The sequence below is a fragment of the Diaphorina citri genome, unplaced genomic scaffold, assembly GCF_000475195.1.
Source record: "Diaphorina citri unplaced genomic scaffold, Diaci psyllid genome assembly version 1.1 scaffold216, whole genome shotgun sequence".
Lineage (NCBI taxonomy): Eukaryota > Metazoa > Arthropoda > Insecta > Hemiptera > Psyllidae > Diaphorina > Diaphorina citri.
The window spans coordinates 217,497-274,359 of NW_007377653.1; the positions used below are offsets into that span (position 1 = coordinate 217,497).

At 38.5% G+C, this 56,863-nt stretch overlaps 5 protein-coding genes across 11 annotated transcripts; 4 read left to right on the forward strand and 1 right to left on the reverse strand.

Annotated features, from left to right (window-relative positions):
- Window positions 1–17,442: 17,442 nt before the first annotated feature.
- On the forward strand, window positions 17,443–18,523 carry LOC113466126. The gene is made up of 2 exons (XM_026821257.1): window positions 17,443–17,894; window positions 18,272–18,523. The coding sequence occupies exons 1-2, from the start codon at window positions 17,685–17,687 to the stop codon at window positions 18,521–18,523; spliced, it is 462 nt and encodes a 153-aa protein (XP_026677058.1). The 5' UTR covers window positions 17,443–17,684.
- On the forward strand, window positions 18,442–27,552 carry LOC103506120 (C-terminal-binding protein). Of its 3 annotated transcripts, none has more exons than XM_008470503.3 (8): window positions 18,442–19,496; window positions 19,950–20,172; window positions 21,017–21,141; window positions 22,459–22,558; window positions 22,779–22,919; window positions 23,548–23,842; window positions 24,303–24,538; window positions 25,211–27,552. In XM_008470503.3, exons 1-8 carry the CDS (start codon window positions 19,170–19,172, stop codon window positions 25,249–25,251), a joined length of 1,488 nt encoding a protein of 495 aa, XP_008468725.1. In that variant the 5' UTR covers window positions 18,442–19,169; the 3' UTR covers window positions 25,252–27,552. The 3 variants fall into 3 exon arrangements, with proteins under 3 accessions (XP_008468725.1, XP_008468723.1, XP_008468724.1); XM_008470501.3 differs by having other exon boundaries at window positions 24,303–24,534; XM_008470502.3 differs by having other exon boundaries at window positions 22,779–22,910; window positions 24,303–24,534.
- A 2,490-nt stretch (window positions 27,553–30,042) lies between these two features.
- Window positions 30,043–33,864, forward strand: LOC103506127 (transport and Golgi organization protein 11). Of its 2 annotated transcripts, XM_017442717.2 has the most exons (5): window positions 30,043–30,197; window positions 30,702–30,882; window positions 31,448–31,549; window positions 32,865–33,007; window positions 33,676–33,864. In XM_017442717.2, exons 2-5 carry the CDS (start codon window positions 30,717–30,719, stop codon window positions 33,847–33,849), a joined length of 585 nt encoding a protein of 194 aa, XP_017298206.1. In that variant the 5' UTR covers window positions 30,043–30,197; window positions 30,702–30,716; the 3' UTR covers window positions 33,850–33,864. The 2 variants fall into 2 exon arrangements, with proteins under 2 accessions (XP_017298206.1, XP_026677060.1); XM_026821259.1 differs by lacking the exon at window positions 31,448–31,549.
- Window positions 33,865–35,073: 1,209 nt separating this feature from the next.
- On the forward strand, window positions 35,074–55,278 carry LOC103506122 (serine/threonine-protein kinase mig-15; the record flags this gene model as incomplete). Of its 3 annotated transcripts, none has more annotated exon segments than XM_017442720.2 (17): window positions 35,074–35,352; window positions 42,991–43,056; window positions 43,336–43,392; window positions 43,835–43,879; window positions 44,288–44,570; window positions 44,994–45,123; window positions 45,646–45,797; window positions 46,389–46,557; window positions 47,030–47,141; window positions 47,348–47,462; window positions 48,331–48,455; window positions 49,443–49,463; window positions 49,923–50,061; window positions 50,775–50,922; window positions 51,307–51,359; window positions 51,691–51,803; window positions 54,514–55,278. In XM_017442720.2, coding segments are annotated over 17 exon segments (2,565 nt in total), but the record flags the coding sequence as incomplete, so codon positions are not given.
- On the reverse strand, window positions 36,359–40,395 carry LOC103506121 (BAG family molecular chaperone regulator 2). Of its 2 annotated transcripts, none has more exons than XM_008470505.3 (4): window positions 40,216–40,395; window positions 39,622–39,865; window positions 39,181–39,324; window positions 36,359–38,444 (listed from the first exon to the last, which is right to left on the reverse strand). In XM_008470505.3, exons 2-4 carry the CDS (start codon window positions 39,848–39,850, stop codon window positions 38,227–38,229), a joined length of 591 nt encoding a protein of 196 aa, XP_008468727.1. In that variant the 5' UTR covers window positions 39,851–39,865; window positions 40,216–40,395; the 3' UTR covers window positions 36,359–38,226. The 2 variants fall into 2 exon arrangements, with proteins under 2 accessions (XP_008468727.1, XP_008468726.1); XM_008470504.3 differs by having other exon boundaries at window positions 40,059–40,395.
- Window positions 55,279–56,863: the final 1,585 nt, after the last annotated feature.

The following is a 56,863-nucleotide window of genomic DNA, read 5'->3' on the forward strand; positions in this document are numbered from 1 at the left end:
AGAGTGAGAGAGTATTACACAACAATACAAGAGTACAAACGACCTGAAATATCTATAGTCACAGATATAGGTAGAGCTCTCTCTCTGTCTCTCTTCCTCCTATACAAGCTGAGGTACCTATGTATTTTGTTACAACGGTGCTGAAATGATTTTTTTTTTTTTTTTTTTTTTTTTTTTTTTTTTTTCAACTCACAAGTTCTTGCTTACAAAGTCATCTATTACCAACGAGCACAAGTTCAACAGGGTTGTCAAGTAATCACCGTTTGTGAGTATACCCACGATATCTTGTTACCTGACGCCCTAGGAATCAAAACAAAGATTTATTCCATTCAACTCACTCTGTATAGTGTATACGGTATATCTATGTAACTATATTACTTACCTTCTGTGTATACTATCAGTATACCTATGGTCATTTTGTGTGCATTTCCTGTTGTTAACAGAGGATAAATAATAGTACCTACTATATATTCTGAGATGTCTTCGGCTACCTACTGATCTTGCCATAGCTATAGCTATTAGTATCATTGCTAGACGGTCAGTTTTTATCTTACCGTACCTATGTATGTGCTTGGTACGTATATACCTACTTGACGGAAGTTGAGTGATCTTTGAACTCTCAGACTTAATGGAGATGGAAACCTGCCACGGTGGTGTGGTGGTCAAGACGCTCACCTCGTAATCAGGAGGGCGTGGGTTCGATCCCATCCGAGACGAGAGAAGGAAGGGAGGATGAAAGGATAGGTAGGTACCTATTAGATAAAAGGCCGCGAGTTTGTGTGTCTACCCCACTTTACACTTTAATACAGCACAATCTACAGCTTTGTAGTTTTTATTTATTTTTTCAAAAAATAAGTATCTTTCTACAAAAAAAGAGAGGGGAAAAAACTTGGTAAACTTTAAACTTGAAGTTTTGCGAGAGAAAAAAATGGGGTAACTTTTTTTTTATAGAAAGTTTTTAGTTTTTCTCTCTCTTTCTACACCCTCCCCCCCTCTCTCTATCATAATAATTCTTAAGTTATTAGAACTTTTTTTACTTTCTTTCTTTCCCCTTAGTAGGGTGTTTCATGCTACTAAGCTACTCTCTCTTTCTTTCTCTTTCTCTCTCTCTCTCTCTCTCTCTCTCCCTCCCTCCCCCTCTCTCTCTCTCCCTCCCTCTACAATTCTCCAGAGACCGAAATCTGCATTCTATTATTTTTTATTTCTCTCTCTCCCTCCCTCCCTCCCTCCCCCAGTTTGAACCTTCTTAATTTGACGGAATTTACGCTCCGTTCCTCCCCCTCCCCCTCCGTCCCTCTCTCTTCTTCCTTTTTCTTCATTATCATGGTTGGTCATCTTTAGTGGCGTATCCTACATTTAGCTTTTTTTATATATAAAAAATAATAATAATGATGAGTGTTCCACCGGCGTTTTTATTTCGTAGCAATGAAACAACTGCTGCATTAGACGCATGTGGTCTGTGTCGTAGCGAAAGAGTGCACTGTAATAGTAGGTACACTGTCATCTGACTTGAGTTGGGAAGCTTTCGCCTTGTAAGTGAAAGGACGCAGGTTCGAATCCTGGCCAAGACGGACATTTTAGACTCGGCCTATCCTATAACAACGGAGGTCTATTGTTGGTGATTTTGCTAAAGAAATACAAAAATATTTTAGAAGAGAAAAGAGAGGCGTCAACACTTGGAAACAAATATTGGAAATTATTAGAAGAAAACGAAAGAGCAGAAAACAAGGAGAAAGGAATTAGAGAGAAGGAGAGAGAGAGAGAGAGAGCGGAAAGAAAGAGAGATATCAGAATTAAGAAGGAGGAGAGAGAGAAAGAGAGAAAAGTTTGTGGAAAATGTGAAAACTCAGTTCTATTTCCACCTGCCAGGGATTATGGCGGAAACTTTTCTCTCTCTCTCCCTCCCTCTCTCTCGCTCCCGCCCTCACCCTATCTCTGTCCTATTTCCTCTAGCTATCTCTCCCTTGTTTTCCATCCTCCCTCTTTCTTTCTCTCTCCCTTCTTCCTCTTAGACCTCTCCTCTATCCTTCCCACTTTTTTCTCTTCCCTCTCTCTTTCTCCCCCATATCTACTCTCTCTCTCTCTCTCTCCCTCCCCCTGTCTCTGTCCTATATCCTCTAGCTATCTCCCTCTTCTTTCTCTCTCCCTTCCTCTATTTCTCTCATGTTTTCTTCCTCCTCCTCCTCCTCCTCCTCCTCCTCCTCCTCTTTATCTACCTCTCATCCATCTTTCTCTCTTCTTTCTACTATCCTTCTCTCTCTCTCTCTCTCTCCCTCCCTCCCCTGTTACGCTCTATCCTCCCTCTCTCTCACTCTATGGTATAAGTTTGTCATGAAAGTTGTGTGAAAGTTTGATGATGAGGACTACGAGGTCATGTCAATGACCTTTATAGCTTTCATTGTCATGCCCACATAGATAATTTAGGTTAAGCTACGTCCAGCATGGTTGGTATCTGGATGGCCACCTTCGCATTTAGATACCAGAATTGTATTTCAATTTCAATCCATGCCTTTATTTGAAACGGATGAATAGTGCACCATCAATAAAAATCGCTCTCTGCCCTAGAATGAAGAAGATGAAGTAGAAGAATGAGAAGTATAAGAACGGTGAAGGAAGAAGAATGAGAAGTAGAATATGACCAAGAAAAAGAAGAATATCGTGAAGAAGATTAAGAATAAAAAGAAATTTTTTAGAAGAAGTTGAAGAAGACGGGAAAGACAAAAGAAGAAGTATGTCATGCAGCAGAAGAAAAAGAAAAAATGAGAGAAAAAAGAATAAGAAGTAAAAGAAGATTAGTGAAGAAAAAGAATTCTTTCGTGAAGAAAGAAGAAGAGGGCGAAGAAAACTCTTTAGAAGAAGAAAAAGGAAAAAAAGTAAAAAGATGGATGAAGAAAAAGAAATATGTCAACAAGAAGAAGAAGAAGGAAGATTTCAGTAAGAAAAAGAAAAGGAAAAAAAAGAGGAAAGAAAGAAAATGAGACCAACCCAAGAAAGGAGTACACAATACACCTAATAGCAAGAAGGAAAAATCCTTTCTCTCCCTTTTTTTTTTTTTTTTTTTTTAGTAAAAAAGACAAAAAAAAAGAAGGAAAAAAAAAGTCTGGACTATGACTGCTGCTTGGATGAAAGTGTACAGGGATAGCCAAGAATCCTGAAACTTGTATAAGTTAAATAATAATAAATGAATAACTCACCCCTAAACGGTGTTTAGTTAAAAATTAATGAGTATAGTTTGCCCACGTGTTTCTGGTTAGAGTGATGTGTTGCCCAATTTTGATAAATAATATTAGGCAAAGTTAATGCAGAAAAAAAAAAAAAAATCGCTTGGTTTTTCTTCCTGGAGTAATGGTATAATTTTCATCCGGTTGGGGCTCGAACCCACGACTCCTTGTCAGATCACGAGATTTTTACATCACCCTGTTTAATCATCAGGGCTTTCTCTCTCCCTTCTCGTGTTTCTGGTTAGAGTGATGTGTTGCCCAATTTTGATAAATAATATTAGGAAAGGTTAATGCAGAAAAAAAAAAAAATCGCTTGGTTTTTCTTCCTGGAGTAATGGTATAATTTTCATCCGGTTGGGGCTCGAACCCACGACTCCTTGATGTCAGATCACGAGATTTTTACATCACCCTGTTTAATCATCAGGGCTTTCTCTCTCCCTTCTCCCTCCTCTTCTGACTTATTTTTGCTCTATTCACCTCTTTTTCTTGTCTTGCTATTCATTTCGCTCTCTTCTTCTCCTCCCTCTCCTCCTCCTCCTCCTCCTCCTTCTCCTCCTCCTCCTCCTCCTCCTCTTTCTTCTACTTCACCCAAGTAAGCGCAACTGATCTATTCTGTTTTCAAGCTTGTGTTTTGGCCCGGAATATTTCAAGGAGGAGAAGGAGGGAGAAGACAAAATAGAGAGGGGAAACAAAAATAGCGATGTGGTGAACGCTAGGGAGAGAGGGAGGGAGGACTTTTTTCCCCATTCCTCTCTCTTCTTCCCCCTCCTCCTATTTCATACAATTTTCTCTCTCGCTTGCTCCAGCATATCTCTCTCTCACCACACTCCTGGGTTTGCTATGGTGAACAGCGGATGCAAAATATGGTTGACAGTTGAGTTTTGAAACAAACAAACAATGGGATTTAATTTATGTCCTGAATGTGAGTGCCAATTTTCATCCAAATCGATCAAGCGGAAACTGTTGTAAAGTTTAATCGCGAAATGTAAATGAAAAATGATATAGTTGAATCCGAATTTACTTAGCCTTTACCAATAGTGTACCAGTTTATTAAGGTTGCAAGTATAGTTAAAAAAAAAAAATAAATAAATAAAATAGCTTCGTATCTTTGTGTCAAACAATCAAGTCTTTCAACAGGATTAAAATTCTTTTCTTCCACAGAACTTTATTATGTACCATTAAATTGTGACTCGCTTCACACGACCAATGCGGTAGTCCCAAATGTCACGCGAGAGAGAGAGAGAGAGAGTTTTCCCTTGTTTTGCTGGTTGTAAGGTAGGGGAGGAGGTAAAGTTACGGGGGATATTTTCCTGTCTTCCTCCCTCCCTCCCAGTCATATCATGCGGCTTTTGTTATGTTGGGCTTTGTGACTTGAAATTGTATGCGGCTTGTGTCACTTTATGTACAAAGCTATGTCCACAGTTCTACACATAGTCGGTCGACTATGTAATAATGGTCTCACGGACACGAGTACACGACAAGTAAAACAATATTGAGTTTTTCATTATTGTCTTAATAAAGATAATTAGAGAACCTTTTTAATTTTCAATATAGAAACGTAAAAAAAGATATAACATTTTTTGAAAATAAGAAACAGCGAGAAGTTATACTATGAAAATAACGCAAAATTCGACTAAATTGTTGCATATTGCATACACAGAATCATGTACATGTATGTCTGTCTGTTACGGCGCTGTTACTCTGATGGAACTTTTGTTGTTCTCTTTTCACGAGAAAACGGCTTGACCGATTTTGATGAAATTTCTTGTGGTTGATGAGAAGAGTACTGAGGGTGACATAGGCTATTTAAATTTGTCATATTCCATCCCGATTCAAAATGGCAGCACCTCAAAATTATGACTCTTATGCCACGCTGATCCCGTACAAAGGACGGGTCAACCACTAGTTATTATTATTATTCACGTATGTTTTTCATTTGTCTATTTACAGGTAAGCTTAACCAGGTGACATCATGGTTACGTTACCTAATACCATTCTTAGAGGATTTCACATTCGTAAGTTGAATTAAATTACCTACAGTACCTACCTGGTCTATGTCTTTGTACGCCACGCCCACCCTAACCCTATTTAAGTAGGAAAAAGAAGAAGGAAGACCTTCCTATATAGATGTTTTTGTATTTTCATTAATCCCCCGGCTTTGCAATCTCATGGTTAAATATTTGTTTCCTCTGAACATTCTCGGAGCTATGCCCTAGGAGTCTGACACTCGTATTTATGAACAAGAATGATCGTTCTTAGATCAGTCTCAAGTCAAAATTGACCAATCAAATGCCTTGAGACTATTTTTTAATTTCGTATGCACGGGGTGAAGTGATGGTTTTTCTCGTTGGAATTGAAAACTTTTTTGATCACTCAAAAACGGATAGGTAGGTCCGTAGACTCGATTCAATTCAAATAGTAGACAATGTAGATTGTAGACATTTATTTTGCCATGTTTTCCAGCTAGTAGACAATGTAGATTGTAGACATCATTTATTTTGCCATGTTTTCCAGCTCGGATGTGTGGAGGGCACGAGGACAGAAATATACCACCACACGCACCTATACCTTTAGTGCCAACCTCTTTGGTGGCTATTTACCATTAATATCTTTTTTTATATTTACATATAATTTTCTCCATCCTTTTCGATGTTAAACCTATGTATGTAGTATGTAGTTATGTACTTACATATTTTTGATGTAAATATATAAGGCCTGTTGGCCTCCTCTCTTGTCGTGTGTACGAAACTGTTGGCACAATGGGACTGGTCTTAGCCGACATTTAAAAAAAAAAAATTAAAACGTATTTAAAAAAAAAAAATACCTTTCTTCTTCATATTCATACTTATACTCCAAAAATTCCTTCTTTTCTTCTCCTTCTCCCTTCTTTCCAAATATCGCCCTTCTCCTCTTCCTCTTCTCTCAAAAAACCTCCTTATTCTCTCCTCTCCTTGGTCTTTTTCTCCTCCTCCCCCGCTCCTCGTCTCCTTCTATACGTTTTTATTCTACCTGTGGTATTGTATTCCCCCCACCTTCAGCCCCCCCCCCTCTTTTGCCCTATTTTTCTGTGCTGTGAAAATCAAATAGTCGTGTGTACGAAACAAGAGAGAGAGGGGTATATGAAAAGAGAGAGGGGGGAGGTTATATGAAACAAGAGAGACAAACAGAGAGAGAGAGGGGGGTATGAAACGAGATAGAGAGAGAAGGGGGGCATATGAAACAAGGTAATGGGAGAGAGGGAGGGGGTATATGTTAAGGCAATGAGAGAGAGGGAGGTATATGAAAAGAGAGAGAGAGAGGGGTATTTTAATTAATAAATAACAAATAATTGAATTCATAGGGGTTGGGTTGCGGAGTAGCGGAAAGTCGCATGAAATGGGGACTTTTTTTTTACTTTCTATTAGGTTGTGTATGGGGAACACCTGAACAATTATAATGGGAAATCGAATGCGATATTTTTCACTTTTGCTGGCTTTTTTTTCCCCCCATTTTTCCATGTCCAAAAAAATTTTGATTGATTTTTTTGCACTTTCGAAATGTTTTAGAAAAGTCGTGTGATATTCACACCTGATTTTTTTTTTTTTTTTTTTTTTTTTTTTTTTTTTTTTTTTTTTTTTTTCTCTCTCCCGCTCTCTGTTATTCTCTCTCTCTCCCTCTCCCGCTCTCTGTTATTCTCTCTCCTGCTCCTCCTCTCCCTCCCCCCTCCCTCATTGTTTTTTCAAAGTCGTGTTCTGAACGATGACATTTTTCTGTCCGGCTACTTCTTTTTTCTCTCTCTCTCTCTATTTTTTTTCTCTTTTTCTTCCTTTTCTTCTTCTTATTTTTACCTTTTTCAGAAAAGAAAAAGAATAACTTCTTTTTTTTACTCTCTTCTTTTTCCTTTTCTTTCCCCCCTTCTTTTTATTTTTTCTCTCATTTTTGCTTTCTATTTTAATCCCCTTCTCCCTTATCTCTTGTTCCGTTTTGTCTCAGCCTTATGATTCTTCTTCATATCCCCCCCCCCCCCCCCCCCGTTTTCTTATTGCCTGTATCTCTCTTCTTCTTCTTCTTCTTTTTCTTCTTCCTTCCTTTTCTGTCTTGGGACTTTGTCCTCGGATTTTACTTTCTCCTCCTCCTCCTCCTCTTCCTCCTCCTCGTTCTTCTTCTTTTTCTTCCTCTTCTTCCACGTCTTATTCTCCCTCTTCTTGATACGTTGCACGTCATTTTTCATGTCTTTATCTTTCATTTTCACATGTTTGCTATTTCCCCGTCCTCTCTCTCCCCTCCTTCCACACACATGTCTGTTTTTTCAATCCCCTTCAATAACAATGACCCCTCCTTTTAATATTGTTGATATTTTCTTGTTATTTTTATTCTTCCCTGTCTTCTTTTCTCTCTCTCTCGATTTTATCCTCCTCCTTCTTCCTTCAATGTCTCCTTTTATTGTTGAATTGTTATTAGGGCACATCTGTCAGATTTAATTCCGGGTATACCAACCGCCCTGATATTTCGCAATCCCCACATTGAAAGGCAAAGCTTATACATAAATCTGAAAATAAAATTGATATGTACAAATTGACGTAAACTTGTTTACTTGAATTTTCTTTCAATGAATGTGACCCAGTCACTCCTTACAACTTGCAAAAGCTACGACTCGTTTTCTTCCCCTACCTTCTCTTTCTCATCCCCCCCCCCCCCCCCTTTTTTCCCAGTTGATGGAAATAAAATAATACCTTCTATCTAATACACTAAAATTTTGTTGAATATTTTGATCGTTGGGGCTTTTTTCCGTTCCATCTCTGAGCCAAATTAAATTTTATAAGACCTTTAGATTAGATTCAGAAAAAAACCTTTAGTGGATAGGTAGCCCGCCTAGTTAGCTTGTAAGGTAGTTCGTCTGCCTTGTAAGCGTTTGGTCGCACCCAGGGCGAACTTTGCCCTAAACGGATAATGTTCGTTCTCGGAACGACTGGCTTTCTTGTTCTTACACACTACTTCTTCTCTTGCCCCCTCTCTACTCTATTTCTTGAGGAAGAATAGTAGCTAACTATAGCTAACGTAGAACAAAGTCACCTTTAAGTTTATGTCTACCTTGTGTTGTGTGAAATAATACATAATACCAAACACACAAGGAAACTCCCAAGTCAAGAGTACTCGTACTAACCCTGAGGGAGAGAGAAAAGATAGGAAGGGGGAGAGAAGAGAGGGAGGTAGAAAAGGAAAAGATAGAAAGGAGAAGGAAAAAGAAGAAGGAGGAGGAGAAGACAAAGTAGTAGTAGTACATTGTAGAAGAAGGAGACGAAGAAGAAGATATTGGAGGAGGGGAAACAGAATGAGGGATGGAAAAAGAAGAAGTAGAAAAAGCAGTAGACAAAAGGGAGAGGAACAGTTGAAAGTGAGAATGAAAAAAGGGAATAAGGAGAAGAAGAAGAAGAAGAAGAACAAGGAGAGAGAGAGATAAAAGGAAGGAAGGAATGTGAGAGAAAGACTGGAGAAAGTATAAACGAGTTTTCTGTATATTTTTACTTTTTTGTATACAGAATGTACAATCCGACTCTTATCGAAAAGTGCTGATAACTTCTGACACAAACTTCTCTGATGTACCATTGTTCTAAGAACGGTCTTAGACAGTCCATTTAGCTTGGAGGGTTGTGCGTCTGCTTTGTAAGTGCTAGGTCGCGGATTCGACTCCCGCCCGGGGCGGATTTTATGCTGAACAGGTAGATAAGGTTCATTCTCGGAACGGCTGGCTTTCTCCTATCCTGTCTTCCTTCTTTGGAATTATGAAACCTTAGCAGTTAGAGTTCCCTCTCTGAAATCTCTTTGAAAAATATCTTTTCATTGACCCTGTAAAACCTGTGACTTTTTTTCCTTAGTTTTTTCCCTCTTTTTTTTCAATAGGAAAGTGCATATTCATTGGGGATATTTGTAGTCACTAAATTAATTTACTACATAATTTTAAAATACTTACGTAGCGTAGCGTATAGGTGCATCATTAAAATACTACGTTCAGGCTCTTATCTCTCCATTCATGAAAGAGTTTACTACATTATTCATTCTCCTCCATTCATAAAAGAAATGGTCACTACTTTGTATACGATAAAGGTCGTTTCTTTCTCTCCACTCATTCATAAAACCGGTAGTAAATTTCTAAAAGAGGAAAGAAGGGGTGTGTAGATGTTTCTGATGTTTTATAATACCTATATGTATTTATTTTAGTTAACAAATAATTACCGGTTCTATTTCACAAAATAAATTAATAGAATGAGTTGTGAGGGACTGAGGGAGTTTAAGAAAAAAAAATATTTCATTTTGTAATTCAGACTTCAGATGTTTGTTGAACGAGGAAGACTTGTGAGATATGGTATAGGGAAGGGAGGAGGGAGGAAACATTAGATAGGAGGGTATGCTTAACTCAAAAAGGCCCAATTTGGGGCTTATTTGTAGGGAAAACAGCCCTAAAAGATGATGGGTTAAAGCTTGGACCAATCTGGGGTAGAATAAAAGAGGGTAACTCCGCGCTGCTAATATTATCTCGATGATTTTGCATTGATTTTATTTGTTTATCTAGTGTTGTACTGAAGAGAATGGGACACCCGGTATATGTATACCCAGACACCAAACCTTCCTCCTCCCCTGCTCCCCCCTCCTTTGTTTATTTTCCCATATCTCCCATTTTGTTCCATCCATATCTATTTTTCCTATTTCCACTTCTGTCCTCCTCCTCCTCCTCCTCCTCCTCCTCCTCCTCCTCCACCAAAAGTTTTGTGTCGCATCCTTGTCACATTTGACAGCTACATTGCTACATACCAAATTTAAAGTCTCTATTAGCTCTTACCGTTCTCGAGATATTTTGTTTACAGACAGACACACACACGGACCAATAGCTGAAACTTTGGATTTAGGCTCTAGGGACGGTAAACAACACATTTATCATAGAGGAGAGAGAGAGGGAGAGGGAGAGGAAAAAAACGCTAGTGTGTCCCCCATTACTCCCCACTCCCATAACTAATATCTATGTCCCCATAATACCTACCCATAGTTATGGAATAATATGGGATATGGTGTATTACCTATGTACATAGGTACAGTATGGATATGGGTTATAGGTAGGTACGTTTATATTGGTGTATTTTATACCTATATAATAGGTAGGTACGTAACTTTGGTATGTATTTGGTTACATGTGTGTGTATGCTTTATGTACCTAGTTTTCATACTGGGTACCCTTAAAGTTAAATGTCGATGTCAGTTGTTAATGTTGTACAACAATTCCAACATAAGTGTGGATGGACCCTCTGCTTTAGCCCGGCCTCTCACTCTCAGACTCACTGGGTGAATCAAACCGTTAAAAGGGGGGCAGAAGGAGACGAGGAGGGGGAGGAGAAAAAGACCAAGGAGAGGGGAGAATAAGGAGGTTTTTTGAGAGAAGAGGAAGAGGAGAAGGGCGATATTTGGAATGAAGGGAGAAGGAGGAGGAGAAGAAAAGCTTCAAACCGGGGTCTGACAGACCTTGGTCTCAAGCTTTTTCCACAACACACTTTCTGACTGTCTGTGCTATGTGTCCTAGTTTTTTCAGACGGTCTGATAGTGAGCTGTGTGAGTGGCCGGCATTAGAGCTCTACCACTTAACCCGGTATATTATCTGAGTTCTGTGTAGAGTACCTACCTATGATGCTATTCGATAGTTTGGTTGCCCTTTCATATCTCTCTCTCCCTCTCCCTTCTCTCTCTCTCTCTCTTCCTCCCTCTCCCTCTCTTCCTCTCCCTCTCCCTCTCCCTCTCTCTCTCTCTCTCTTCCTCCCTCTCTCTCTCTCTCCCTTCTCTCTCTCTCTCTCCCTCTCCCTTCTCTCTCTCTCTCTTCCTCCCTCTCCCTCTCTTCCTCTCCCTCTTCCTCTCCCTCTCCCTCTCCCTCTCTCTCTCTCTTCCTCCCTCTCCCTCTCTCTCTCTCTCTTCCTCCCTCTCTCTCTCTCTCCCTTCTCTCTCTCTCTCCCTCTCCCTTCTCTCTCTCTCTCTTCCTCCCTCTCCCTCTCTTCCTCTCCCTCTTCCTCTCCCTCTCCCTCTCCCTCTCTCTCTCTCTTCCTCCCTCTCCCTCTCTCCCTCTCCCTCCTCTCTCTCTCTCTCTCTCTCTCTCTCTCTTCCTCCCTCTCTCTCTTCCTCTCCCTCTCCCTCCCTCCCTCCCTCCCTCTCTTTTTCTCTCTCCCTCTTCTCTCTTTCACCGTTACTTACTAAAAAATAACTTTGTTTTTATTTTTTTTTTTTTTTTTTTTGTACTCTATGAATTGTGCAGCAACTTTTTTTTTAATTCATTTAAAGTTAAATAAATGAAAAAAAAGTAAAAATAATGGAAGTTTTCTAAAAAAAATTAATACTGAACGAAAGTTATTTCTCCTGAATTCTCTCTCGCCTCGTCCCGCCTAGGGAAGTTATCCAAAGTTACTAAATAAAAAATGAAAATGACAATAAATTAGGGTGTGACACTGTGATCGAAATGTGTTTGGCTATAAACAGTGGAAACCATAAAGAGTCCGTTGTTTTAGAAGCAAATTGGTAACAATCTTCCAAAAATTTCCTGAGGTTACGCCCGCATTCAGAATTTGAATACGGCCCTGGTTACAGTTTAAATCGAAGATTAACAAAAAAAAAAATGTTGCTGGAATTTTTTTCTTGAAGCCGGCCCGGCCGCTTGAACACTCAGTCAGTATATGTCAAGTATGTGGTACCTGGTATAGGTACCTATTTTTTTTACTACCCTGTATACTGTTTCAGATTTTTATTTTTCCTTAATTTTTTGTTTTTCTACTTTTTGGGTTTTAAAGTAAGGACTTTTAAGTGAGGAAAAATGGAAAGTTTTTTTGTTCACTGTATTCTCTCTTTTTTTATTTAAGTCGAACATTATGCGCTTTTTTTTATCTCCCTCCCTCTCTCTCTTTCTCTCCCTGTCTCCCTCTCTCCCTCCTTCTTCTCTTTTCTTTTTTGTTACAATAGAAGCTGTATAGAAACCACAGTCGCATTGAAGGTAGACAACCTTATTCTCGTCCTATTGAGAGAAAAAAGGAAAGTCCTAGGTATTTAATTTTATAAATGAAAACTCTGTAAGGGGAGATGAAAATGTTGGAGGGGGGATTTTTTTTTTTTTTTTTTTTTCAAGATGAGATATTTTTTACCCCTCCTCCTCTTCCTCCTCTTCCTCCTCCTCTTCCTCTCCTCCTTCCTCCTCCCCTCCTCCTCTTCCTCTCCTCCTCCTCCTCCTCCTCCTCCTCCTCTCCCCTCTACTTTCCTTCTCCATCGATCTCTCTTCCTCTAACGTGGGATAGATTAAGGAAGACTAAAGAGCTGGTCTGTTAAAAAAAAAGGGGAGGGGGGACATTTTGCTTTCTTTTGCCCTTTTTTATGGTACTCGGTTTTTATTATTATTATTATTATTTTATTTTTTATGATTTTTTTTTACTTTACTTGCTTGTTTTAAAAAGTTGTTGGGGGAAAAAAGTCAAAGTTAACTACTGCAAGGTTGTGCAGTTTCTTATCTCTTAAATCTCTTCTTCTTTTTATACCACCTCGTCCTCATCCTCCTCCTTTTTCTCTCCCTCTTTCAAAAAAAATTCAAAACTTCCGAAAAGTGGCTAGATTTCAAAAATGAGTAAAATGACTGCATCAGTTTTTGTATCAGAGAGAGAGAGAGAGAGAGAGAGAGGAAGAGAATGTGAAAGATAAGAAGAGAGGGAGAGAGGTTCACTAGAAAAGCATTTTTTATTTTTACTGTCTATTATTAAAAAAAAAGAAATAAAAAAAAAAACAAACAAACCAAATCAAATTCTTCAGCCGATGACCAGTCTTGCGAAAACAAAATATTCGTAATAAAGAAATGGAATAATAATAACGAAAAAAAATCGCCTTCATTGATTTTTTTTTAGAGAGAGAGAGAGAGGAAGAGGATTTTTTATTATTATTATTATTTTATTCTTTTTTTACGAAAAAAATTTAGAGAGTAGAGATAGCAACCATGGTATATCAGTGGCAGTCAAGTGAGATAAGATATTTTGCTGACTGCTTGCTCTTATGCTGCCGGACCCACATTGCCATATCAGCAAGATTTACTTTCTCTCTCTCCCTTTCTTCTTCTCTTTCTCCCTCTCCCTTCTCGCTTCTCTTTTTCTCTCCCTCTCTCCATTTCGTCTTCTTTTTCTCCCTTCTCTTTCTTTCCCTCACTCTCTCTATCTCTCCTCTTTCACTTTTTTTTTGTTATGTGTCCACATCTTTTTTTTTTTTTTTTTTTTTTTTTTTTTTTTTTTTTCCCCCCCCTATAAAAAAACTGTCTGTCCATATCTCGTTCTGTTTAAAATGCGTCCGTTTTCATCTTCATTCTCGGGAACCTATGTAATGAACGAACGGGATTCTTATTGTACTAAAAAAATGCTAAAATACTGAATGCTTATTGTTACAAACATTGTTCCTAGATCTCAATACACATACTTCAATGTTTTTAATTTTTTTTTACTCAACTTGGATTGGACCCTCCAATCTCCAGTTCCGCAGTCCATCGCTCAAACCAGTATTCCTATAGGATAACATTTTTCTATTTTTGATGTACATACATAATCTGATGGTTTTATAAACATACCTACCCCTCTGTCACAAACCTGTTTGATAGTGTTTATTGATATCGGGATTTTCATTCATGTCCTACAACCACTATTCATGAATTAATGGGGGGAAATACGCACGTTTATTCTAAATGAAGGTGGGTAATTGGGTATTCTGTATTCAATTCTGTATTCTCTTTATCGATCGATTGTCAATTCCCCGATTATTGAGAATCGGCCTATATTTCCCCGTATGATTCAACAGATGGAAATTACTGATTCTCCAGTATTCTCCACAATAGTGAAGGTTAAACTTCACTCATAGGTATGTATACGTAGGTGATGTTTATAAATAAGACTAGGCTTGAAAAAATCTTGTGTGAACATCACACGACTTTCCTTATCCTATTGAATGATGCCTATTTGAGTGTTCTTTTACCCTAACTTTTACAATGTCTCTAACCGAACAAGGAGAGAGAGAGATAAAAGGAAGGAAGGAATGTGAGAGAAAGACTGGAGAAAGTATAAACGAGAAGGAGTGAGATGGGGAAAATAGAAGAAGAACTATAGTCAGAGAGAGATAGGTAGATAAAAGAGAGGAGAGGGAGAGAGAGAGAGGGAGAGAGAGAGAGAGGGAGAGAGAGAGAGAGAGGTGGGATACAATGATGCGTTTTCTTTCTAAACTATAAAAATCTATAGATATGTACTAGGAGGTACGTACTTTCTGACTTTCTCTTCTCTCCCTCCCTCCTTCCCTCTCCCTCTCTTTCCTCTATCTCAGTTTCTCTCTTGTGGGGCTTCTTCAATTCGTCTCGCAATAAAGAAGTGTGCGCTACGCTACGCTTGCCTTACCTTGTTGAAGGTTCCATTCAGCATTCACCAATGCCCACCATGGGCAAAAATTGCGATGATGTGTCAACAGGTTACTTTTCACCTTTGATGCCAGGGTATATGGGATGGGTAATTGGGTATGCTACGAAACAGACCCACAAAGTCCAAACTATACGAGTAGCATAGCCAGCAGATGTCTCCTCATACCTGCGAAATGAACTATGTATTTCAAGAAAAAAAAAAAATATGTTTTTATGTAGCTGGCCTCGAAAAATATTTAACGACACATTATAGGGTCTGAGAAGTGAAGAGGTTCAAAAGTAGATCTGCTGGTTAAGTCAAACAGTATGTTTTTCTTGCGGCAAGAGGAGTTCTCTGTTGACAATAGAAAGTGTTGGTGTTATTTTGTGAGACCACCCTGTAGGTATAAGGTTTTGTATGTGTGTAGTAAAAAAAAAAAATGCTGATTCCTATAATTTGATAGACTAGATTTTTTTCTCTCTCCCTCCCTTTATCTTCCACTCTCTCCCTCTCTCTTTCTCCCATAGTTATTGCCTCCGTCAGCGAATTACTTTTTGCTGAGAACGATGAAAGTTGTACTACTACATCTCTCTCTCTCTCCCTCCCTTCCCCCTCTCTATCTCTCCCTCCTCCCTCCCCCCTCTCTCTCTCTCTCTCTCTCTCTCTCTCTCTCTCTCTCTCTCTTTCTCCTTAACTTTCTCGCCCTCCCTCCCTCCATTATTTCCTTCATACTGAGGGGATTGGTAAGACAAAAAGGTCTGCAAAAAAAACTACATTTTTTGCTTTCTTTGACTTTTTTTCTAACTGCATGTTTTAAAAAAGTTGTGGGGGGGGAAAAAAGAGCAAGTCAAAGTTTTGGCTAACTGCAAGGTTTTGCAGTAGTTAACTATGTATGTATAGTGTATACCTAATATCTACCTAATACTTACCTATTTGTATATGTTGTCACTCTGGTTTTTTCTTTCCCCCTTTCTTTTTACTTTCCTTTAACCCCTCCTCCTCCTCCCCTTCCTCCTCCTCCTCCTCCTCCTCCTCTTCCTCCTCCTCCTCTTCCTCTCCAAACTTGGAACAAGAAAAGTTGTTAATTAGAAAGTCTTTATCCATCTGGGAGTTAAAGAGAGAGAGAGATATATGGAGGGATGGGGAGGGGGGGGAGGAATATGTAGGGTGAGAGAGAGAGAGAAATATATGTAGGATTAGGGGGAGAAATGAATTAGAAGAGGGAAAAATAAGTTAGAGAGAGAGAGAAAGAGGGGGGGAGGGGGTACAAAATACTGGCATATTAGGAACAGATCAAGGGGAAACTTCTGTTCAAGAGAGAGAGAGCTCAGAGCACAGAACAGGATAGAAATGAGAGAGAGAGAGAGAGAGAGAGAGAGAGAGAGAGAGAGAGAGAGCTCAGAGCACAGAACAGGATAGAAATGAGAGAGAGAGAGAGAGAGAGTATGAGGTAAAACAAAGATAAAAGAAGGGGAGGGAGCTTAAAGCAAAGAGTAGCACAAAACAAGGATAGAAAATATGAGAAAGAGAGAGAGAAAAGAGTTGAAACAGATAAAGAGAGAGAGAGGAAGAAAGATCTGGCAAAGTTTTGCCAAAAGAAAGAGAAAATGTAGAAGGGTAGGAGAAGGAGGGAGAGAAAAAGTGAAAAGAGAGGGGAGAAAGAGAAATACTGTCTCGAATTATAACTATGTACCTATACCGTATAGGTATTTACAGTGTTGCCACTTATAGGGAATAAAAATTATTTTTTTATTTTTTTTAGCCAACCTCGGTGGTGTAGTGGTTAGCGCAGTGGACTGTCGAGGTTGATGGTTCGAGTCCAAGTCAAGTCATGAAATATATCTAGGTGTAATAATTGAGGAACGATATTTGTGACAAGCATCGTGCTTAACACAATTACTTAAAAATTCCCTGCTTCATATATTATCGCTGCTAAGATTCGATAAAATCCTCGAGTTAAAACTTGAATTTCACTTCGGTCGATCAATAATGCCGGGTCAATATTTATTCATACCACATGGCGTAAAAATTAAATTTTATTGTAGGTTTTTTTAACTATTTTTCGTCATCCTAGTCTCTCTCTCCCTCCCTCCCTCGCCAATCTCCCTCTCCCTCTTCCTTATGTAAAACTTTAATGGATTAAAATTGGTTTTATTTTACCTAAAAAAAATCTTCCCTCTCCTCCTCACCCACTCTTTTCCCCACGTAAAAACTAAATGGTTGAAAGTTTATTTCTACCGAAGAATCTCTTTCTCCTTTCTCTCTCTCCCTCCCTCCCAGAGAGAGAGAGCAAAAATCGCAAAATTTGCAGGGAAGGGATGGAGTAAATATTGAACATTAGCAGGCATAGGTGGCGCCCATTCAATTATGCGCCCTGCTTGATGTAGCTTAACGCGTGTGTTAACGGAACACTTCATTTCACCAAAGTCGCACAAAATGTTCGAAAGTTTGAAACAATCTACAATTAATCTAACCAAGAAAAAGTCGTATATTGTGCTTGAACTCACTTTGTTCAGTAAAAAATGTTTTATTTCTCTGGACCCTCACATTAAGTCACAAAAGATCTAACCAGGTCGCAGTGACATAGGGCGTGCATTATAGCCGATGGCCCTACTTATACCAATACCTGGACCCTTACTAAGGCCCTATACAAATACCTGGACCCGGAGTTCGGTCAAAAACGTAAACAATAACAAATAGTGAATTTGCATTTCCAATATTAAAATTGAAAATTTTCATAGTTATAATTATTTTTTCGTGGAAACAACTATAGATAAGGATTCAACGGAACCCAGACTTGCAAGATATATACCATTTCAGCAAGACATTGTTACGGACCTCAACAACTATCCAAGTTTTTATATCTACTACCAATCAGTAATACCTATCTAATATCGAATATGAGGAACATCCACTATCTTTAGGAAACCACAGTATTACGGATGAGTCACTCAAGGTAAGAGGCAGATTTGATTTTGAATTTTTGTCGTGCATAGTATATTGATACTTGTTTGATCCTAGAATTGATCCCTGAAATAAAAGCATCACAATGTCAATGGAAGAAACTATGAAGAACTTCATGGCCCAAATCACCTCAAAATTGGATACAAACAACCAGCTTATAAAATCTGAAGCAGAAAAAATTAATACAAATATGAATAAAAAATTACAACCATTAGTGAAAGAGGTGACAGAAATGAAACAGAAGGTGCAGAATCTTGAGAAAAACATAGAAATTAATATGTCAAGAATTAATAAAATAAAAAAGAAAAGAAATCTTATAATTTTTGGACTAGAACAAGAAGAGGAGGAAGATCCCACCATGCTAGAAGAAAAACTTCTTCAATTATTCAAGGAGAAACTAAACATCAAAGTAGAAACATTTGAAATTGACTTTATAAAGAGATTTGGTAAAGCCAAAGATAAGAAACCCATAGTAGTCGGACTAACTACATGGAAAAGAAAAATAAGCATCTTAACTTACTCCATTGTAAAACTTTGTAATACAATTATAAATAAAATAAAATAAAATAAATACCTGGACCCTTACTAAGGCCCTATACAAATACCTGGACCCTTACTAAGGCCCTATACAAATACCTGGACCCTTACTAAGGCCCATCAAGAATTAATAAAATAGAAAAGAAAAGAAATCTTATAATTTTTGGACTAGAACAAAAAGAGGAGGAAGATCCCACCATGCTAGAAGAAAAACTTCTTCAATTATTCAAGGAGAAACTAAACATCAAAGTAGAAACATTTGAAATTGACTTTATAAAGAGATTTGGTAAAGCCAAATTCTCATTTCCTCCTCTCTATGTTCTCAGGTGTCTGCTGAATGCTAGGATAGAAAACGTTGCACTCCCCCCCCTGGTGTCTCCCCTGTAGAATCATGAAGAAAATTAAACAGCCCCACGCACGGCAAATTGCCCCACGATGCACGACCTAAGCCGTGACCCCAACCCACTGCCAACGTCACGGAACGGCCGCTAAAACCCGCCCAACGTCGTTTCTTCCTGGGGAATCTCGCTAAAACGCCCCCGTGATAACGCCCCCCCCTCGTGTAAAATTTCTTTACTGAATAATATTGTGATATTCCTTTTTATATATAAACCACCATCCCCCCCCACCACCACCACCACCACCACCCACCTCTTACCTTTCCTCTAAAAATATATAAATTTTTGTATAGATCCAAATTATTAAATCACCCTCACACACACACACACACACATCTTTTTTTCATAATCTTTTTTCCGATTCCTTTTCACAAGTCATATAATTACGGAGTTTTTTGCATTTAAAAATCTTGTCATTAGTCGTGTGTGTAAATTTTTTGAAAATAATTCGAGTTTAAATAAATTAATAAATAAAGAGTATAAATTAAAATCTAAATGTTACCCCGGGGCGGCTCGTGAGTTGTGTAAACACCGCGCGATAACTTCGGCCTCCGACCGGCACGTGGCGCTAGTGTTGTGTTTCATCTCCGCGTTCTAACCAAACCGGCCTTTATTTATGGTGGTGTAACCAAACGATGGACAAGAGGAAAATGATGGCCAAACGACCGAGAATGGACAGTATTCGCGGCCCGATTTCGAACGGCCCCATGCAGACCCGCCCCCTGGTGGCGCTCCTGGACGGGAGAGATTGCTCCATCGAGATGCCGATACTGAAGGACGTAGCGACCGTGGCGTTCTGTGATGCGCAGAGCACGTCGGAAATACATGAGAAAGTTCTGAACGAGGCGGTAGGAGCGCTGATGTGGCATACGATCATATTGACCAAGGAGGACTTGGAGAAGTTCAAAACGCTGCGGATCATCGTGCGGATCGGGAGCGGCGTGGACAATATTGATGTCAAGGTAAATATCACGTTATGTGGCATGGGTTTTAGGAATTTGAATATTTTCTTAGGAAATCACCGAAAAAAGATCCATAAGTAATTTTTCTCTGAAGGGGGGAGTCATGAAATCGTGGGTCCAATTCCCAATTAAGTCCCGGGGTTCGATGCTTACCTTAGACACTTACACAAAAGTTTATAGGTAGGTACTGTACTTTTTGTGCCATTGTACTCACCTACTAAATGGGAATGTCCCAAGTTAGGTCTCTTTTTTTTAGTATTTGTGGTTATGCACCGGGTTGGGCTTGCTAGGACTGTGAAGAGCGAGAGAGAAACGAGGGAAAAATCAATGCAAAATTAACCTAACATCGTACATAACCACAACCTTAAGTAAGTCTATTTAATGCGTGATTTTAACCAACCTCTTTTTGGACCGTGGTCCGAGACTCTTCACTTTCCTCTTGGTTTTTCGCAGGCGGCTGGTGAGCTTGGTATCGCGGTGTGCAATGTCCCCGGTTACGGTGTGGAGGAGGTGGCAGACACCACGCTCTGTCTCATACTCAACCTCTACCGACGGACCTACTGGCTGGCCAACATGGTGCGCGAAGGAAAGAAGTTCACCGGACCGGAACAGTTGCGCGAGGCTGCGTCTGGGTGCGCGCGCATACGCGGCGATACGCTCGGCATTGTCGGACTCGGTAAGTAACGCATGCGTTGAATGGAAATTTAAGAAGTTTCCATTTATTTCTTATTCGATGCAAATCTCTTAATATAAAAAATATTCAATAAATGTTATACCCATCTGTAAACTAAAAGTAGGTGCTTGTGCCACGGATGGGAATTATTGGGTTAAGGAGGATGCCTTCATTTAAACCGCAAAACGAAACGGTTTGAAGCTACCTAGCTTATGATTCGATACAGATTTGATTATTGTGAAAGACCAATAAAATAAAATGTAAATGTAATTTAACAAATGAAGATCTGATTATGTGGTACAAATGATGAGCCCTACAATCCGACTCTTATCGAAAAGTGCTGATAACTTCTGACACTAACTTCTCTGATGTACCAGACGAAACCAATTCAACCATTAACATCGTATGACATTTGACTTCCTTACCCAGCATAAATAGGGCCAGGAAAAGCCACCAGATTGCCATTGGCCAGATGGTCACCCATCTGAATACCAACCGCTCATAACGGTGCTTAACTTAACTGATTCATTGGAAACTGGTGCTTTCAAGGTGCTATCGTCGCTAGCTAGCTACATGCGACTCTAAGCTCTAAAGTAGGTAGTCTAAAGCTTAAACATATGATAACTTCTTTCTCATATGATAGTTTAGTGTCCCTTTTCTGTCATATTATGATAGTTTAAATAGTTTTTTGTCTTCCAATTCTCATCCTCTGTTTTGTGTTTATGGTGTTTACAGGCAGGATAGTCAGTCTTGCATTTCTTATAATGTTTTGTGTTTATGGTATTTACAGGGAGGATAGTCAGTCTTGCATTTCTTATAATGTTTTGTGTTTGTATGGTGTTTACAGGCAGGATAGGCTCAGCAGTGGCGCTCAGGGCAAAAGCTTTCGGATTCAACGTTATATTCTACGATCCCTACCTGCCAGACGGTATTGAGAAGTCACTGGGTCTCACACGCGTCTACACGCTACAGGTAATCTATCATTCGGGAAATAGTTGTTAGCTACTGTCAAGGATTGACCATTAGGCCATTTTCCGAATAAAATTGTGAAATAATGCACCCCCCAAAAATATTGGGACAAGATAGGTACAGTAAAAGAAGAAGAAGAAGAAAAAAAAGACCTTAAAATGCGGGAAAATATTTACACTCGTATTTATGAACAAGAATGATCGTTCTTAGATCAGTCTCAAGTCAAAATTGACCAATCAAATTCTTTGAGACTATGCTTAGCACGAACTTAAGAGCCAGCATTTTGTTCATAAATATGGGTGTTAGTCTCTATCCCTCTTCTAGTAAGGTACAAATGATGAGCCCTACAATCCGACTCTTATCGAAAAGTGCTGATAACTTCTGACACTAAACTACTCTGATGTACCAGACGAAAAAAAAGGCAAAGATGTCCTTATCACGGCCCATTAATTTCTAACTTCATTTGTGCACCTTCCATGACCTTGGTCAATATGTTGATGCCAGAAACAACAGCAAATTAAATGCACCAGTACCCAGACAGATCACTGAATCTAAGCAATTGGTATCTGGACGGGTCTGTGGCAACACATATTGTTGACTATTTCAGGGTGAATTCAGGTTTTAAAAAAAATTGTACCAATTTTTTTTTTTAAGATGAGTGTTCCACCGCCGTTTTTATTTCGTAGCAATGGAACAACTGCTACATTAGACGCTTTTGGTCTGTGTCGTAGCATGCCCATCCCGTAGTATGCCTCTCATCAGATGGGCGAGAAGAGACACAATACTTCCCATTTAGGTGCTGGCTCAACACGAGAACACCAGAAAGTAACCCGTTGAAATATTTGCAATCGAAAAACGAGTACAAACTTTTGTCGATGGTGGGATTCGAACCCGGGACCTTCTGCATGGCAAGCAAGCGCGCTACCACTGGACCAACCGTGCCCCCTAGGCGAGAAGAGACACAATACTTCCCATTTAGGTACTGGGTCAACACGAGAACACCAGAAAGTAACCCGTTGAAATATTTGCAATCGAAAAACGAGTACAAATTTTTGTCGATGGTGGTATTCGAACCCGGGACCTTCTGCATGGCAAGCAAGCGCGTTACCACTGGACCAACCGTGCCCCCGATATCTTTACTCAAATTTTCTAGTAAACAAGTAGAATTCCTGGAATTACCAACTGCATTACAGGGATGATGTGAGGAAGGAGAAGAGACTACTACAACAACAACAACAACTAAACAAGTAACCTTAGTCAATATTCTCTTTATTTGATTGTCTTAACTGTGGTTAACGTCTGGTTTGTTTTATTTTGCAGGACTTATTGTTCCAATCGGATTGCGTGTCACTTCATTGCACTCTGAACGAGCACAACCATCATCTCATCAACGAGTTCACCATCAAACAGATGCGACCAGGTAACACAATCTGACCCATCCGACACACAGATGGGTTAATTTTAATTTGTTAATTTTTACCAGGTAACATAATCTGACCCATCCGACACACGATGGATTAATTTTAATCTGTCAATTGTTACCAGGTAACACAATCTGACCCATCCGACACACAGATGGGTTAATTTTAATATATGAGTATACTGACCCTGATTTTGTTTCCATTTCTTCTTGACTTCAGGTGCATTCCTAGTGAATACGGCTCGTGGCGGTCTGGTAGATGATGACTCGTTGGCCGCCGCTCTCAAGCAGGGCCGCATTCGGGCCGCCGCTCTGGATGTTCACGAGAGTGAACCGTACAACGTGTTTCAAGGTATAAAAAGTAATGCCCTTTCATTATTTGCCGCCCCATCTTCTTTCCTTTCTCTTCCTCTGTCAATTCTTTCTACTTTATTTTAGTGTGTACCTATGTTAGGATTTTAACGTCACTGTATAACCGACTGTTTTAGTGATGACACCGCTAGAAAAAGAGGACATCACCTATATTTCTCCTTTTTTTAGCGGTGTTGTCATTTGGCAAAGAGAAAAAATGAAAATGAAACCTTCGGTCTTCCTCTATCTCTTCTTCCCTCCCTTTTAGGTTTGATCTTTCTCTCTTTCTTTTCTCATCTCTCTTGCTCTCTATTCTCATTGCTTTATGTTTTTCTTTTTATTCCTGCTTGATTTGTTGATTCATGTACTCTTTGGTTTGACTTTTTTTTTACTGTGGTACTTTTTGGTAAACTTTGTCTGATTTTTTTTTTTTTTTTTTTTTTTTTTTTTTTTAAAAATTCTTTCAAATAAATGTTGGGAAATTACTGTCGGGTGGTGGATTGATTGACCTTTTTCTTACTTTTTAGCTAGACCTTTAGCTTACTTTTTAGTAAGCTACCTATTCATTTTAGAACTGTCCCCTAATAAGCTAAAACAAGAACCACACTTGATTAAATCTCTCACTTCTCCCTCTACAGGTAACCTGAAGGACGCCCCCAACATCCTGTGCACCCCACACGCTGCATTCTACTCCGAAGCCTCCTGCACAGAACTTCGCGAGATGGCCGCTAGTGAGATCCGGCGCGCCATTGTCGGCCGCATACCCGACTGTCTGCGCAACTGTGTGAACAAGGAGTACTTTCCGTCGGCCGGGGGAGGCGGTCTGCCCGCCGGTCTGAATTATCCGCATGCGCCGCCCGGGGGGCCGGTGAGCTCGGGGCCCCCCGGAGGACCCCCTGGCCCTGGGGTGGTGCCGGAAGGAATTAACGGCGGGTAAGTGATAACATGCTCTCTCCCGCTCTGTGAGATTTAAATGAAAATAATAGAAACCCATACGGGTCTCTTTGAGTATGTTGGGTCGATTTGACATTTGTCATGGTGCCATACTGTTTCAGCACATTTTACCATTTAAGGATGAGCTATTCATTTTATTTTTTATAGAGGTAACTTCAGTCATGGGGGTTTTATCCTCCACTCGGGGACAAGCTACCTTCCTCACCCTCCTTGATTGGGGCTGGGAAAACGCACTCACTACATTTGCTTGAAACTTCTCTTATACATACGTAGGGAACTGGTGTATTTAACTTGCTTATCGCACTCCGCTGGCTTTAAATTGAATACATACATAACCTAAGTTGTACCAGCCAATGGGACAGGTCGACTGAATGAAATTCGTAAAATATGTATAGTGAAAATCTGATCCTATATATCTAATCCCCTGTTTTTGCCGCAGGTCCTCGTCGCTGGTATCCAGATACTATGCGGCAGCGGCAGCCGCAGCTATCGGCACTCTACCGCCCGTACAGCAGGCGCATTCCACCACCCCCCATGATAGCGCCATAGCCCCGGCCCCCGGCAGCGAGAGGGGAGGGGGCGCGCCCCCCTCGGGCAGCGGGGGAGGAGGGGCCCCGCCCTCGGGTGGGGGGCCCCCGCCCAACACCCCTGCCGGTCTCCCGCATAACCTGGTGAGTAAGTAACTTTTTTATATTCTCTTATCTTTTTCTCTTTGCTTTCTCCTCTTTGTGGTGGTTCCCGTTTTTTTTTTTTTTTTTTTTTTTTTTTTTTTTTTTTTTTTTTTTGGTTTTTTTTTTCCTTTTTCTTTCCTTTCTTGGTGAAATTTGAAATTTACAACGACGTACCATTGGATCACAGTAGTGACCTACCACAATGCTAAATTAGATTTTTTTTTTTTTTTTTTGCTTTTTTTGTGGGCATCAAGTCTTTCATTGTCTTAATCATCTCTACTCTCTTAAAATCTTAAAAAGCCTCTATTTAACTGGGCTTTAAGTTGAGATTGTTAGGGTGTGAGTTAGAAAAAAAACTACTCTTTTAAGTGGTCCTCTGAAAAAAGTAGTTCGTTCTTTTTTTTTTTTTTTTTTTTTTTTTTTTTTGCCGATTGCACATTGGAAGGTCGCCGCGGACTTTTAGTAACGTTTATTAGTTACCTGATTTTTTTTTTTTTGTTTTTTTTTTTTTTTTTTAGGAAGATTGTACGTTAGAACCGCTTTAGCATTACTTCAAAAGCGGTTCCAAAAACTAAACCTAAGCGCTACTAACAGTCGCGCGAGTACGCTTCCAATGTCCGATGGGCCTTATAACTTAATATTTTCTAATCATGTTATGTGTTTGGTATGTTTGCAGCCCCTGAGCACGGCCGATCCATCCAATCACCACCCTCCTAAACCAGAGAGCTCGGAGCCAGGTGTCCATTAAACTAAACACACACTCGATGATAACAGAAAGAAATGAAACACGGGAGAAAACAGCTTTCACATTGAAAGAAACACCAGAACATTTTCCGAAATGCTTGATTTAAGACTCGGTAACTTTGTGAAGGTCCATTCTAACTATTTGAAATGCTTACCAGTTTCATAGGGTCACTGTCGAAAACGATTTCAAAGATTTAAAGGGCCATTTTCAGAAACGGGAGAAACATTTTCACATTTGAAGAAAAGCCCTTTGGAAGGATTCCTTACTCTTTCAAAGGGCTGTTTGGGGTGGAAAAATACTTTCTGAAATAAGATTGTTTATTTTGGAACAAACATTTCCTGAGATGTTTTCACTTTGAATCAATATGGTTTTGTTTTTGAATTAATTTTGGAAGAAAAACCACTTTCAAAATTAAAGAATTTTGGAAGAAACATTGTAAGAAATGTTCATTTCCCTTTAAATAGGATCATTTTGAGGAAATTCGCCAATACAGGCAATGGTCGCAATTCGTGTGCAATTTAATTTGAAAAATAAAATCTTGTCCGTTTTTCCTTTGGTCACATTTTACCCACTGAAATCGCCGTTCCATTTGTGAGCCCCTAAAAACCGACAGGGTTTTGTCAGCCATCTTTCAAAGCTGTAACAATATGTCTAGTTCTCTTTCCAAGTGGAGATGAAATTTCCACTAGGCTGAGCTAATGTCAGATCAGGATCAGGCTCTCAGCTCTCACACATCTCCCTTTTACAAAACTAAATGCTTAGGTGTTGATTTCTTTCTGTCTTTTATATAAATAATTTAGTATTGATGTTGTTTGTTTTTTTATGTATAAAAAAATTGATTTTCCAACATTTAATAAAATTAAGGTTTTTAAGTTCTTCATTTTTTCCCCTCCCCCTTGTATCTTATGAGGCAAAACTCCATATGGGTCTCTTAACCCTGGAGGTTTTTCAGTAAGATACATTCTCTCTATATTTTCACTTGAAGGTTATGGTCTGAGGACCAACAACAGACATTTTACGTACATAGACAGAAACGTGTTTCAAATTCACATCATTTTGTCAAAAGAGAAAACAATCCCTCTCTCTACACACGATTGTAAAGTATCTCTTTTTTACGTTTTTTGATTTCCTCAATATTTCTTATTTTTTCACTTTCTCTTGGATTTTTTGATTTTTCATTATTTTTTTTTTTTTCGTTGAAAAAAAAAAGGTAAGGAAATATAAACAAAAAAGATTGTAAATACCCCCTCTCCCCCCACTTTAATAAAATACAATATTAGTTTAGTATATTCTTTTTTAATTTAAGTTGATGGAAATTCTCTTTGAAGAATTGTATTGTTTGTGAATGTGATGGGTACGGAGGCTTTGTTTGAGTAAATGAGCGTATTTTGATTTTACCGTATTTTCTTGATATACAAAATGGCCGCCACACCAACACCTGATATCCAAAATGGCTGCCAGTAAAAATTCAAAATGGCGGATTTTACATTTTCTTCATCGCCTCCATAATGAGAATATAATATTATTCTACGTATTTTGCTGTAAAACTATATGAAAACGAAAATATTGCTGGGTTTATTCTGCTTTTGTACAACTTAAGCCTTGGATATTTCTCACAGATATAGCATTGTTCTCATACAGAGTAAAGCCTTGGTAAGCTGAAGTTTGGCACCACAGAATTTACTTTGAATATTGCTTATAGCTTTCCTTCCTATAGGATAAGGAAAGTAACAAGATATCACATTCTTATTCCAAGACAAACAAAACAAAAAACTCTACCATGTATTTTGTAAGATAAAAAAACATTCGATTTAAGAAAAAATGAGTAATTTTTTTTATACATAAAATACCTTCTTTAGAATATTTAAGATTTATACATATTAAATTATAATTATTAATAGATGTCTCTTTTTTTTCCTCCCCCTCTCTTTTTCTTTATAAATTAAAAAAAGAAAACTTAATTTTATTTTCAACGGCAAAAACAAAATGTACATATTTCCTCCTTCCTATGATTATGATACAAGCTATTTGATTGTAGTTTTGAGTCTCTTGAAGTTTCTGCTTTAAAGTGGAAAGAAAATCGGCCCTTTATATGAGAGTCTTTTATTTTCCTGAGGAAAAATTAAATTCTTTCCACCAGCCTGAGGTCGGTCCTATTTTATACCATCAAAAAAGGATCAAGCAAATTTTGATCATCCAACTTTTTCACAAAGCTGGCAAACCTCAAGGGTATTTGTACCCTTTTTGATTTGGTTCTTTTCAAGAGACAAAAATGATAATTGTGTATAATATTTCTCCTTTTTTTTCTAATTAAGAATTGTACTTTTTATTTTTGAATTAACTTTCTCTAGATGTTAAGTAAGATTTTAAATATAAAGATTTTTTTCTTTTACTTTAAGTAATGGAAGTGCGTTCTGTGTTGTTCTTTTCATCTTTGGTTAATTTCAGGTACCTATAGTTTGGTCGAAGTAATTTGTAAGAAAGCAGGTCTTATCGTCCCGAAATCGAAGAGAGGATTAAGGCGGGATAGGAGCAAGGCGTTCCGGGAATCGAACCCGCGATTTAGCGCTTACGAGGCAGACGCGCTAGCTCTAACTAACGCTAGAGGCTGAGAAGACTTTTTTTTAAAGGTTTGATAGAAGGAACTGCAACCGCTAAGGTCTTATCGTCCCGAAATCGAAGAGAGAAGGTAGACAGGATAGGAAAAAGCCAGCCTATCCGGGAATCGAATCCGCGATTTAGAGCTTACAAGGCAGACGCGCTAGCTCCAAGCTAACGCTAGGCTAGCAGGGTAGATATATGGATTTTTCAAAGAGGTTTGACAGAGGGAACTAACTAGGTATAACTGCTCAGGTCGACGGGAGAAGGAAGACAGGATAGTGAAAGCCAGCCGTTCCGAGGACGAACATTATCCCAGCAGGATAAAATCCGCCCCGGGTGGGAATCGAACCTACGGCCTAGCGCTTACAAGGCAGACGCGCTACCTCAAAGCTAACGCTAGGCTGGCCTGGGTAGATGGATTTAATAGAGATTTAATGTCACTGTATGGCAGTTGAAGTTTTTATAGTGACGGAGATTTTAATACACGGCCACGAAGGTTCACTCTATTTTTTTTTTTTTTTAGAGGTTTGACAGAGGGGAACTGTAACTGCTATGGTCTTATCGTCCCGAAATCGAAGAGAGAAGGAAGACAGGATAGGAGAAAGCCAGCCGTTTCGAGAACGAACATTATCCCATCAGGATAAAATCCGCCCCGGGCGGGAATCGAACCCGCGGCCTAGCGCTTACAAGGTAGAAGTCTTATCGTCCCGAAATCGAAGAGAGAAGGAAGACAGGATAGGAGGAAAGCCAGCCGTTCCGAGAACGAACATTATCCCCGCCCCGGGCGGGAATCGAACCCGCGGCCTAGCGCTTACAAGGCAGACGCACTACCAACTAAGCTAACTAGGCTGGCAAAGAGAGAAGGAAGACAGGATAGGAGAAAGCCAGCCGTTCCGAGAACAAACATTATCCCATCAGGATAAAATCCGCCCGGGCGGGAATCGAGGATAGGAGAAAGCCAGCCGTTCCGAGAACGAACATTATCCCATCAGGATAAAATCCGCCTCGGGCGGGAATCGAGCCCAGTGGCCTAGCGCTTACAAGGCAGACGCACTACCAACTAAGCTAGCTAGGCTGGCTGAACCTTAACTTAATTTATGCCGTAGGACGAAAGCCAGCCGTTCCGAGAACGAACATTATCCCATCAGGATAAAATCCGCCCCGGGCGGGAATCGAACCCGGGACGAAAGCCAGCCGTTCCGAGAACGAACATTATCCCATCAGGATAAAATCCGCCCCGGGCGGGAATCGAACCCGGGACGAAAGCCAGCCGTTCCGAGAACGAACATTATCCCATCAGGATAAAATCCGCCCCGGGCGGGAATCGAAGGATAGGAGAAAGCCAGCCGTTCCGAGAACGAACATTATCCCATCAGGATAAAATCCGCCTCGGGCGGGAATCGAGCCCAGTGGCCTAGCGCTTACAAGGCAGACGCACTACCAACTAAGCTAGCTAGGCTGGCTGAACCTTAACTTAATTTATGCCGACAACCTAGCGCTTACAAGGCAGACGCACTACCAACTAAGCTAACTAGGCTGGCCATTTCACTTCTTGGATTTGGCGTTAGTTGAAGTTTTTATAGTGACGGAGATTGTACTACTCGGCCACGAAGGTTCAGTAGGTTCACTCTAGGTTTGTATGCCGCGCCGAAGATCTCATATTGGATTCCCGGCAGCGTCGAAGTTTTTCGGGCTCTGTGTTTGGAGTTGGAGGTGCACTCAACCTCGTGAGAACAATTATTGAGTAGCGAACCTATTCCATTACCTACTACAAGTTTTCAGGAATAATGGTCAAAGATCACGGCACTTGGTTAGCTTTTAGTACCTACCTACATACCTATCTCGAGTTTTTACTTTTTTGAGTGTGAGTTTCCACGACATTCCGCATTAACGCCTCATCCAGCTTAAAATGGGACTGCTAAAGGCTGTCAGGACGCTATTGCCCATATCACCCAGCCGGATACCAACCACGCGCAGCGTTGCTTAACTCCAGTGATTCATCGGGAATAAAGGCCATTCAACGTGCTTTATTATCCACTGAGTCGACTCACCCGGGAGAAATTTAACAGGAAATATTTTAGCCGGACTTTTTTTTTTACTCTTGATACACTTGGCAACACTCTGAGAACAGCTGATTTGTGTGTTTTGTTTACCATTTGATTTCGTTAAAAAAGGAAAAAAAAAATCCGAAAAGTTCAGGAAGAGGCTCCATTCAAATCATCGAGAAAAGGGAGGAAATTAGGAAAACTTCTCATCACCTGAAAACTAGAGGAAAATTGGAATATCACGTCTGTAAAATAGAATTTAAGGATCTTAGGTAAGTTCTAACTTGTCCCCACCTTTTAGCTCCCTTGTGATATCTTGTGGCTGATAAAGTCATTTGTCGAGAGTTTTATCAATCAATACTATTATCAACTCATGTTGTGTAAGGACAAAGAACCAAGAGTGGTCAAAGTTCATGGTACAGAGAGGAATTTCCTGGTTATTCCAATCAGTAGAACTAGAATGCAAACATTTGTCTGGTCAAGGTTGTAATGAGAGGACAAAGACAACAAACGGTAAATTTTTGAGGAGTTTCCAACCATCCAAACTATGATCTAATATGAGGTGATGTTTAATTTTTAAGGTTCATAATGATTCATTTTGGTACTCATTACATTACCTACTTTCCGTGTCTGCTCAAATATGATTATTCCAATGGTTTGTAGCAGGGGATCATGCAAATCCTTTCTCTCTTTGGCAGTCTTCTTAAGAGCAGGAAGGATGGTTGTTCCATATTTCTTTTTACTGGTTCAATAATCTACTATAACTTGTTTTACAGAGTACTGGATTGAGAATGTCAAATGCATCCAGTCCCACAAGGTTTACTTCAGATAACATTTACGATCCCAACTTCACACAGGAAATAAATTCCAAAATGCGGGTACCAAAAAGGATCAAAGTTGACGGAAGCAATGAGGATGATATAGCAGCAGCGTATAATCAATGGAATGGAAACTCAGGTAAGAATTGAGGTTTTACCCTGTTTCATGTTCAATTAGTTTTCAATTTTGATTGATAAATTGAATTTACTGAGGCATAATAATTCTAAAACCTATATGCTGATACACTAATTGATTATTTCTTGTAAATGTAAACTCTAGTGGTTAGTGGTAGAATTATAAATTGAAAAATGAAGGGGAAACAAATAATGCAAATGAAGGGGAAAGTGTCTGGAAAAATCTTGAAAGATGTTTTGTTGTAATTTTAGAACTTACAACTTATTACAATGAGCACATGTTGTATTCTATATCAATCAACAAAAGAAAGAACAAAGAAGGAAAAAATGGTAAAGAAAGCAAAGGCTTCAGTATCAGTTTTCCAACTTTCAAACCCTAAACAATTTTGTCAGTTATCACATTCTCTTACTCCAGACACCTATTCCAATCAATAGGTATTCTTTCACATCACACACTTTTGCTTGAAAATTATTTGCACCACTTCTGCAAAATGCAAAAATCTTACTGCTTATTTTAATTCTATTTCTTCACCCAAATTAACACAATATTGCCCTCACCTCTTCACCAGAATTAGTGTCTAAGATGACAATGCCTAAGCGAATTGACATCGACGGAAATAGTGAAAGTGATTTACCGGTTGGGTTTGTGTCACAGTGGCCAGAAGGTGCAGGTAAAAATTAATTCTTGAATGCGGAGGTTTTGCCAGGTAACCAAGGGTATGGATGTGCCAGTTTATAACCCAGGGTAATGGAAGTGCCCATATTATGAATTACATGGGTGGGGTTTGTAATGATTTTGCTTAGTTTTTTTTTTTCTAATTAGTTGCACAGTTCATACTTACAAACATAAAATATAGCTACATTGTATTGTCTAACCTGGGTTGAATTGTTGATCTTCTCTGCTTTTGTACAGTGATACCTACATACAGACCTAGGTTGTAAGTACTTGCTTCTTTTCTGGTTGTTTTTATAGGTATAGAAAGTTGGTTGTTCCTAATCTGAAACTATAATTTATACTAATGTTCTGTTATCTGGAATCTTATTTTTAGCATGAAATTTCTTTGTGGGTTTTAATTCATTTTATCAAGGGAAATTTTTGAAGTATGTACATACCTAGGTCATGTTCTTACTTTAAAGATTATATCAATATCCTTTTTATGGTAACTAAGTATGTATGCAATCCCCCATTTGATACTGTGTTCAAATTCTCTTGAAATGAAGGAAACCAGTTTAATACACTTTTTTATTACTATTAATTTTCAAGTCTTGAATTTTGTTATTGGGACACTCTTGTATGTTTGGTAATTTGATTTGTCCTCCTTATCACAAATTTGTATCATGTTAGCAGAAATTTAATGGTTCTAGAAAACTGTTCACAACCCTTGTCTTGTTCAAAAAACCTAGATAGGCTATTTTTTACCTTAATGGATAGGTACTCTTTTTTTTCTAAAAAAAATGGTAGAGGGAACTGTAACAACGGAGGTCTTATCATCTCTAAATCAAAGAGAGAAGGAAGAGAGGGATAAAAGAAAGCTAGCAGTTTGAAGAATGAACCTAATCTGTTTGGGATAAAGTTCACTTCTCCAAGCTGGATTCAAAGCCTCAACCTGGCAATTGCAAGGTAGATGTGCTACCCGCTATACTATAAATAGGCTGGCTGAACAAGCCTGCCTCGGTGGTGTAGTGGTCAAGGCGCTCGACTGGTAAACAGGAGGGCGTGGGTTCAATCCCAGCCGAGATATGGAATTTTATCCCTTTCTGTTACTACAGTATAGCGGAGCTATACTAGTAATGAAAGTATTGCAATCGGTCCAAATTTTCAAAATATGGAATTTTATCCTCAATATAATTTGACCACAATAATAGTAGTAGCCTACTGCTGGAGTAAAGGGACTTTTCAGTCCTATGCGAGCAGTATAAATAAGCATTATTAGCACTATTATTATTATAAGCACTATTATTATTTATTTTGTTTCCGTTTCTCAGCTGGTCTGAATGAGAAGGTGGATATGCAGGTACCAGACAGGATTGTGTTGATTGGTCAGGAGCAGACCTATGGCACCACAGCACCACCTCGGGAGATACTCATTGAGAATCAAGTCCTGCCTCAGGATCCAGGATATATTCGGGTAATTGTAATTGCAATTTTGTAATTGTAATTTATTTATTTAAAGTGAATACAATACAGGCAATTGACAAAATATTACATAATGGCAACATAATGACAAAAGGGATGTTAGTAAACATAGAAAATAGAGAAGGTGGATATGCAGGTAATAACATACTTCCCAATCAACGTTTGAGTAATAAGCCAATCCTTCTTTAAAGGAGGATGAGATTAAAAATTAAATACTCTTTGAATTATTAATAAGTAGTAAGGAAAATTCACTTTTGAGTAGTCTTGAGTGGAAGGCAAACATAAGCCAATGTTGACTTCATACTCGTTCTATTTGCTTCACAATCACTTTTGTATTGTAAGAATGAATCAAATGCTTTATTAGACTTGTGTTGCCTGTGTAATAGATAGATACCCATCCTGTAGTACCTATGTCCCTCATCAGATGGGCAATAAGACTCACCATTATTCCTATTTAGGTGCTGGGTCAACAGAAGTACAGAAGAATAACAGAAAGTAAAAAAAAAAGGTCTGCTTCTTCCTAGACATAAAATAATAGAAAAAAGAGTACCCACATTTTTCGATACCTACTGGGAACTGAACCCAGGACCTTGAACTAACCGTGCTCCTTCTCCAACCGTGCTCCTTGTGATAGGTGTATATTTTCTTGTTCATCTCCAGGTACAAACACCACCCCGAGTAATCACTCTGGATCAGAATTATCGTGATGATTATGATAGGAGACAAGAAGAAGAGGCAGAGGAAGAATTCATGGCCGCTGCTAATCCAATCGTACGCAAATCCCAAGCACAACCCTCACGAGATATTGTACCCCTCAATAATAGCTTGCTGTGAGTAGAAAAAAAAATTGTTTCATCAGCGCGTCGTTTTCATTCCATTAGGTCTGTGTCGTAGTATGTCTCATCAGCTGGGCGATAAAGGTAGAAACAAACTACCATGACGTCACGTGAATACATGAGTCAGAAAGGGTAAGGGAACACTACCATCACGTGACGTCACATGAACTCATGGCGAATCAGAAATGAAAGTGAGGGATAGAGAAGGGCGAGGGAGACGGAAGAAAAGCTGGAAAGATTGTGTAAATCAAGACTTAGGTGAGAAAAATTTATCAGGACATAAGGTACACGTACACAATAGGGCTGTCTGGAAGAGACTGACAAGAAACTCCCTATTTAAAAAATCTGGTGTGAACATCACACGACTTTCCTTATTCTACTGAATGGTGTTTATTTGGATGTTCTGTTGTAACATTTACAATATCTCTAACCGTTTAGTCAGTATAGTTGAAAACCGCCAAAAAGCGGTAAAATGCCGCCAAGCGTTGCACCAGTCTTAACCAAAAGTTTCGTGTCGCATCCTTGTCACATTTGAAATGAAAAATTTTAATTTTTTTATAATTTATTTTTTTTTTCAAATACGTATTCCGCAAATGTAATAGAAAGTCGTGTGATGTTCACACCAGATTTTTATATATTAGATAAATAGATACCTATTGAGTTGATCGATCGATCTTTTCTTTTTTTATTATTATTATATTATTTAAGAGGGACCTTTAGAGGTAACACCAGAGGTCTTAAATCGAAGAGAGAAGCAGAGGACAGGTTAAAAGAAACCCAGCCGTTCCAAGAACGAACCTTATCTGATGAAGACTGCCCCAAGCGGGTATCGATCCCGCAACCTAAAGCTTACAAGGTCGGAAGTTACTTTTTTTTATACCTCTGACTCCTCAGAGTCCCGTCATAAGCTAGGCGTCTCTGTTTACCAACCACGCGCAACGTTACTTAACTTCAGTGTTTCGTTGGTACTGTGGGAACGTGCATTCAACGTGCTTTTACACCTGCGCTGACTTTACGCATTATCGATCGTTCAAAGGGACAAAAATCCAAAAGGTCGTGTAAACGGACCTTAAAAATGCCAACACGTCCTATCCACGCCAACCTCCTTGACCGAATCGATTAATCGTTTTTTCACTTTGATAATCGATAGTTTGATATCGATTCCTTTTATCTCCGATTTGAGATGACGTCACGAACTATCCATTCATTTCTGATTATTTTTATTTTTTAGGCCTAGGTGTGGACATTTTTTGTGTTTCCTTTCAATTAATCTAAATAAATAATTAATTAATCTGAATAATTAGATGATTACCTAGTTTAGTGAAAGAAGTTATGTGTTTAGAAAGGTAGCGTTCAGTGAACATCACCTGCAATTTGATGTGTAAAGTCTCGAAATCAATTTTCCTCTGGTTGTAAAGCTCCCCAAACAATGGCTCATAATAGTGCTTTGGTTCCTAGTGTCAATTGTTCTCTAGATGACATCGATCTAAATGCATTGAAGGTAAGTATATTCCTTCCTAGAGAAAAAGAAAATCTTGGATTACACAGCTAGAAAGTTCCCCGGCTAAGATCTCTTGGGATTGTGAGTAACAGAGAAGTCATTGTCCGAGGGTTTTATCAAGAATTCTGCATTATTTTTTAGTACCCATTAAATTTGATGACTAATACTTGACCAATACAAGAAATATTTAGGAGTCATGAAGAAATAATTTGACTTCCACATAAGTATTCATTACTCACACAAGCTTTTCTATACAATGAAAGGTATTCAAATGTCACTAACATTGGGTAATGGAGCTATTTAGAGATGGTTGTATTTCAGAAGCAAATCCTTACCTATGTAACCTTCTACGGGAAGGTAGTGATAAGATGTCATGTCCTTTGTCAGTAGCAACTGAATCAGTAAGGTAATGGAGAGATCAAAACTTTTTCAGTTTCTATCAGGTTGGTGTGTGTTGGGTAAAATTGGGATTCTTGAATTTCTAAAGGTAATGGCTTGAAGTTAATATCTGATTAGTGAGATGAGGTTGGTATTCAATACTGTAGATCAAAATTTATATTGTTTTCTCAGATGAGATAATTTTTACTTTCTACTACTACAGTATAGCGCAGCTATACTAGTAATGAAAGTATTGCAATCGGTCCAAATTTTCAAAATCGGGAAATGGTTGGAAATATCCGTTTTGGGATCCCCTGACAGAATGGAGAAAAATGACGTACACCTAGACACTCCCTTGATATTATTGTATAGCTTCTCCTCTGTCTTTAGACACAACTGAAGTCCCGCTATAACTGTTCTCAGCACCAGGCGAGGTTATTTTAAGTTTCTATCAGCTGGTTGCTGGAGCCAGTTGTCTGTAGTTTATCTCGTGTAGATAAAGAGTACAACCAATTATAGTAGTTGTATAATATTCAACCATGTATGGTTGAAAAACCAATTATCTTATTTTTTAAGTTTAAACATATTTTGAAAAACCCGATTATTATACTTACATTACATTACACTAGCTTCTATTTATATTTATAAGTACTTTAAAGAGACACCAAGGTACGTCATTCACGTTTAACCTTTCTTAAAAGGTTGTTTCGAATAAGAAAATAAACAAAGGTATAAGCATCAGTCCCCAATAGAGCACTAACTTTTAGCTACATCGAGCGTGGTGTCTATCTGGTTGAGTGCCTCCTGTTGCTAAAACAAGAAAGATTAAAAACCGACTTATCGTTACAGCTTTTTTGTTCCCAAGAAATGTGGGTCCCTATACACCACCCTAGTTGATTTGACTAAAAGTCTACAGACCTTTGTTTACTTTTTGATTTTATTTTCAAATTATACCAATCACAATAAATGCGTGTTTTCTTTCATAAATATAAATTTGTTAGCTCTTGGTAGATTTGTAAGAATTTTCGATTGATATTAATGATTATATCTTATACTATCTTGACATTAGCTTTAATGATAACCGAATAGTTCTTGTTCAACACACCTCATTTTGTCCATTGGATTAAAACTCCGCTTTTTTCGCGGCACCTTTTGAAACTTTTGCGTTTACTGTGTTACCCTCTTTACATGCTCACTCAAATAAGTCTGGAATGTTTTTTCCTCGTAATAAAATTGATTATTCTGAAAATTTTATTATACCAAACAATCGGGGGTGTGTTGACAAGAGAAAAAAATAGCTGTTTCATTTTATGAAAAATCATTTATATACCCTACCTTTATTTATTTATCCTATTATTTAATATTGTATCATAATACCTCTCTCTATATCAATAAAACATTTAAATAAAAACACTGTTATTTTTTATTTAGAACGAAAAAAAATTCGAACGTTTAATTTCACCCATACTCCATTATAATTATGTTTTAATATATCACAAAAATATAATAATTCTAAGCATATATAAAAGGATAAATCTAAAATAAGGGAATAAGTAAACTTACTAGCAAATGGAAAAAATTACGTCCAAGCAAAAGCCTGTGTAGAAAATAAAAGGAAAGGAAAGTAAAAGGGGAACAATAATATGTCTTTCATAAGAAGTATAGGTACAAGTCTTATAAACTAATGAAGTTTTTACTTCATTCAACAAGTTTAATTTCACAAAATCATATACCTAACACAAAACTAAATAAAAAATAAACGATATGCAAGAGAAAATACTTTAGACTTTAAAAATTTCCTCCTTAGGAAAGTGTGTGTGGGTGTGACAAAGCAGAGTTTATTCAAAGACTATTTTTAGGTCTAAATGTAAGAAAAATTCAAAGTCTGCAAATTGCTGAGTTTACCCTCCGTCGGGCGCAATTCGTCTGTGAGATGAAGTAACTACATTTTTGACTGATATGCAGCACAGGTACCTACTAGAGATTATTTTTTTAATTTGATTTATTCCCAATAGGTAATAATTTTTTACATAGGTACTTAGGTACCAAAAACGTTCAGAATAAAGTTTCAATTTAAATTATTACGAAGAAAATAAACATAAAAGCTCAAATCTGTTTTTCTTTGACTTCATCTCACTGATGAATTGCGCCCAAATGTGTTAAGGTTTAGCATTGCGCCCAACGGAAGGTTTAGTGACCTCTTGATCTACCATTCAAATCAGTCTTCTACTTCGAACAAATCTTATCCAACAATAATTTTCACTGTCATAGAATGGTCTGGTTAAAAATCTAAAAGGGAAAACAGTATAATGTAGAATATAATATAAAATGTTGTTTACATGTGCAAAGTAATTTTCTATAAGGCCATTTTATTAAAAACAAACAAATACTTAAATGGCCCTCCTATCATAGCCTAAAGGTGTTGGCCATACCTTCCAACACCAATATTTGAATATGACCTTTGTTACAACCAGTTTAGTATCAGTGCATATTCCTTCAGTCCATAGGTTGAATAGCCTTCTTCCACTTTTCCTTGGTCATATAATCAAGCAGTCCATTGAGTCGCTGCCGAATACGCTTTTGATCATCCAGGGCACAACCAAGCACTGCATGTTCAAAAGTTTTGTCTCCATTTCCCACTGTAGAAGAAGAGCTACAGGCAGCAACATAGCTTAGACATTTTGTCTGGGTCTGTTCTGGAGTTTCTCTCATTCCTGAAAAGTCAAATTAACAGCTGAACTTACCTACCTAGTACCTATTGGTGTCATTTGTGTTGGTTTAGAGCAGTGTTTCTTAATTAGTTTGGCCCGCGGAACCCTTTTCAAAAGGTGAACATATTTACGGAACCCTGAACTTTCAAGATTGCACCCCCCACCTCCACCCCCTTATTATAAAAATACAACAAGTTTTTTATATAAAAAAAGCTGTGTAAGATGAAATACCTAGTTTAAGATGGTCGTTTTGAAACTGCATTTTATCTACTGTATGATTTTTCCAAAATATCTCGCGGAACCCTTGCCGTCAGCTCGCGGAACCCCTAGGTTCCGCGGAACACCAATTAAGAAACACTGGTTTAGAGGGGCAATTGAAGAGATGTAAAACCAATTGAAGTAGCTGAACACCTGGGCCTACCAGTAACAGATGGGGATGGAAGAACCTGATGGGACTTTGGCTACTACAACAACAACCTAGTACCTATTATTATTTATCAGGAACAAAATGTATGGAATATCATACCCAAATAGATTCAGACATTGAGGGGCAATTGAAGAGATGTAAAACCAATTGAAGTAGCTGAACACCTGGGCCTACCAGTAACAGATGGGGATGGAAGAACCTGATGGGACTTTGGCTACTACAACAACAACCTAGTACCTATTATTATTTATCAGGAACAAAATGTATGGAATATCATACCCAAATAGATTCAGACATTTCATCACAGCTTACCTATTATCAGATTATCTATTAGACAGTTCACTTGGTGAAGAGATTCTACCTGATCATCACTACGAAGTGTGTGGACACATACATCAATGGTGGTGCATCGGAGAGATATTCTGTCAAGATAACGCAGGATATCATCTTTGTCATCTGAAAAAGAGGAAGCATGCCACATTTCAAATAATACTTACTATTGTTAGAAGGGGGAAAAAACTGAATTAGTTTTTTAATGCAATATACATAGGTACCCTTTTTATTTTAACTGTTAACATTGTCATCAAAATTTTCAGGAGTTATAGCAATTCCCATTTCTCCTCATCTGTAGAAGAAAGTTGGAGTTTCATTACCTTGTGTCTTGAAATGGCAAAGCAAAAGATGAGAGCATATTTCTTACATATGGCTCAATATGAACTTTATCATTTTTTATAAGATTCATAGCAAACTTACTGTCACCAATGTCATTCAATGAGTCCATATTCTTCAAAGTATGTATTGTTGTGAGGATTTGATCTTTTTCATTCTCGAGTTGTGATGCCATTTTACGCAGTTCTTCAACATGAGCTTCAACCTGGTCCAACTGGCCTAGTAAATGATCTTTCAATGAGAGGTCATTTTCAACATCTTTTGGTTCTTCTATATGAACATCATTGGAAGATGCAGCTTCCTCTACCTCCATACTTACTGGATTGACCTGTAAACAAGGAACAGCCTCTAAAAAGGATAATATCCTAGAAAGTTGGTCTTGAGAAAAATCTTGCTAAAGTTTTTTATTTACATCAAGCACGTACTTAGAGGGACACCATAGGGAAATAACAAATTTAAAACTGCACAGTGCTGTGGGCAGAAAGCTCCATGGAGTCCATGGTCTTTTTACTTTCTATTACCTTTTTTCTTTTAGCCTCTGCTCCTTGCTCCACTTATTTAGCCACAAGATGGGGGGGTTGAAATGGTAAGTATAGTTAACCAGATACTTTTAACCATCAGATTGCTTAATCCTATCGGTTTGAACTGATTTTGGATTGGTAATTTAATAATACTTGCCACTGGCCACTGCTGTTTTGTGGAATGAGTTGAGTTTCCCGTGTAATTTTTCAATTTTCAGTTATCTGAAACCTGAAAGCCTGAAACTTTTTTTCTTTTCGTGAAGGGTGAACTTTCCAGAAATCAGAGTAGGTAATTTGAGTAATCCAAATCCTTATCAAAATAAACAAACCAATGTTGCCAGTTGTCAAGGTCAATGAGCATAAACTTCTAAAAAAAGGACCCGCGTTGTTTGAGCATAAATTTGAAATTTTACATTCGGCAACACTGTAGACCCCATGCTTTTGCTTTTGGGCTGGGCAGCGTCAGGATAGGAGCGTCACGGGTCACCAATTTGGGATGATAGAGGTCGGTTTGTTGTAGATGCGTTCTGACTCTGTGAAAACCAACTTCCCAAATAAAAGAAAAGAGAGAACGTAGTCGGTAGAAAATGAAATGCACAATTGCAGTATATTCTTAGGAATGTAATTTCACACTGTAAATAACTGAAACTTAGTAATACTAGTGGAAAAAGGGAAAATTCCATAAGAAAAGTCAAACTGGTCGGAAAATCTTGAAATCTTGAATGCACATGTGTAAAATTAAAATCAAAACAAATGCAGTTGCATAAATCCAAAGAGGATATGTATGTGGTGCATTAGGCTTCGCTCACACGAGTGACGACTGATCGCCACACTTCTAAAAAAAGGACCCGCGTTGTTTGAGCATAAATTTGAAATTTTACATTCGGCAACACTGTAGACCCCATGCTTTTGCTTTTGGCCGCGTTGTTTGAGCATAAATTTGAAATTTTACATTCGGCAACACTGTAGACCCCATGCTTTTGCTTTTGGAAAAATTTTGCGTGCTTTTCCACTTTTCCTGCTTGTGCTGATTGGCGAAGCTCAGCCATCAAATTTAGCTGTTCACCATGGAAAACCCAAAGGACTCCACTACGAAAGTCTATACGGATGAAGAAAGAGCAGAACTTGCTGAAAAATTGGACAAAGATCTCGATGACTTCATTGCAGGTTTGGAAAAGAGATCCTACACCGAGGGATGGCCAGAAGACAGATGGCAAGAGGTAAGAAACATTTTGGGGGTTTACTTGTTTGTAAGGTCGAGGTTTACCACCGTAGATTCCCTCTGGATTGAGTTCAATCTAAGGTTGACCTGGCTATTAAGTGTAGGGATATCCTCATTTCACCTCAATCCCAAGTTGGTAAACCCTAGTGTAAGTGGAGCTGTCTCCAATAGCCTATAGCTCTCAGCATAACAAAAGCCAGTTGTGACAGCATGTTCAATTTAACAGTTTAAAATGGATCACTGAAGTTAAGCAACATTGTGTGATTAGTATCCAAATGGGTGACCATCCAGGTAATCATGCACTGTTTTTTTCTCATTTCCCCAGTCCCACTCAAGCTGGGCAAGGTTACTGTGAGAAGTTGGGTTGCTTGTCACTGAATGGAAGCTAAAACCCTCTGAAAAAACTTTGGGTAATTATGCATAAGACACGTCAATGGCAAATTTACTGAAAATTTCTATATAAGAGGAAAAACTTACTTTAAGAGTGTGCTAGAATGTAGAACCCGCTCTGATGGATTTTGCTTACCCCAAAAAACTTTTCCTCGGTAGATGCTTTCCATTTGAGGACTATCTGGATTTTTCACTCCATGATTTGCACCGAAATTATTCACCCCTTGAATTCCTCCGGGACCTCCGAATTGATTCATATCACCCAATGACCTTTGACTGCGATGCTTCTCTGATTTGATAGAATCTGGAATAGGGAAATATTTTAACTGGGTGATTATTTTAATTAACTACCCCAATCCAAGGAACTGATAAATTTCAAAATGCCGGTTTGATTCCCGCCCGCGGCGGATTTTATCCTAAACAGATAAGGTTCGTTCTTGGAACGGCTAGCTTTATTCTATCCTGTCTGTCTTCTCTCTTCGCTTTCGGGACGATAAGACTCTAGCAGTTAGAGTTCCCTCTGTCAAACCTCTATAAAAAAGATCTAAGTAATGATTTTTGCTCGTGAGATTTTGGGCTCTTTTCGGGTTCTGGAGGGAACAAAACGAAGAAATTCTACATTTCACTGAACCACTAGTTTTTTTCCCTATGATGCGCTTTAACTCTGGAATACCAGGCGCGAGAAATTCATTATTATAACAAAAAGGTTATTTTATCACTTTGACTTAGTTACCTGCGATTGTTTCAATAGAAATAAAGCAGAGACAACACGACACCGACTGAACTGATAGACTTGTAAGCATTGTGACTCTTGAATGTAAACAAAACACTAGGCCATGATGTTATGAATAGTGAGTGTTTTTTGTTCTTTATCAGATTGGGGTTTAATGCAATCCAGTACTTTCGTTCCCCTCTTGATCGCCATCTGTTTTTTTACTTTCTATTACTAAAGTATAGCGAAGCTATACTAGTAATGAGAAAGTATTCTTTCTTCGTTTTTTTTACTTTCTATTACTACAGTATAGCGGAGCTATACTAGTAATGAAAGTATTGCAATCGGTCCAAATTTTCAAAATCGGCTTTTAATCTCCCACAGTGTTTTCCTAGGTAGTTTTATGTCAAAGATACGGTAACAAAATGGGAAATTGAATAGGTAGTAGGTCATTTATAATACAAAACTCCAAGGTTGGATTACACCAATATTTTTTCAGCCCATAGAAGGGCTGTGAAGCTAACAGGCTATTGGACTTAAAAGAAGGTTTGGTAAAACTCACCCTAAACATTGTTAATAATAACTTGATATGGAAATGTTTATTTCAGGATCCTGCTGGAATCTTTGAGCTGATTGAAGTCGTAGGAAATGGAACCTATGGACAAGTATACAAGGTAAGTGTACCACTTGTAGAACCCATAAGTAAAGACCATTGGTGGTCATTATTCAGGTGGTTTTCATTTTAGAGAAATATATCCTAAATGAAAGGATTACCCATAAGAAAAGAAAAAATAAAAAAAAAAAATCAATCAATAACTGTTGGAAAGACACAAAAATATGCATGTGAATGGACCCCTGTGACAAATTCTAAGAATTATAAGACATAAAATGAATGGAATGTTTATGATATTTCATTATTTTCCTGAAAATGTCAATGTTCCATTTTATTTCAGGGCCGTCACACCAAGACAGGGCAATTGGCGGCTATCAAAGTCATGGATGTGACTGAGGTAAGATAATAACAAAAACCCTTTTTCATAGATTTCTTTTAGCCATTTTTATTTTCCTTATTTATGTGTTGGTTATTTCTAGGTGCTAATTTGCAGATCACCCCTGTCACTGAGACAAATAAACTTGAAAAATTGCACAAAGATGTAGACCAGGAATTTCCAACTGGCAGTCCTTGATCACTTCTAGGATAGCCCCAGAGCTTCATGAGATTTTTTCTATACATAAATATTGTACCTACAACTTAATCACTTTTGTCATGAATCAGACCTCCCTCCTTCCCTTCATGTAGTCCTTGAAGTAAAGGCTGACATGCAGTGGGTCCTACACTCACTAAAATTGGAAACCTCTATCCTAGAATAACTGGTCTCTCCAGTTCAGTTCTGTATGATGGAAATGTGTTTACAACTTTACTAAATGTTCCTCCACTTTCTTTCTTTGCAGGATGAAGAGGAAGAAATTAAATTGGAAATCAATGTCTTGAAAAAGGTAAGATTCATAGCTTTTTCTCTAGGAGATACAATTTATTTTATTGGAAGTAAGTTGCTGAAAAGGCCTTGCCTGCCAACTCCAGAACTAGTGACTGTAATCCATATCACAGACCTTAAAAGGTGAAAGGAATTCAACTTCTTGTACTCCTAGGTGGACTCATGGCTGATATATCCATTTTCCCATTTATCAAAGAGTAGTGTTTAGGGCCTTGTTCCACTAGCATCTCTGAACTTCCTTTTCTCCTCAGTTTTTACTCTATGGCTGATGGCCTTATTCCAGGAAAAACTCCTCACTCCACATTTCCCACTTTTTACTCATCCCACAGAAAAAAAACGTACTATCTATGATTTCTTAACAGTAGGTCTTCAAAGAAATAATTGTTTCTTCTCCAATATTCCCCTCCAGTATTCAAACCATCGTAACATTGCCACCTACTACGGGGCATTTATCAAGAAGTCCCCGCCCGGGAAGGATGATCAGCTATGGCTCGTTATGGAATATTGTGGCGCTGGTTCGGTTACTGATCTGGTCAAATCTACCAAGGGCCAATCTCTGAAAGAAGAATGGATTGCATTCATATGTCGGGAAATATTGCGAGGGCTCAAATATCTGCACGAGAACAAGGTGATCCATCGAGATATCAAGGGACAAAATGTGCTGCTCACGGACAATGCTGAAGTTAAACTAGGTAAGTAATGCCATAAGTGCTATCTTAAACAGATAATGTTCGTTTTCGGAACGGCTGCCTTTCTCCTATCCTGTCCATTTCCTTTCGGTTTTGGAACAATAAGACCTCCATTCTCCATTGTTACAGTTCCCAAACCTCAAATTACACATCATAAGTAAGCCTAGTTAGCTTGTATGATAGAGCACCTGCCTTGTAAACGCTATGTTGCGAGTTCGATTCCGCCTTTGTCCTTAAAAGATAAGGTTCGTTCTCGGAACGGCTTTATTTCTTCTATTCTGTCCTCTATCTGTCTTCGATTTTGGAACGAAAAACGTAGAAACACACTACTATCACGTCACGTGTTTTTCACCCACTCTCTAATAAGGTCTATACATTTACTGCTTCGGCAGGACACACACTAAAAATCTTCTTGTTCATTTCCAGTGGATTTCGGTGTTTCGGCTCAGTTGGATCGTACTATAGGACGTCGTAACACATTCATAGGAACCCCCTACTGGATGGCACCTGAGGTTATAGCGTGCGATGAAAATCCAGACGCTACATATGATAACAGGTAAGCGGGAGGGCGTGGGTTCGATTCAAGCTGAGGCGAGGGTTTGATCCAAATTCCAGACTTTACAAATAATATCAAAGATTTACAAAGTTAGACTCTGGGACTATAAACAGGGAGAACAGCTAACCCTAACCAGCCTAGCTAGCTGGCAGCCTTTCAAAGGGGTTTCTCTGCTTTTAAAGAACAAGCACAAGTCCTCAGTATGGTTGACTGTGGTTCAAGACTTGAGTGTTAACTTTGCCTAGTTTTTACTTCCCTTAGCTTTCGGGACTATAATACTTCAGCAGTTACAGTTCAGTTCCCCCTATCTTCTTCATCTTTAACTTTGCCAAGGATTGGCATTTCTCTAGTCTCTCCCTCCACAATCCTCTATTCTTTGCTTCCTCTCTTATCCATCCCCTCTCCCTCAAATTCTCTTGCGCCTTATCCTTTCTTACAGTTCCCTCTATGAATCCTCTTAGGAAAAAAAAAAAATATTAATACTAATTTACTAATAAACTTCCCAATGTTATTTATTAACAGATCTGACCTATGGAGTCTGGGTATCACTGCTCTGGAGATGGCTGAGTCACAACCTCCTCTGTGTGATCTACATCCGATGAGAGCCTTATTCCTCATACCGCGCAACGCACCACCCCGCCTCAAGTCTAAGAAGTGGCCCAAGAAATTCCAAAGTGAGTGATTTTTTTACATTAAACTGTTTGTTTAGTTTAAGTTCTTTGCTCTTTTAAACTTTGATCATACATAGAAATCTTGGTATAAGCTGACATTGTAAATAAAGCGCTACTTTGACTTGGAATTTTCATTTCTGGGCCGAAATATTACCTATACTACCTTTAAAGGGCACGATTAGACCAGTGGTAACGGGCTTGCTTGCCATGCAGAGGCTCTCGGTTTCAATCCCCAAAAAATTGTCCCTGTTTTTCTGCAAATATTTCAGTTGGTTACTTTCTGGTGGTGCTCTTGTGTTGGCCCACGATCGAAATGGGGAGTGTTGTGTCTCTTATCGCCCATTTGATGAGGGGCATATTACACACTACAGAACTAGAATACTACGACACAGATCTTCGGAGATTCGCAGCTGTTTTCATGGTATCATAGAAACATGTTTTTCCGCAATTTCAAAAAGGAGTTTCCCGTCGAAGTTTCTTGTTCTCCACAAGACTTTGCAAACGGAATCCCCGTCTTTTTGTCTAGATTTCATTGAGATATATTGTATACTTACTCCTCGAGATTTTGCTAAAATATCTTGTCCTTGTGTTTAGGTTTCATTGAGACAGTCCTAGTGAAAGACTATCACCAACGTCCCTACACAGATCAACTTCTCAAACATCCATTCATTCGTGATCAGCCTACAGAGAGGCAGGCTAGGATTCAACTCAAAGATCATATAGATACGTGCAAGAAGAGGAAGAAGGAGAGAGATGACTATAGGTAAGCCATATTTTCCAAATGGCATACTTTGTCAAGTACCATTATAACTGGAGCATTCTCCAGCCATAGGTAAGCTATTGGCGCGGTGATATAGTGGTCAAGACGCTCGCTTGGTAAACAGGAGTACGCGGGTTTGATCCCAGCCGAGGCATGGAATTTATCACATGTTTCCCAGTTTCCCACTCATATTTCCTATTTTATTTATGAATTTTGTATTCTTGTATGCTGGGTTCTAGACAATTCTGAATCCCGGATTCGCTCTTAGTTCCAAAAGGACTCATCGATTTTCGAACCCACAGCGCTAGTGTACCATGCATTTTTTGTTGTAAAATTTATCTATTTCCAAAAAAGCCTCAAAATTACCGTTTAGGAGTGGAAAAAATCATATCTGAAGATCGTCTTCCCCTTTTCTTTCTCTGCAGATTTTTTTCCCCGGAGATATCTAATGGTTTGACTTGTCATGAATTTTCAGATACAGTGGAAGTGAGAATGAGGAAGAGGAGACAGGCGTAGGAGGTGAACCATCCAGTATAATACAAGCCCCGGGAGATAATACATTGAGAAGAAACTTTCAACAAATACAGGTAATAAACATAGTAAAAATAATATGAAAGTTCGAAAAAAAAAAATGAAAAATAATCTTGAAACATACTTAAAAATATCCCAAAAATTTAACGTAGGTACACCCAAATCAAAGTTTTGGCTTAACCGAAATTACAGTAAATAAAAACCAAAGAAAAAATAATAATTCAGGGACTAATGGGTTAAATTATTTTTCTCTGTCCTTCAGGAGGGTCGAACCCACGAACCCGCAGGCAAGCAATCCAAGCAAAGCAAGAACGAGCGAGAAGAAATTCCGGAACCAGGCCCCCCCTCCCGACCTTCCCTACCTCAGAGACTTATTGGTGAGTAGGCCCCCTTGGACTTTTTTTATTACTTTATTTCCAGATGTTTAGTTTTAGTTTTTCCTGTTCTCTTCTATTTTCCTCTTCTCATTATCATTATTGTTATTGTCATTTCTTTTTCTTTTTTTTTTTTTTTTTTTTTTTTTTTTTGATACACAGAAGCTTGAAAAGTGAGAAATTAGCAAAAAACGGTCTAACTATGCATTGTACATTGTACAGTCTATAGTAATAACTAAGCATTGTACAATATTAAACCCATAAAATAAACGAGACCTTGTTTAGACTGCTGGGGTAAAGGGACTTTTTAGTCTCATTCGAGCAGGATAAACAAGGTATATTCTATTCTATTCTAGTTTATTTCTTTATAGAGGGAACTGTTGGAAAAGAGTTAGACAGATACAAGTGGAAGACCGAAGAAAAAGTTGGAACATTGTGTGAGATGAAAATAACCGAGGCAGATAGAAGCTATCAAAAAGAAAAAGATAGATTGAACCGTAACAACGAAGGTGTCTTATCGTCCCGAAATCGAAGGCAGAAAGAGGACAGGATAGAAGAAAGGTTAAGGTTAAAGTTTGCCTTGAAAGTTTGCCTTGGGCGGGAAACGAACTCGCGATTTAGTGCTTCCTTACACTACATCAGGTGCTGTACCTTTTAAACTAATTAGAGTGGCTGAAGCCTACTTTGTATGGGTTCTACATTGGATTTCACCAATATATCTTTGACCCCTAGAATTGGGGCCAAAAATGAGGTTTTTGAAATCCACTTGAACTTCTAGAGTCTAGACACTGACTTACCATCAGCTAAACCTCAAAGGGTCCAACGTTTTTTCTCTCGCTCAATATTTTTTGATGTGTTTGTATGTTTTCAGTTGTGCCAGATCCTCATCCTCCAGCACGTCCACTGCCACCCCCACCCCGAGAATCCAAACCCCCACCCACCCAACAACCGCCACCCCAACCTCAACAGAGAACTTCCCATGTGTTCCCACCCATGGTATGTATGTGGGACCCACATTGTGGGTGGGTGAAGGTTTCTGTGATTTAGGATTTTTTTCCCCTTCTAAAATTCTTTCATGTCCTTTCAATCAAATGATCAAATTATTAATGATAACTTTTGTAAATATGCACTTAAGTAAATACCTACTTGATTTTATTCTTCTGGGGGAGATTTCAATGTTGAATGAAAATTAAGTTTTTAAACAGCACCATTTTTTTTTTTCTTCAATATTAAACAAAAACTTTTTCCACTTCTGCAGAAGCGCCCTTCCACTTCTGCAGAAGTGCTCTTCTACTTCTGTAGAAGTGCTCTTCCACTTCTGTAGAAATGCTCTTCCACTTCTGCAGAAGTGCTCTTCCACTTCTGTAGAAGTGCCCTTCCACTTCTGTAGAAGTGCCCTTCCACTTCTGCAGAAGTGCCCTTCCACTTCTGCAGAAGTGCCCTTCCACTTCTGCAGAAGTGCCCTTCCACTTCTGCAGAAGTGCTCTTCTACTTCTGTAGAAGTGCTCTTCCACTTCTGTAGAAATGCTCTTCCACTTCTGCAGAAGTGCTCTTCCACTTCTGCAGAAGTGCTCTTCTACTTCTGCAAAAATACCCTTCCACTTCCCTTCCACTTCTGCAGAAGTGCTCTTCCACTTCTGCAGAAGTGCTCTTCCACTTCTGTAGAAGTGCCCTTCCACTTCTGTAGAAGTGCCCTTCCACTTCTGTAGAAGTGCCCTTCCACTTCTGTAGAAGTGCCCTTCCACTTCTGCAGAAGTGCCCTTCCACTTCTGCAGAAGTGCCCTTCCACTTCTGCAGAAGTGGTGCAGAAGTGGATTGCAGAACTTTCCACAGTTTTTTTTCCTCACATATTTTTGTCTTTTTGTCTATTTTGGTATATTGTCGCTATTTCTACTTATTCTATTGGTATCTTGTCTACGTTTCTTACTTTGTTTTGTCTTCTTCTACTTCCATGTCTGTCTTTCTCTTCACTCTGTCACTCAGCCACCGCCCAGAAATCCAGAGGTAAAGTATTTGCTTCTTTCTTTCAAACATGGAGTCGACTTACTAGATTTTCATTTACCTATCCATTAATACTGAAACCTATTATATGGATAGATGTTTCTTATGTATATCAATGATCAAGCTTGCCAGGAGGCGCGCGAACGTCAAGAGTTCGAAGCGCCGCCTGGCCTTATATTACACGAAAGAGAGTTTAAAGGTTTTTCGGCATCTTCATAAACAAAACAGTATTTTAACTTCCTCAAAAAAGAAATAATTGTGTTCATAGCTTTTGGCCACGACTGTACCCTAGAGGACCCCTATAGTTTTAAGAAAATTTCCATTTCAATTTTGGGCCCACTTGGACCTTTGTCGGGCCCGAAAGGATTGTGATTGAGTTCCACAATTCACTTATCCAGCTCTAATAAATATCTAATACTAAGTCACTAGTACTGATCTCACATCCACTCTCTTCTCCTCTAGGATTTGGACATGGTAGCGGCTCAACTGAATGAGTTAGGAGTAGGAGTAGGAGGAGGAGGTAGACATGCTCCTGTACCTGCTGCTAGGGGTCACGCTGCCCCACCTCCCAACAAACCCATCACCAATATACTCGACTCAGGTAATACACAAATTTACCCTCTGAATGGGGACCCTATACAGGGTGAACATGAAAAACGTAACCAAAAGCCTAGGGTAGATTCCTGAGGTCATTTCCAATTAAAAACGTTCTATAACTTTTTTCGTATCTCGCTTAGTTTCCGAGTTATCCGCCATTTTGTTTTTTCTTTAAAATACACGACCTTCCCTCAAAAAACCGGTCAGAACTTTTTTTCAGTTAAACATAGAAAATGGATTTCATAGCTGAAATCTGCACAAAATTTCCATTAAAATAAGTAAAACTGAAAACACTAAAATTATCTTTTTGGTACCTTTTAGTAAGTTTTAATTTAGAAATTTCCCTAATCAGCATTTTCTTTTAAATTTTCAAACGGACCTCAGGAATCTACCCTGAGTTTTTGGTTACGTTTTTCCTGTTCACCCTGTTTAGCGTCCCTATACTATGTAGGTTTAAATGGCTCGATCGATTTTTTTTTTTTTTTTTTTTTTTTTTTTTTTTTGTTTTTGTTATAAAGAGTACTGAGGGTGACATGGGCTACTTAAATTTGTGTCACATTTCTTTCTGATTCAAAATGGCGGCGCTTCGAAGTCATACCTCTTACGTCGCACTGATCCCGTACAAAGGACGAGCGAACCACTAGTTCCATCCAATCTAAACTATTCTATTTTTCCCATTGATATTTATTCGAGTGTCTCTTGATATTGTATTTTCAGACTCGGATGACGATGATGATTTAGGGGAGGGTGAAGACAATCTACCAGTGACTGTGAGTGTGAGTGGAGGGGCTCCTAGGCCCTCATCCCATGCACCTTCCATATTGAGTGATGGTACTCTATTAGCTACCGACCAGAGTAAAGCACAGTAAGTAAAAAAAAAAAAATTGTCGTTCTACAATTAAATACATCTCGATAATTTTATCGCTTAACTTGGACTCGAACCACCAACCTCCAGATCAGAAGTCCACCTCTTGGATTTAAGTTAGCAGCAGCACCTGTGACGTGTTTTTTTTTATTATTATTATTTTTTTAAGAATTGGACCTTATCTGTTGAGGATAAATTTCCGCCCGGACGGGAATCAAACCCGTGATCCAGAGCTCACAGGACGGACGCGCTACTTTCCAAGCTAATATTTTCGATTATTTCTCGACTTTTATTATTTCATTTTTTTATTTTTTCATCTTATGTATTTGTGTTTATGATTTCTCTCCCAATCTAACGAGTATATTCTGTTTTATTAACATGCAGCCCGGAATTTTCTTTCAGACCCGCCGAATTCTCGTCCTCGTCACATCGTGAAGGTAAGAGACTCACAGTGCCAAGGATCTGGGTTCGATACCCACCAGAAATAGAAAAAAAATGCATCGAAAACGATTCTTTCGTGTAATTCTTGTATGCACAGTGCTTTTAAAGTCTTTCCCAGGGGCAGAACTCGAAAAACGTTTAGAATTAGAATATCCCAAAAACGCCAAGACAGTTCAAGTTCCAAACAAAACTTTCCTTCTGTATTACATTATGAAAATTGATAATTTCTTAAAACTAGATGTAGTTGCATTTTTTCATGAAGTCTTGGCTTCGATCTTCCCTTGTGGCTGCAATTGTAATATCTCAAATGATTTATCTATTTCTCAGGGGCATCGAGTAGCAGTAGTGGAGGGGCAGGTATAGGTGGGGCCCCTAACCGTCCCCTACCCCCCACCCCTGATGAAGATGAATCAGGAGACCGAACTCTCATTATGAGACGGGTAAGTAATAAACTCCCCCTCTGCATGTCTTTAACCTTAGGGGGTAAGCACAACACTTACCTGAAAATTATTTTAGTAATATTTTTATTTATTGAAATTTGTTAGCATTTTATTTTTCGTATATTTATTTTTATTGTTTTGTTTACTTAGGTATTTATCTGTGTTTATTTGAGTATGTTGTCACTTCGAAAACAAAACCTATCAACTTTATTTATCACCAAGAAATTTTAATTAAATTGTGTTCATCACAGCAAATTATTACCCTTTAGCCCTTAAAGTACTAGCGTTACATATGTATGTATTTGTGACATGACACTAGTTCGCAATTGACAGGTTAAAACTCATTTTGTTCGTTCAACAAGCGGTTTTGTCTTTGGAGTTAACAAAGTGTTTATTTATTTCAATATTGTGTTTTATTTTCTCCCAATGTGATGTTTTTCCTGTAGTTACTACAGACCCCCGTAAATGTAACAGTCAAAATGTAAAAATGTAAATGCAGTTGCTTTGTGTTATTATATCACAACTTTGGTGCTCACTGCAGCATTGTAGGATTTTTCCCAATATCTGAATAATCCTAACAACCAATGTTTACCTACCATGCTGGCACCGGTCGCTATGCGCATTTATATGTCATAGCTACTCATTTTCCTCACGAGGCTATCCAACGTTTACCTACCATGCTGGCACCGGTCGCTATGCGCATTTATATGTCATAGCTACTCATTTTCCTCACGAGGCTGAGTGGGACCCGCCCGCAACAGCCAGTCACGGAATCAATTATTTGCATGATACAAATTTCTTGACCCCGCCGGGAATCGAACCCGGGTCTCCCGCGTGCAAGGTGAGCGCAGTGACCACTACACCATGGGAGCTGTAACCTGTAACCATCAAAATAGCGAGGATGTAAATAATGTATAGGTACCCAGGAGAGTAGGATTTTAGTGACATGGGTTTTACCCTCCTTTCCAACACAAGCTGGCAAGGTACCCGCCTACTCACATTAACTTCACCCAGCCTGAATAGGGCTGAGAAAAGTCGGCCGCACGTAATGACCCAGATGGTCACCCATCCTTTTACCAACCACGCGCAATGTTGCTTAACTTGAGTGATTCATCGGGAACTGGGTGCATTTAACGTGCTATCGCCCTCCGCTGCGGTGGTAAAAGGAAATAAAATAAAAAATAAATTCATTTTAAAAGGGGCGCCACTTTGTCATGTGCTCTCAAAAGGAAATAAAGCTTGTACAAAGCACGGGATTTTTCTTCCTCACAATCACTCACTCTCTCAATGCTCCCTACTATGTCCCAGTATTGCACAGCACCTAACTCCCTCCAATATTCCCCTGTGTGTCATAATACGCAACCATGTGGTTTATTTGTGTTGCACTATTCGTTTTGTTAAAGCCCCATTCACACGGTGTCAAAGTTGCATGCAAGTTGATCCTCGTGTGAAAACAATCGTGTATGGTGACTTGCATGCAAGTTCCACCTGAATTTGGTATTCCGGAATCTCACAGTCAAAGAAAAAGAAGTTTTTTTCGTTTTTCCTTAAAAGTTTGCAAAATGGTTGTCGGCCTACTTAAATTTGACTATTGTTTGAATGAGGCTTTACTCACAAGTTCTTTGGAAATCAATGTAGCGGATAGCATTGTGTAAATATACCCTTTGTCCCTGCCTATTACTCATCCTTTATAATATCTGTGCAAATTTTAGTCATTAGGCGTCTAATATACCTAACTGATGAGATGTACAAACATTTCTTCTGTGTATAGATGTTTCTCGGGGTGATAGTTTTTTGTACATTATGCATACCCGTACTTATACCTTATCTGACCTATCTGCCTTAACATTTTTTGCCTTCTCAAGATCTCAGGGTTGAGGTTGAATTCATTTTACATGTGTACATAATACCCTACTAAAAAAAAAAAAAAATAATAATTCATTATTAACAAAACCCCAAAGTTTCGAACACTTTTCACAAACAATTTTGGTATGAACTTGATCAGAAAGTTTTTTTTAACATGAAACAAAGATTCATAAACCAAAGTACATAATACAAAATCCCCATGAAAAATGTTCATCAGTTTTGAGTGGTGTACCTAAATTGTACAGTTGGTGAGAAAAGATTGAAGTACTCATCTCTAGAGTATGATTTCCACCATTGTATGATTTGTATGTTGTCTTAGCATTGATACTAGAGTATGAGCCTTGATTGTTGTGTTGCAGCTAACAACTGATTTTAAAGCTAGTTTTTATCTTTTTACTTTTTTTGTGTTAAATTCACAATTTAGTTATAGTTTGCATCAATTGTGGCATTTTTCATTGCAAAATGCATCTCTTGAATTATATGACTTACGAGTATTGTGCAATGCGCTTGGGAAGTAAACAGTTTAATAACTGAATATGTATGTTGTTGAATTGTGCACTTAATATTCGAATGTCCTTGATCACAAGTCTTTGAGTTTCCAATTGTAGCGAAGATAAATAATTAGGAAAATGAGAATTTTTAACAGAAGAAGGCAGATGTTTTCTTCGCCAAATATTAGGTGACTCATTTCGAGTCATCCTGTAAAAAGTAATTCTTTGAAAATCTATAATTTCTTTATGTTACATTTTCTTGATTTTATTTTATTTTCACTTCCACTATTTTTCTTTCTTTCGCTCTTATTTTCTGTTCTCCTTTTTGTTCTGTTCTCGTTACGTCCCAACAGTTGCAGCAACAGCAGGCAGGGGGGCGTCAGGGTTCACCAAAGACAGGAAATAACCAAAACCCAACCCCTAAACAAACACAAAACGGTCCAAAACCAACCCAGCAGTCCTCCATCATCCCCATCTCCGATACCGAACTACTCAAAGCGTGGGACTTTGACCGGTTCTTTAACAATTTGAATTTGAACGGAGCGAGCAGCAATGCCACGTCCTCCCCCGCCGGTGGTTCGGAGCAAACTAAAGACAAAGTGGGCGGGGCTAAAACCCGAACACACACGAGGAACAGTTCGGTCGATCTCCCGAGTGTGCTGCGTCGCGAGAACTCGGACTTCTCCCTGCTTCTCCCCCGACGGAGCGCGAACCTTTCCGAACTCAGCCGAGTCCCGCCCCCGCGCGCGAATAAACTGTCGCCTCAGGTGAATAAACTGGCAACATCTACTTCTACCTCGTCGTCGAGTTCAACCGAAGGGAAACCGGCGAGTATACCCGAAGGCAAACATGTCAACCCGAACCCAGCCGAAGTACCTTCCCGACGTACTGCCTCCTCCATATTCTCGAGTTTCAGTAAGAAGATTAACAGCGGGGAGTGGAAACCGACCAGACCACGCCGGGAAAGAACGGATGGGGATATCGTACTGAGGAACAGACCTAATGTATGGGAGATGAGACGGAGTGAAGTAGAAGCCAGGACTGGAACCTTGGGGAGTAGAACCTCCACTCTCACCAGTAGGAACCGGAACAGTTTTATATACGATGATCAGACACAGGTTAGCAATAATATCGATAACTATCGAATCGAATTGATCGATATGTATCGGGCTTTCCCTTTCCTATCAAACCCCCGGGTGGGGGGGACATCATTGGGAATTATCATACAAAGAGGCGAGATAATTGCAAATTTCCAAACATTGACCAGTCTTTTCTGTGTGTTTGGAAAATTTTTGAACTACGCTTCATTTTTACCTTTTTAATCTCGGGTTTTCTTCTGTGATTTTCTGTCCCCCACATTTTCTTCTTCTTCGAAGTTACTTCTGTGTCTTTCTGTTTTTACTAACCCCTGGTGTTTCCTTTTTTATCGGTGTATAATATTTTTCTATGTTGTGATGTGTAAATGTTTCTCTTGATTTTTTCCTGTAAAATAACGAAACTTTTTTATGTTTGAAAATAAGTACGTCTATTAGGGAGCTGGTTATTTTGTTAATACTTTGTGAAATGTATATTATGTGTAATTTACTAATTTAACATTAAGTTCTTACTCTAATATATTTATATTGGGTGATGTTGGTGAAGTGTTTCTTCTCTGGTGTTACTTCTTCATTCTTCTTCGTTTCTGTAACATTTTTGGTGTCTGAAAAACGTTCTCTTTGTTTCACTTTCCTTTGTAGCTAATATTTTAATTATTTGTTTTATCACTTTCATCTGTCATATCTGTAAAAAAATGTCCTATCTGGTGTTGGAAATTCGAATCTATTAATTTAGATAAAAAATCAAAAAAATCTGTGAGAAATTATTTTTCCTTACTTTAAAGCAGGCGGCACATAATTTAAAAAACAAAAATCACGTTTTTTCTCTTGAAAATGTTTTGCATGATTGTTGTATTGTCTAGAATTCCTTGTTTTCACTTTTTATTCTAGCCAGCTTTTCCTTAGAGTATACCTATTCCCTGCATAATTTTCCTAGATTTACCATCTACACCACTCGTCAAAAATGAATTTCTAGACTCTGAAAATCCTCTCCAAAGTAATACTTGAAATTTTTTCAACGTTTCCAACTCATTTACAAATTTGCAATATTCTTTCCAATGTACCTACTTTTGTTAAGTCACATGATTCACGCTTAACTAACCAATTAACCAAAAGCTTGTGCCCTTGACCAAAAACATAAACATCCTTTAACAATATTTCCGCTCACATCAGTTCCCAAGCTTTCCTTGTAAATTATCAACTAGCTTTGATTTTATTCCACTTTATTTTTGAACAGAAAAATAAATTAAATTATGACGATTAATAATTTTGTAAAGATTTACCCAAAATTAAAGTTAAAAGGTGATGGTAAAATCAGTATCTTACTTTGAACTCTTTGCAAAAACCTACTCACCTTGAAAATTAATGTTATTTTGTAAATAAATGTAACGTAATTGTTCTTTTCTCACAGTAGAAGTATTATTGGAAGTTTGTGCCTGCTCAACGTTTGAAATTTATTGCTAATCTTTAGATTTTGAAATTTGAAAGAAGGAGAAAATAAAGGGCATAAATTACCCTGTAAATGTAAAATCTGTAGCGCTAAAACGTCAGAATTTTTCTCAGTGTTTTTTTTTTTTTTTTTTTTTTTTTTTTTTTTTTTTTTTTTTTT

Coding starts and splice junctions, on each gene's coding strand:
- LOC113466126 (XM_026821257.1), top strand. CDS start 17,685: ATGTCAATGGAAGAAACTATGAAGAACTTCATGGCCCAAATCACCTCA. Junction 17,895..18,271: donor ATATGTCAAGAATTAATAAA/ATAAAAAAGAAA, acceptor AGAATTAATAAA/ATAGAAAAGAAAAGAAATCT.
- LOC103506120 (XM_008470501.3), top strand. CDS start 19,170: ATGGACAAGAGGAAAATGATGGCCAAACGACCGAGAATGGACAGTATT. Junction 21,142..22,458: donor CACGCGTCTACACGCTACAG/GTAATCTATCAT, acceptor TTTATTTTGCAG/GACTTATTGTTCCAATCGGA. Junction 22,920..23,547: donor CGTGTTTCAAGGTATAAAAA/GTAATGCCCTTT, acceptor CTCCCTCTACAG/GTAACCTGAAGGACGCCCCC.
- LOC103506127 (XM_017442717.2), top strand. CDS start 30,717: ATGTCAAATGCATCCAGTCCCACAAGGTTTACTTCAGATAACATTTAC. Junction 30,883..31,447: donor TCAATGGAATGGAAACTCAG/GTAAGAATTGAG, acceptor CCTCTTCACCAG/AATTAGTGTCTAAGATGACA. Junction 33,008..33,675: donor AGGATCCAGGATATATTCGG/GTAATTGTAATT, acceptor GTTCATCTCCAG/GTACAAACACCACCCCGAGT.
- LOC103506121 (XM_008470505.3), bottom strand. CDS start 39,850: ATGGAGGTAGAGGAAGCTGCATCTTCCAATGATGTTCATATAGAAGAA. Junction 39,325..39,621: donor ATTGAATGACATTGGTGACA/GTAAGTTTGCTA, acceptor CCTCTTTTTCAG/ATGACAAAGATGATATCCTG. Junction 38,445..39,180: donor AATAGATAATCTGATAATAG/GTAAGCTGTGAT, acceptor TTGACTTTTCAG/GAATGAGAGAAACTCCAGAA.